The 72,089-nt window shown below is 31.3% G+C and overlaps 1 protein-coding gene and 1 long non-coding RNA gene across 2 annotated transcripts; both read left to right on the plus strand.

Moving 5' to 3' along the window:
* The first annotated feature begins 34,574 nt into the window (after positions 1–34,574).
* LOC137400339 (uncharacterized) lies at positions 34,575–35,482 on the plus strand. Its single transcript, XR_010979260.1, has 3 exons — positions 34,575–34,710; positions 34,891–34,982; positions 35,089–35,482. It is a non-coding gene; the product is annotated as an uncharacterized lncRNA (long non-coding RNA).
* A 14,176-nt stretch (positions 35,483–49,658) lies between these two features.
* Positions 49,659–54,009, plus strand: LOC137400350 (uncharacterized). The gene is made up of 4 exons (XM_068086679.1): positions 49,659–49,949; positions 50,059–50,150; positions 50,280–50,647; positions 53,978–54,009. The coding sequence occupies exons 2-4, from the start codon at positions 50,059–50,061 to the stop codon at positions 54,007–54,009; spliced, it is 492 nt and encodes a 163-aa protein (XP_067942780.1). The 5' UTR covers positions 49,659–49,949.
* The last annotated feature ends 18,080 nt before the right edge of the window (positions 54,010–72,089 follow it).

Genomic DNA, 72,089 nt, shown 5'->3' on the forward strand with positions numbered 1-72,089 from the left:
TTTTCTTTGATACCAGTCATCTACTAGCCAGCTTGTGACTCTAACCAATGCATAAACTGGTACTGTTACTACAAAGAGCTATATCGTAAAAGTGTCTAACTTCTTTTTTTCTTTTACCAATCATACTTCTGTAAGCAAGGGTATTATGGACTAACTTTAAAATTGTGACTTTATGAATTAGTTTTCATTTATAATATTACTTGCATTCTTTTTTCATTTATTTGAAAAAATAATTTCCAACCTGACATGAGACTCTGATACATATAATAGTTTGCATATATAACTACTACCAAGTTGATAACCTATGACATCACACTCAACTAAGAATGGCGTAAATTCTCTGTTTACCATGCTACTCATAACATCAAAACTTTTCTGAACGATTGCAAATAACAATATTAACCAATAGCTAATCAGTATCCTTTGACATCATATAGCTATCAATCATTCAAGAATTTGCAGCTGACCACCATTACTAGGTGATTAAGTAAACCAATCTAGACAGTCATCAAGTTTGGGTAGTTTTGAGCCCTTTTTTAGTCCTCATTTTCATCTAGAAATAGAGTATTGCTCAGTTCTTCTGATTATTTAAAGTTATATACAATTAATTGTTCCAGTTGTAGCTTAGTTTTGCTCATTGCACTGTTTGATAATGTTTTACCAAAAATAATCATGGCAATATAATATTACCTGAAAAAAGAAATCACCGTGGTGAGTATTTAATACATTAGAAAATGAGAGATATTTTCAATATTATGATTATTTATTAAATTTTTCTTTCACTTTTAACATATTCATTGGAAAATACATCAACCATAACTCTGTGTGATATTCAAAGGTGCCTAAATTAGCTGAAAACAAGTTTATTTATTTATACAATGATTATATAACATTTCTGAGGTTTTCAGAAAGTTTGAATAGTTTGCTAATGCTTAACGAATAGCTTTTGTTTCGAGTAAATTTTTATTGAGAAAGTATTAGGAGTAAGAATAAAGAAAAAACTTAGTAAATTACAGATTTTTTTCTCGCAGGTCTCTGCATACATTTCTAAGTAACATAGAGCCCCATGTTTTATATAGCTTGGTACGCAATCTTGGTGTACAACTGGAATAGTGTACACTTAAAAAGCTCAACACGTTCAGCTAACGTGTTAGATTCATTTTCCGTAAAGTCATTTGATCTGTGGCTCATTTGATTTTTTCTGTATCACCGGAGAAAATGTTAAGGCAGTATTTATTTACAAGATTAATTCATGAATTTTGTAAGATTAATAAGCATATCTGATTAGCTACCGTTGTTCTAGTTTACTACAACTAAACCAGAGTTAACAAAGAGCTTCCATGACAATAAAAAGTTTATTGTCAAGTGTTCAACAGAATATCAAGAGGGTTTTATAAACCCAAAATTGACTTCTATTCAAAAATATCTTAATCCAAGCTATGGTTTGGTTCATCAGAGTAAGTAACAAAAAACATTAACAACAAGCTGTTAGATGTTTACACTTACTTCTAATATTATTTTTTGCTCCACAATATGTTTTTCATTTTGAGATCAACAATGAGAGTTGAAACATATTTCAGTGCAACAGCTAGATCTGTCAAATAATGCATACCTACTTAGTTAACTTTTTAGAACAAAGATTATGAGCTGTAATAAAAACATTTCTGAGAAAAATGAGTAGTCACTGAGTCATATTTTGTACACAAATCATAACTGCGGGTGTGACACACAGAGTTTAGTACATCTTTGAGGCTCTGACTAAATGACCTTTAGTTTCAAGATCAATAAAAAATGTAAAAATACAGTCTAGTAACTCACCAGACAATGACTTCATACAGGTTTTTGTCACCAACTTCTAATTTACAAAAATGACTATGAGTTATAATAAAAAATGTCTTGGAAAGGATGAGCAGTCACCGAGTCATATTTGTACATACATGTAGATTACAAATGTGAGAAAATACAAAGTTTGGTACAACATTGTGATTATAATTTAACAAAAATACATTCATACCCCAAGGGTGTCTGGGTAAGATTAGAACAATTCATCATATCTCCATCACAAATAGGCTTCCTTAGCAAGGATTATCTATAACAGCTGTGTGAGTCAAACGTGGATGATTATCGTAACGTGTGCTCCTAACTTGTCACTTAAGGCATTAACATTTCATTTTAGTAAGTTTACCAGTTTTTTCAGTCATTCAATGTTTATACACGTATATGCAATTTGTTGGAAGGAATTTAATATATTTTTACTGGATCTATTTTAGCCATTACAGCGCACATAACAGCTTCATTATAGTTCCCTAGACATTCTGTAAAAGAATGCTTAGTGTTTGCTGCTTATACTGTGCTCTTCTTCTGCAGACAATATTGAGGGACAAGATGTGTAGCAATTATGAATTATTATGCTGAAAATATTCAAACTTCAAGCAATCAGCAGTCTATTTCAGGATCAAAACACTTCCTATCTTTATATCAATACCACATTTAATTATTTATTAGTAAATGACTTTATAATAATAACTACATTCATGCTGTATTTAAAAATTTACATTGTTTTAATTTTTTAGTTTATAGTTTTTAGTTTATATAGTTAATTATATTTATATTGCTTCATTTTCAGGTCGATGTTAGCTAATTGTACAAAATCTCATTAGTAAATTTTGCACAATTAGTCTTAAAACTATTCTCGAAAGATAATCCGCAAGTTCTAATTGGTTTTGCTATAATAATTGAAAGTTAAAGTACACATACCAAGGTTGCACAAACCTTTCTATTTATAGAAGTTTTATAAGGAATATGATTAATTTGAGTCCTATGTTCATATTCCGCTTACTATAGGTTTTGCTCAAGTAAATAGTTACTACAGTATGATAAAGTTACATGAGTCTGATATAATTATGTTAGTAAGAAGCTAGTACATGTAAGTTTATTAAGACTGTTTTTTTGGAACCAATTATTTATTAGCCAACATGTGACTTGCACCAATTCATAAACTGGTATTACTATTGCAGATAGCTATATCATAAATTCGTTAATTTTTTGTTTATTTATCAGTCATTCGTGTACTTCTGTAAGCTTAAGTGTTATGCACAAACTTTAAAGTTTTGACTTTATGATTTAGTTTTTATATATAATATTACACGCATTCTTTCTCCATCTATTTCAATGAAGAATTTGTAACTTTGAATGTGACTCTGATATGCGCAATAATTTACACTTATGATTATTACCAAGTCAAAGCCTATGATATCACACTCAACCTAATAGCTATGCCATCGCTTTGTTTACCATGTTACTCATGACATCAAAATTATTTTGAAGAATGCCAGCAATAATATAAACCAAAAGCTAATCAGTAACCTTATGCAGACATCAATTATTCAAGCACTTGTAACTGGCTATCAGTACCAGTTGATTAAAACCATTTTACACAATCATCATGTGTGGGTAGCTTTGAGCCCTCTTTTAGTCCCACTTTTATCTAAAAAAGTATTGCTAAGTTATTTTGATTATATAAAGTTACTAGCTGGGCTACCCAGCATTGCCCGAATATTAAAAATTAGCTTATAAAAACTAGCTTGTAAAAATTAGCATCCAAAAACTCACCAACGATATTTATAATTAAATATTTTAGGTTTAAACAAGTCATGGCTGTATAGGAAACTAAACAGAACGAGTCATCATGAGTGACATGAGAAACATAGTCATCTGTTGACATGAGTAGTCCCTGAGTCATATTTTATATACAGATAAAAATGCAAGAAAGATTTTAGTACAACATCGAGATTATACTTTAACAAAAGTGCATCTATACGCCAGGGTCTCTACGTAAGGTTAAAAAAACTCATCATATTTTCATAACAAATAGGCTTCCTTAGCAAGTTTTATCTATAAAAGCTACATGAGCAAAATCTCCTCATTGATTCTTTTAGTTTCCAGGCTTTCTCTTACTTTCTTGAGGCCATTTCAAAGTGGGATTCTTGTAAAATACTATTTAACAAATATTTAGTAAAGTTGTTAATAAAAACATTTTTTGTTAGCGACCAAAAGAACTTTGTTAATGACCAGAGAGAAATAATAACTTCTAGGAAATACTAAAAGTTATTGTAGATTTAAATGGCTTGGAATAAACTCATCTTCCAAAGTGATTATTGTAGTCTCAACAGCAGTTGAGCAAAAATAGTGTGTGCATCATCATTCCATCACTCAAAAATGTTCACAACATCCCAGCTTTTAATTTTAAATGTTTTTGTATGGCTGAAATAAAACCTTATGTTGTATGCTAATTTCTAAAATATGTAAATTTTAAAGTATATAAATGAGTTAATCTAGTGATGGAGTTACGTAATGAAATACTATGTCATGAAAACTCCATGAAAACTCAAAGCACTCAACCATGATCTATTAAGATCATACATCATTTACTAGGCTACTGACAGGTAGTAGGGCAGTTTGTGGGCATGATTTATAGTTATACCACTCATACAAGTATAACCAATCAGAGTGGAAGAGGCTGGTTTCTCTGGTGGTAGCACAGCGCAAGATTGCACTAACCGTCTAGCGCTAACAGTTCCTGCGCTATACTCCTGACATTAAACCTCTTTATGCAGTTCAGTTAGAACAGCTTTGGATGCAGCAATAACTTGTCACTGGTCAGGGTTTGATTTGAAGCTTTTAAAATTCTAGCAAAACTTGAAAAATTAGGAGATGAGACATAAATTTGGCTGAATGTATTTCAACATTATCATAGTTCCCACTAAATCTCATATTTCATACTCCAAAATTTAAACATCCTCTAGTGAAGATATGACTCTCAAATTTTCATTTTAGTAGAAAGTGACTACCAGTTAAATAAACAGTCTGTATCAAGCTACAATAACACTCTTTCCTTGATATAGGGTATCATTTCTAAATGCGCGATGCCGATTAATTTAGTTATGTGAATTCTGTAATAATGTCTGCTTGTCTCTAATCCATAACGCTGTACGATATAATCGAACTACCCATATTTCTGAAACTCTCCAGTTATAAAGAACATGTTGGAGTATTATAGACTTGATAACTCTGACCCGAAATGCATCATATCTGTTAATAGGCTGGTTAATATTAACATCTGTGTAAATAGGCTTCTAAACATGGTGGTGTAAACTCTACCTCTGATTGATCTTGGCTAGCTCAACAAATTACAGTTGTAATATTTTATGAGTAAACAAGTTTGATTTGACACATAAACTTTGTAGACTAATCATTTTCTACCTAGCTTGCTAGTGTTTTACCAAATTGTAATTATTACTAGTCATTTATTTATGAAGGAATACAAAGACACAGCATCAGTCTTCCCTTTATTTCGGCAGTTCTTAACAAGCTCCTGTTAGACTATAGTGTAGGTAAGCATGTACAACCTCCCTTTATATAACAATGAAATACATGTACATATAAAATCTGAGAATGTTCAAATAACGGTGAAAGTGACATTGAGCGTTCAAACTTTGAGCAAATTTCAATGGTTAGGTATCAAAGTGTTAGTGAAATGATTTTGTTTGAAGTTGATTGTAAGATGTTTTACAGCATATGGTCTTGCAGTTCTTCTTGATGGATGATGTTTTTAATACTGTTTTGTATACTCAGCATTTACTAAATGTAGTTCATCATATTAGGATTTTATTCATTACTTCATATTATTACTGTATGTTACTAATTTGTGTTATTAACACATGTATACTACTTTTAGTAATACTACACAGCGCGGTAGTATGAGTCCTGAACGAAACTGGATTGTTTTCCCAAACTATAACTTGCTATTGAAGAAAATTGTATCATTTAGTTTTATTGGCCAAGGCATATTGTGCTATGGCAAGTCTGTTGACGTCAAGTGACAGGAACCGCTACCACTAGAATTAGGCAAGTGTGAAATGATTAATCTGCTGGAATGCTCTGCCTATATAAAAGAGACAGAAGAACATTTGAGTTCAGAATCAAGTCTGATCAGCAACAGTTACGGAACACAGTAACAGTTTTAGTAAACTAAACATTACTAGTTTAATTATGGGTTATCTAGCTAGAGGTTGTGAAATGTCATCTCTACTCTTGGATGAGAGTAACTCCTTTGAATTATCAGCTAACTCTTTCTATCTGTACAGGTAAGAAATACTCTTAACAATAACTTATCTCATTACTGTAACTTAATTTAATATTCTCCTAATGTTTATCAGGTATGAGATTAATACTTGTAGGTTTATTGACTATTCAGCAAGTGTTAAACTATCATATTGAATATGTCTTGATGTCTTTAGTCACAACCTGCTTCTATTTATTTCAGCTCTAAAAGTCAGAAAGTCAAAAGCCTACAGACTCCTCTACCAGAAGATGTTTTCTCTCTATCAATTGCCCATACAGTATTTACCCTCACAGGTAATAAGTTTGCTTCTTTTTAACAATTGTGGTTCTTCAGTGAAGTCTGAATGCTTGTGTTTTGTGTCTGTAGTTTTTGTTTAAAATTTATCTTTGATTTTTGTAGACTTTAATTCTGGTGATTTGAGGAGCTCTCGAACATAACCTAAGACAATCATCACAGTCATCGATAACCAAATCCATGAGATGATAAATCTATAAGATGAAGTCTCTTCAGAATAACGAACCTTAATCAGCTGGATCTAAACTCCATCTATATAATTTATTTTATTTATAATGATTGTAATAGAATACTGCAGAGCTCTATGTGTGTAAAGTGTTAATATATTTCATTATTAATTATACGTGTTATTGATTTGTTTATAATTCTTTTTTCTTGGCTACCAATCTAGTTTCCTTCCCTGTCCAATCATATTGTTTCATTATTTTATGATCTGTAAAAGTTTTTGCCGTTCAATTTTGACAATTTATATGCAATATACATTTCTAGTCACTATAGCAAATATACTTCCTAAAAACTAAGTATGGATTTATTTCTGAATTACTGTCTGGCTATAGCAAATATCTTCATACTCACAAGATAATTCATGAATTACACAAAAAACCTTTTTATAAGATTAAAACACTACAAAAAGGATAGCACCACTAATTTTTTAAGAACTTTAATTTTGAAACGTCTTAGACAAAGCTAAAATTGACAACTAAAAAGGTAGCTCATGTTATATTCATTATTGACAGCTGATCAGCTATCAATAAGGATATTAATATCCTAGGAATTATCTTACTTTAGAAGTATATAAACAGTTTTATACTGATATTGTTATTATGACTAATCGGTAGATTAAGGAGAACGTCAGCTATCAGCAGTTCACAGATTATATAGGGAAGTTTTATAGACTATATTGACTAGTGTTCTCATGGGAATACATCTCAATATACAAACTATTCTAAGGATTGAGTGGTCCTCTTTACTACAAAAATACATTTATTTTGCAAATTTATGTGCATGTTTTTTGATTAATTTTATCTCCCAATTTTTTATGATATATCTAATTTCAACAAAATCGAGCATTCTCTCTTCATATATGTCACAGGTTAAAATTAGCTACCCTGAATGTTTAGTCCTAAATAAATTTTCTGCACTGAAAAAGAGCAAAATAGTGTTATGCAAACATTACAGTCTTCAGAAATACATCTAAAAGTACAGGTTAGTTGAATTAACATTTATTCAATAATGATCTGTTAAAATGTTGTAATATTTTTTTCATTCTGCAGTCATTAAAAAGTTATCTTTACTAGCAAGACCATACTCAATAGAATTGTTTGTTTGCACAATGGAAGCTCTCTTGGAACCATCTCACTGATGATCAGTTTCAATATTAAGGATTTGCATGAAGATTTGTGAAGAACAGCTTTAATTGTGACCCGTGATGAGCTTTCCAGGTCTGAACTTACAGAAGTTTATATTTTAGTTGCTTCAAGCAAAATAGCCCCTTAGATCAGATTATTAGATCACCACTATATCTAATTTTAGATGATGTGTTCCCGACCTGTCTCTTAATGCTTAATCATTTTATGTTGGTTTCTTTTTAGTAAGTTCAATCAAGTCTGTCCAGTCTTTGCATGTTTATCTATGTCATATAAGTATTTTCAGAAGCCATGAAATATCTTTCTTACTAGATTTATTTTAGCCATAAGAGCCTCCTTATAGTTCCCTAAACATTTTATGAAAGAATATTTGGGGCTTGCTGCTTGTACTGCGCTCTTCTGTATAAAATGTTAAGGGAAAAGTTTTAGAGCAGTTATAAATTTTATACTGAAAATAAAAAGCTGCCAACAGTTAGCCTAATCCTTGCTCAAAACACTCCTTATCTTTGTATTAATGCTACATTTAGCTAGTTATAAGCAATATGACTTTATAGTAATAACCACATTTGCTCTGTGTTTTGAATTTATACTGTTATTACATGAAGCAAATTTTTCAGGCTGCTTTTCACTAATAGTGCAAAATCTCATGAGTAGAAGCTGGTCTTAAAATTACTCTTGAAAAGTACTTTGGAAATTCCAATTATAATTCAAGGCTATTTTAACTAACAATTTGTTTTTGCTGTATTAGTTGTAAATTAAAATACAAATACAAACCTTTCTATTTAAAGAGCTTTTACAAGGACTATGACTAATTTGAGACCTATGTTCATATTTCTCTAACTACTGGTTTTGTTATAGTAAAAAGTTAATACCATGGTTTGACAAGAGTCTGATATAGTCACAATGGTAAGAAAAGAACGAGTTAATTAAGGTTGTTTTCTTTCATCTACTAGCCAGCTTGTGATTCGAACCAACGCATAAACTGGTACTGTTACTACAGAGAGCTATATCGTAAAAGTGTCCAATTTCCTTTTTTCTTTTACCAATCATACTTCTGTAAGCAAGGGTATTACGGACTAACTTTAAAAATGTGACTTTATGAATTGGTTTTCATTTATAATATTACCTGCATTCTTCTTTTATTTATTTGAAAAAATAATTTTCAACCTGACATGAGACTTTGATGCTTTGATTAATTTGCATATATAATTAGGCTACTAGAAATTCCACTGTCATACAGCCCACAACCAAAGAGATATTGGAAAAAAAGAAAGGCTACTGATGGTTGAGAAATGCAATATTAGCAGTCAAATGGCACTGCAGTGCAATAGGATAACTGCAATGGTGGCTGTAATGTACTGGGTGTGGGTGTTATTATATACAACAAATAGCAATAATGAAAGGAAAAGATGATATGTTTATATCTCTCCCCCTGCAATAGGAGAAATGCAAAATTGGCCAATATTAAAAGTAAAATGCACTGATATTATTAGAATAACCAATATTATTAATATAGTAATAATATAAAACCAATACACAATTTTGTTTACATTTAAAAGCGTCATAGTTTTTATAATCTCATAAGTATAATCTCATAATCTTAAAATCTCATAAGAATCGTTAGAAAAAAATAGCATCGTCATTTCCTTTACTTACACTGCGTTGTACATCACTTAGAATACCGAAGTACTCAAGAGTCTAAAATGTCAGTTACTTTGAAATCGGCAAAAATGAAACGATTTCAGTACTCCTACGTTAATAACAGAAACCTTCGACAATGCTATAGACTGGTGAAATGTGCACGCTATTTTTTCGCGAAATGCGCACGACTTTATCGTTCTATTCTCTGTCGCTCGGCGTTTCAATTTCCGGTCTTAACTTTTATTAAACCAAGCTTTTCAAGCGTTTTGTGACGATTTTCGGCCAAATTAATCTGTCTATTTATGTATAATCCGATCAGATGGGTAAGTTTTAAGAGAATTTCAATAATTTACCAAGACTTGGTAACATATTTAAATAGGTTTGTATGTGTTTTGTATTGTTATTATACTTTAACTAATCTACAAAATGACGGTTAAATTGGTTGATAAAACTTCAAGACAAGGGTTCGTCTCATTGTTGAAGAATAATTTTCGTAAGTTGTGTGTACATGCATTTATCATAAAAACTCTCATACTTCGCTTCCGCTCGTTTGTTCGTGGGATCACCAAGTTGATATCCTTGGTGATCCCACGATAAGTTGCATCACACTAAACTAATATTGATGTAAATTCTCTGTTTACCATGCTACTCATAACATCACAATTTTTCTAAGCTATTGCAAATAACAATATTAACCAATAGGTATAATCAGTATCCTCTGACATCATATAGCTATCAATCATTCAAGCATTTGCAGCTGACCACCATTACCGGGTGATTAAGTCAACCATTCTACACAATCATCAAGTTTGGGTAGTTTTGTGCTCTCTTTTAGCCCCCATTTTCATCTAAAACTAGAGTATTGCTCAGTTCTTCTGAATATTTAAAGTTATATACAATTAATTGTTCCAGTTCTAGCTTATTTTTGCTCACTGCACTGTTTGATAATATTTTCCTGGAAATAGTCATGCCAATATAATATTAGCTGAAAAAAAAAATCATGATGGTGAGTATCTAATACATTAGAAAATGAGAGATATTTTCAATATTATGATTATTTATTAAATTTTTCTTTCACTTTTAACATATTCATTAAAAAATACATCCACCATAATTCTGTGTGATATTCAAAGGTGCCCAAACTAGCTGAAAACAAGTTTATTTTTTTAAACAATGAATATATAACATTTCTGAGGTTTTGAGAAAGTTTATATAGTTTGCTAATGCTTAACAAGTAGCTTTTGTTACGAGTAAATTATTATTGAGAAAGTATTAGGAGTAACAATAAAGGAAAAACTTAGTAAATTACAGATTTTTTCTTCCAGGTCTCTGCATACATTTCTAAGTAACATAGAGCCCCATGTTTTATATAGCTTGGTACGCAATCTTGGTGTACAACTGGAAAACTGTACACTTACAAAGCTCAACACGTTCAGCTAACGTTTTAGATTCATTTTCCATAAAATCATTTGATCTGTGGCTCATTTGATTTTTTCTGTATTACCGGAAAAAATGTTAAGGCAGTATTTATTTACAAGATTAATCCATGAATCTTGTAAGATTAATAAGCATATCTGATTAGCTACCGTTGTTTTAGTTCACTATAACTAAACCAGAGTTAACAACAAGCTTCCATGACAATAGAAAGCTTTTTGTAAAGTTCTCAACAGAATATCAAGAGGGTATTATAAACCAAAAATTGACCTCTAGAAAAAATATCTTAATCCAAGCTATGGTTTTGGTTCAACAGAGTAAGTAACAAAAAACTTCAACAACAAGCTGTTAGATGTTTAGACTTATTTCTAATATTATTCTTTGCTCCACAATATGTTTTTTTTCATTTTGAGATCAACAATGAGAGTTGAAACATATTTCAGTGCAACAGCTAGATTTGTCGTATAATATATACCTACTTAGTTAACTTTTTAGAGCAAAGACTATGAGCTATAATAAAAACATTTCTGAGAAAAATGAGTAGTCACTGAGTCATAGTTTATGCACAGATCATAACTGTGGGTACGACACACAGAGTTTAGTACATCCTTGAGACTCTGACTAAATGACCTTTAGCTTCAAGATCAACAAAAAATGTAAAAATACAGTCTAGTAACTCACCAGACAATGACTTCATACAGGTTTTTGTCACCAACTTCTACTTTACAACAATGACTATGAGTTATAATAAAAAATGTCTTGAAAAGGATGAGCAGTCACCGAGTCATATTTGTACATACATGTAGATTACAAATGTGAGAAAATACAAAGTTTGGTACAACATTGAGATTATAATTTAACAAAAGTACATTCATACCCCAAGGGTGTCTGGGTAAGATTAGAACAATTCATCATATCTCCATAACAAATAGGCTTCCTTAGCAAGGATTATTTATAACAGCTGTGTGAGTCAAACGTGGTCGATGATTATCGTAACGTGTGCTCCTAACTTGTCACTTAAGGCATTAATATTTCATTTTAGTAAGTTTACCAGTTTCTCCAGTCATTCAATGTTTATACACGTATATGCAATTTGTTGGAAGGAATTTAATATATTTTTACTGGATCTATTTTAGCCATTACAGCGCACATAACAGCTTCATTATAGTTCCCTAAACATTCTGTAAAAGAATGCTTAGTGTTTGCTGCTTGTACTGTGTTCTTCTTCTACAGACAATATTGAGGGACAAGATGTGTAGCAATTATGAATTATTATGCTGAAAGTATTCATTCCAACTTCAAGCAATCAGCAGTCTATTTCAGGATCAAAACACTTCCTATCTTTATATCAATACCACATTTAATTATTTATTAGTAAATTACTTTATAATAATAACTACATTCATGCTGTATTTAAAAATTTACATTGTTTTAATTTTTTAGTTTATAGTTTTTAGTTTATATAGTTAATTATATTTATATTGCTTCATTTTCAGGTCGATGTTAGCTAATTGTACAAAATCGCATTAGTAAATTTTGCACAATTAGTCTTAAAACTATTCTCGAAAGATAATCCGCAAGTTCTAATTGGTTTTGTTATAATAATTGAAAGTTAAAGTACACATACCAAGGTTGCACAAACCTTTCTATTTATAGAAATTTTATAAGGAATATGATTAATTTGAGTCCTATGTTCATACTCCACTTACTATAAGTTTTGCTCAAGTAAAAAGTTAATACAGTATGATAAAGTTACATGAGTCTGATATAATTATGTTAGTAAGAAGCTAGTAAGTTAATTAAGACTGTTTTCTCTAGAACCAATTATTTATTAGCCAACTTGTGACTTGCACCGATTCATAAACTGGTACCACTATTGCAGATAGCTATATCATAAATTCGTCAATTTTTTATTTATTTATCAGTCATACATGTACTTCTGTAAGCTAGAGTGTTATGCACAAACTTTAAAGTTTTGACTTTATGATTTAGTTTTTATTTATAATATTACACGCATTCTTTCTCCATCTATTTCAATGAATAATTTGTAACTTGGAATGTGACTCTGATATGCGCAGTAATTTACATTTATGATTATTACCAAGTCAAAGCCTATGATATCACACTCAACCTAATAGCTATGCCGTCGCTTTGTTTACCATGTTACTCATGACATCACAATTATTTTGAAGAATGCAAGCAATAATATAAACCACGAGCTAATCAGTAACCTTATGCAGAAATCAATTATTCAAGCACTTGTAACTGGCTATCAGTACCTGTTGATTAAAATCATTTTATACAATCATCATGTGTAGGTAGTTTTGAGCCCTCTTTTAGCCCCAACTTTTATCTAAAAAGTATTGCTAAGTTATTTTGATTATATAAAGTTACTAGCTGGGCTACCCAGCATTGCCCGGATATTAAAAATTAGCTTATAAACAATGAGAGGTAATTAGAGTTGTCTGCCACTTGCTATTAGCCTGGTCCATTGCCAATGGATAATTTGAGTAAGCTTACTAATAAGACCTATCGCTTCTCATGACGTTACATCATCATTTCGGTCCTGACCGAAAGCGGTAGTCTATTTGCTTCCATGTAGCGACATATGTTGCCTAGTGAGTTCTATCAAACTCATGTCGCTTAGTTAGTAAAGTATTGGATTGGCAAGCGGAAGGTTCTAAAATCCAATCTTATGCTATACAGATTCTTTATTTTAAGATTTTGATAGCTATAGATGGACATACGCAACGACGGATGACCAACATTCAGAAATATATAAATAGATATACATTATAGTGCTTTAGTTCTAGTGTTTTCTCCTATCATACTGGTTGAAGTTTATCATAAATAGTCAGGACAAAATAAAAACAACTGAGAAGAGAAACCATCAGGATGGATATTTAGTATATTAAAATACGAAAAGTACTTTCAACATTTAGATCGTTTCTTAAATCTTACTCCTACTTTTAACAACATAGTCATTGAAAGTTACTACTAAAAGTAAAGTCGAACTATTTATTTTAATTTCAAAGTATAACCATAAACCAAGTATATTTAAAGCTGGACTCAACCTATATGCATAGTGTAAGAACACAAACCATAAATTCTCATTACTTACAGTTCACTGTGGTAGTATATAATATACGATAGATTATTTAATATGGTACTGTATTATAAATCAGGAAGACTTTTTCATAAACATCCAAAAACTCACCAACGATATTTATAATTAAGTATTTTAGGTTTAAATAAGACATAGCTGTATAGGAAGCTAAAACATAATGAGTCATCATGAGTGAAATGAGAAACATAGTCATCTGTTGACATGAGTAGTCCCTGAGTCATATTTTATATACAGATAAAAATGCAAGAAAGATTTTAGTACAACATCGAGATTATACTTTAACAAAAGTGCATCTATACGCCAGGGTCTCTACGTAAGGTTAAAAAACTCATCATATTTTCATAACAAATAGGCTTCCCTAAAAAGTTTTATCTATAAAAGTTACATGAGCAAAACCTCCTTATTGATTTTTTAGTTTCCAGGCTTTCTCTTGCGTTCTTGAGGCCATTTCAAAGTGGGAGTCTTGTAAAATACCATTTAGCAAATCTTTAGTAAAGTTGTTAATAAAAACATTTTTTGTTAGCAACCAAAAGAATTTTGTTAATGACCAGAGAGAAATAATAACTTCTAGGAAATACTAAAAGTTGTTGTAGATTTAAATGGCTTGGAATAAACTCATCTTCCAAAGTGATTATTGTAGTCTCAACAGCAGTTAAGCAAAAAAGTGTGTGCATCATCATTCCATCATTCAAAAATGTTCACAACATCCCAGCTTTCAATTTTAAATGTTTTTGTATGGCTGAAATAAAACCTTATGTTGTATGCTAATTTTTAAAATATGTAAATTGTAAAGTATATAAATGTGTTAATCTAGTGATGGAGTTGCGTAATGAAATACCATGTCATGAAAACTCCATGAAAACTCCAAGCACTCAACCATGCTCTATCAAGATCATACATCATTCACTAGGCTACTGACAGGTAGTAGGGCAGTTTGTGCGCATGATTTATAGTTATACCACCCAAACAAGTATAACCAATCAGAGTGGAAGAGGCTGGTTTCTCTGGTCATAGCACAGCGCAAGATTGCACTAACTGTCTAGCGCTAACAGTTAATGCGCTATACTCTGGACATTAAACCTCTTTATGCAGTTCAATTGGGACAACTTTGGATGCAGTAATAACTTGTCACTGATAAGGGTTTGATTTGAAGCTTTTAAAATTCTAGTAAAACCTGAAAAATTAAGAGATGACACATAAATTTGGCTGAATTTATTTGAACATTATTATAGTTCCTACTAAATCTCATACTTCATACTCAAAAATTAAAACTTCCTCTAGTGAAGATGTTACCCACAAGTTTTAATTTCAGTAATAAGTGACTACCAGTTAAATAAACAGTCTGTATCAAGCTACAATAACACTCTTTCCTTGATAGAAAGGTATTATTTCTAAATGTGTGACACCGATTAATTTAGTTATGTGAATTCTGTAATAATGTCTGCTTGTCTCTAATCCATAACGCTGTAACGATATAATTGTACTACCCGTATTTCTGAAGCTTTCCAGTTATAAAGAACATGTTGGAGTATTATAGACTTGATAACTCTGACCCGGAATGCATCATACAGTATCTGTTAATATTAACATCTGTGTAAATAGGCTTCTAAACATAGTGGTGTAAACTCTACCTCTGATTGACTTTGGCTACCTCAACAAATTACAGTTGTAATATTTTATGAGCAAACAAGTTCGATTTGACACATAAACTTTTTAGACTAATCATTTTCTACCTAACTTGCTAGTATTTTACCAAATTATAATTATTACTAGTAATTTATTTATAAAGGAATACAAAGACACAGCATCAGTCTTCCCATCATTTCGACAGTTCTTAACAAGCTCCTGTTAGACTATAGTGTAGGTGAGCATGTACAACCTCCCTTTACATAACAATGAAATACATGTCAAAGGTAAATCAAATAACTTTGTCAAAGGTCAAAGTGAAATACATGTACATATACGTAAAACCTGAGAATGTTCAAATAACGGTGAAAGTGACATTGAGCGTTCAAACTTTGAGCAAAATTCAATGGTTAGGTATCGAAGTGTTAGTGAAATGGTTTTGTTTGAAGTTGATTGTAAGATGTTTTACAGCATATGGTTTTGCAGTACTTCTTGATGGATGATGTTCTTAATAGTGTCTTGTATACTCAGCATTTACTAGATGTAATTCATCATATTAGGATTTTATTTATTACTTTATATTATTGCTGTATGTTATTAATTTGTGTTATTAACACATGTATTCTACTTTTAGTAATTCTACACAGCGTGGTAGTTTGAGTCCTGAATGAAACTGGATTGTTTTCTCAAACTATAACTTGCTATTGAAGAAAATTGTATCATTTAGTTTTATTGGCCAAGGCACATTATGCTATGGCAAGTCTGTTGACGTCAAGTGACAGGAACCGCTACCAATAGAATTAGGCAAGCGTGAAATGATTAATCTGCTAGAATGCTCTGCCTATATAAAAGAGACAGAAGAACATTTGAGTTCAGAATCAAGTCTGATCAGCAACAGCTACAGAACACAGTAACAGTTTTAGTAAACTAAGCACTAATAGTTTAATTATGGGTTATCTAGCTAGAGGTTGTGAAATGTCATCTCTAATCTTGGATGAGAGTAACTCATTTGAATTATCAGCTAACTCTTTCTATCTTAGCAGGTAAGGAAATACTCTTAACAAAAATTTATCTCATTACTGTAACTTAATTTAATATTCTCCTAATGTTTATCAGGTATGAGATCAATACTTGTGAGTTTATTGACTATTCAGTTAGTGTTAAACTATCATATTGAATATGTTTTGATGTCTTTAGTTATAACCTACTTCCATTAATTTCAGTTCAAAAAGTCAAAAAGTCAAAAGCCTTCAGACTCCTCTACCAGAAGATGCTTTCTTGCTATCAATCGACCATACAGTCTTTACCCCCACAGGTAATAAGTTTGCTTCTTTTTAACAATTGTGGTTCTTCAATGAAGTCTGAATGCTTGTGTTTTGTGTCTGTAGTTATTGTTTAAACTTTATCTTTGATTTTTGTAGACATTAATTCTGGTGATTTGAGGAGCTTTTGCACATAACCTAAGACAATCATCACAGTCATTGATAACCAAATCCATGAGATGAGAAACCTTAATCAGCTGGATCTAAACTCCATCTTTATAATATATTTTATTTATATTGATTGTAATAGAATACTGCAGAGCTCTATGTGTTTAGAGTGTTAATATATTTTACTATTGATTATACATGCAAGTGTCTAAGTTATTGACTTGTTTATAAATCTTTCTTCTTGGAGACCAATCTAGCTCCGTTCACTGTCCAATCATATTGTTTACCTATTTTATGATTTGTAAACATTTTTGCCGTTCAATTTTGACAATTTATATGCAATATACATTTATAGTCACTATAGCAAATATACTTCCTAAAAACTAAGTATGGATTTATTCCTGAATTACTGTCTGGCTATAGCAAATATCTTCATACTCACAAGATAATTCATGAACTACACAGAAAAACCTTTTTATAATATTACAACACTAAAAAAGGATAGCACCACTTATTTTCTAAGAACTTTAATTTTGAAATGTCTTAGACAAAGCTAAAATTGACAACTAAAAAGGTAGCTCATGTTATATTCATTATTGACAGCTGATCAGCTATCAATAAGGATATTGATATCCTAGGAATTATCTTATTTTAGAAGTATATAAACAGTTTTATACTGATATTGTTATTATGACTAATCGGTAGATTAAGGAGAACGTCAGCTATCAGCAGTTCACAGATTATATAGGGAAGTTTTATAGACTATATTGACTAGTGTTCTCATGGGAATACATCTCAATATACAAATTATTCTAAGGATGGAGTGCTCGTCTTTACTACAAAAATACATTTATTTTGCAAATTTATGTGCATGTTCTTTGATTAAATTAATCTCCCAATTTTTTATGATAAATTTAATTTCAACAAATCCTAGCATTCTTGCTTCATATATGTTAAAGGTTGAAGTTTGTTATTCTAAATTTTCTGCCCTGAACAAGGGCAAAAAAGTGTTATGAGACTGCTTATACTACTATAAACAGTCTTCTACTAATATTGTTATTATGACTAATCAGTAGACTCAGGAGAGCGTCAGCTATCAGCAATTTACAGATTATACAATACATCTCGATATCCAAACTATTCTAAGGATTGAGTGGCCCTCTTTAGTACAAAAAACATTAATTTTGTAAATTTACGTGCATGTTTTTTGATTAAATCTATCTCCATTTTTTATGATATATTTATTTTCAACAAAAATTAGCATTCTCTCTTCATATATGTTAAAGGTTGAAATTAGTTACCCTGAATGTTGAATGTTAACCATCTCACTGGTGATCAGTTTTAATATTAAGGATTTGCATGAAGATTTGTGAAGAACAGCTTTAATTGTGACTCGTGATGAGCTTTCCAGGTCTGAACTTACAGAAGTTTATATTTTAGTTGATTCGAGCAAAATAGTCCCTTGGATCAGATTATTAGATCACCACTATATCTAATTTTAGATGATGTGTTCCCAACCTGTCTCTTAGTGCTTAACCATTTTATGTTGGTTTCTTTTTGATAAGTTGAATCAAGTCTGTCCAGTCTTTGCATGTTTATCTATGTCATATAAGTACTTTTTAAAAGCCATGAAGTATCTTTCTTACTAGAACTATTTTAGTCATAAGAGCCTCCTTATAGTCATAAGAGCCTCCTTATAGTCATAAGAGTCTCCTTATAGTTCCCTAAACATTTTATGAAAGAATATTTGGTGCTTGCTGCTTGTACTGCGCTCTTCTGTATAAAATGTTAAAGGAAAAGTTTTAGAGCAGTTATAAATTTTATACTGAAAATAAAAACCTGCCAACAGTTAGTCTAATCCTTGCTCCAAACACTTCTTATCTTTGCATTAATGTTACATTTAGCTAGTTATAAGCAATATGACTTTATAGTAATAATCACATTTGCTCTGTGTTTTGAATTTATACTGTTATTACAAATAGCAAATTTTTCATGTTGCTTTTCACTAATAGTGCAAAATCTCATGAGTAGAAGCTGGTCTTAGAATTACTCTTGAAAAATACTTTGGAAATTCTAATTATAATTCAAGGCTATTTTAACTAACCATTTTTTTTGCTGTATTAGTTGTAAATTAAAATACAAATACTAAGGCTTCTCAAACTTATCTATTTAAAGAGCTTTTACAAGGACTATGATTAATTTGAGACCTAACTATGTTTATATTTCTCTAACAACTGGTTTTGTTATAATAAAAAATTAATACCATGGTTTGACAAGAGTCTGATATAGTCACAATGGTAAGAAAAGAACGAGTTAATTAAGGTTGTTTTCTTTGATACCAGTCATCTACTAGCCAGCTTGTGACTCTAACCAATGCATAAACTGGTACTGTTACTACAGAGAGCTATATCATAAAAGTGTCTAACTTCTTTTTTTCTTTTACCAGTCATACATCTGTAAGCAAGGGTATTACAGACGAACTTTAAAAATGTGACTTTATGAATTGGTTTTCATTTATAATATTACCTGCATTATTTTTTTTATTTATTTGAACAAATAATTTCCAACCTGACATGAGACTCTGATACATATATTAATTTGCATATATAATTATTACCAAGTTGATATCCTATGACATCACACTCAACTAAAAATGACGTAAATGCTTTGTTTACCATGCTACTCATGACATCAAAATTTTTCTGAACGATTGCAAATAACAATATTAACCAATAGGTATAATCAGTATCCTCTGACATCATATAGCTATCAATCATTCAAGATATTGCAGCTGACCACCATTACCAGGTGATTAAGTCAACCATTCTACACAATCATTTGTAGAATGATTACTAATCAGTAACTAATACAAATAAATCAGATCAATTATTTCTAATAACTTTTACTCTCCTATAAATATCTTCCACCTTCAAATACACAAATATCCTCTTCAACAAGAAAACTTCACGGTATATTTATAAACTTTCCTTTGGTCAACCTTTTAGGTTTTCTATTTTTATTTTTATAATTTAATTATATTTAGATATTAGATTGAACAAATCATGAAATTATTATACAGCAATAACACATGGATAGTTTGGGTAGTTGCGAGCCCTCTTTTAGCTCTCATTTTCATTTAGAAGAATAGTATTACTCAGTTCTTCTGATTATTTGAAGTTATATACATTTCACCGTTCCAGTTCTAGCTTAGTTTTGCCCATTGCACTGTTTGATAATTTTCCAAAAAATACTCATGACAATATAATAATAGCTGAAAAAAGAAATCATCATGGTGAATATTTAATACATTAAAAAATGAGAGATATTTTCAATATTATGATTATTTATTAAATTTTACTTTCACTTTTAACATATTCATTGGAAAATACATCCACCATAATTCTGTGTGATATTCAAAGGTGCCCAAATTAGCTGAAAACAAGTTTATTTATTTATACAATGAATATATAACATTTCTGAGGTTTTTAGAAAGTTTGAATAGTTTGCTAATGATTAACAAATAGCTTTTGTTACGAGTAAATTTTCATTGAGAAAGTATTAGGAGTAACAATAAAGAAAAAACTTAGTAAATTACAGATTTTTTCTTCCAGGTCTCTGCATACATTTCTAAGTAACATAGAGCCTCATGTTTTATATAGCTTGGTACGCAATCTTGGTGGTACATTTTTTATTGGAGCTGCTTTGTTCTTCTTCATACAATATTGAGTAACAAATTGTAGAGCAGATACAAATTGATTATATGAAAATATGGAAACTAAAAGAAGTAAGTTTATTCCTGGCTCAAAACACTTTTTATTTTTATACCAGTACCATATTTAATTAGTGAGAAATAACAATTCTTCATAGTAATAATCTTTATGAAACTTTCACGCTAGTTTTTAATCGATATTGCAAAATCACCTCACAATTTATTAGTATGAGCTAGTTTTAAAACTACATGTACTCTTGTTATATATTTTGGAATCCAAATTATACTTCAGAGGTGTTTTTAATTATTAATTTGTTTTTCTCTATTTGTTACAAGTTAAAGTAGGTACTAAAGTTTCACAGGCCTTTTTTATTTATAGAACATTTGAAAAATAATTTGGTTAATTTGACTCTCAACTAACAATCTTCATTATCCACTCACTATTACTATTACTATCACTATTACTCTTGTTAAAATATAAAAAAACTTACTATCATGGAGTAATATGACTCTGACATATGCACACCGGTGAAAGAAGATTGAGTTAGCTAAGACATTTTTGTCTCTTTTGTACCAGTCATCTGCTAGTCAACTTTTCGTGTTTTTCTCATTACCTTGATTAAAGTAAAAAGTTACTATTTTGTAATAACATGTAGCTTGCAGGGGCTTGAAACTGTTAGATGTGTTAATCAAAGCTGTTTTCTTTTGTAACCAATCATCTACTACATAGTTAACCTTTGACTGGCATCAACTCATAAACTGGTACTGCGACGGAAGATATCTATATCATAACACTGTCAATCACTATTTTCCTTTTACAAGTCAACTGCCTAAAAGCAGAAGTATTTAAAATTGTGACTTTACGAATTAATTTTCATTTATAATATGATCTTGGAATGCGATTCTAATGCATACATTAGTTTGCATATTTGATTACTTTTAAGTAGAAGGTCTATGATATCACACTCAACCTAATTGAATATACTTGCTCTGTTTATCATGTTTCTCATGACATCACAACTATATTAATAACTGCAAGTAATACTACTAACCAGGAGCTGATCATTAACATTGTGTGGCACCAATTATTGAATCACTTGCAATCGGCCTTTACTGCCAATTGATTAAGTTGATTTAATTGCCATTAACAAGTTTGGGTAGTTTTTTGCCCTTTTTTTGCCCCATGTGTATTTGAAAGAAAAGTATTGTTAAGTTTTTTTGATTATTTAAAGTTATGCGTGTATGCATTTTACTGTTCCAGTTCTAGTGTTTTCTCTTATCATACTGATTGATAATATTTTACTATAAAAATCAGAACAATATAAAAATAGCTGAGAAGAGAAACCACCATGATGGATATTTAGTATATTAAAATAAAAGATATATTTTCAACTTTTGATCATTTATTAGGTTTTACTTCTTCTTTTAACAATCATTAAAAATACACACAAACAACTTTTATAGAATATTCAAAGAGTTCAAATCAAAAGAAAATACATTCAGTGTTATCTTTACAATACCTAGATAGATATAAAACACTCTAAGATTTTTAGAACGCTTAAATAATTTGTAACTGCTTTATGTCTAACAAATTTCTTTAGCATGAGTATTTTATCATCAAACATTAGGAGTAACAACTAATAAAAGCTCAGTGCTTTACGCGTCTTTTCTTTTTATATATATGTATATGTTTTTAACTAACTTAGAGCGACATGTTTTATATAGTTTGGTATGCAATTTGCTAGGCATTTATAATAATGCACACTTAGTCAACTCAACATCTTCAGCAAACTTGCTAAAGTTAATTTGAGTAAAGTCGTTTAATCTGTGGCTCATGTGACCAAAGTCAGGCCATCTTTTAAAATGTTGAAAGGTTTTGAAAAATGCGAAAGTTGTATTTATTCCATTTCTGATTCATTCTTGTAGTTAGCCTAAAGCCTGTCTACAAGTAGATAACAATTGGTAAACAGAACCACATATTTTCTCCCATTCGTCCCTAAATTGTTCTCACAAGAAGAAATATACAGATTGATAATCAGATCAGATAAAGGATGATTAATCACTGAGTCATATTTTGTACATAGATCATAACTGTGGGTATGACACATAGAGTTTAGTACATTTATGAGATTGTGACTTAAGTTCCAAGATCAATAAAAAGTGTAACAACATAGTACCGTACTTCACCCGATGTACTCACTTTATACAGGTTTTGTCATCAACTTCTACACCACAACAATGATTGTTAGTTAGAATATAAACGTGTCTTTGAAAGGATGAGTAGTTATTGAGTCATACTTTGTAGACAGATAATAAATGCAACACAAAGTTTAATATATCCTTGAGATTATATTTTAACAAAAGTACATCTATACGCCAGGTGTGTCTGGGTAAGGTTAAAAAACTCATTATATCTCCATAAAAATTAGGCTTCCTTAGCAAGCTGCGTCTATAAAAGCTACATGAGCAAAATCTCCTCATTGATTTTTTTAGTTTCCAGACTTTCTTTTGCGTTCTTGAGACCATTTTAAAGCGGATGTCTTGATAAATACCATTCAGGGAGTTTTTAGTAAAGTCGTTAACAAAATAATTTTTGTTAACGACCAAAAGAACTTTGTTAATGACCAGAGAGAAATAATGACTTTTAAGAAGTACTAAAAGTTATTGTAGATTTAAATGGCTTGGAATAATCTCATCTTCCAAAGTGATTATTGTAGTCTTGATAGCCGTTGAGCAAAAATAGTGTGTGCATCCTCATTCTATCATTCAAAAATTTTCACATCACAGCTTTTAATTTTTAATGCTTTTTGTTGCTGAAATAAAAAATCTATGGGTGTATGCTACAGTAATTTCTAGAATATGTAAATTGTAAAATCTTGAAATGTGTTAATCTAGTGATGGAGTTATGTAATGAAATACCATGTCATGAAAGCTCCATGAAAACTCCAAGCACTCAACCATGCTCTATCATGATCATACATCATTTACAAGGCTAGTGACAGGTAGTACGCCAGTTTGTGTGTGTATGATTGATACCACCCACATAATAGTCATAGCCAATCAGAGTGGAAGAAGCTCATTTCTCCGACCATCGCATAGCACAGGATTGCAATAACTGGTTAGCGCTATAGCAGTTCCTGCGCCATACTCCTGGCACTGAACCTTTTTAAGCAGTTCAGTTGGGGCAACTTTAGATGCAGTAATAACTTTTCACTAGTCAGAGTTCAATTTGAAGTTTTAAAATTCTAGTAACACAAAAAAAATAAGGGATGAAACATAAATTTGGCTGAATTTATTTGAACATTATTATAGTTCCTACTAAATCTCATACTTTATACTCAAAAATCTAAACTTCTTCTTGTAAAGATGTTACCCACAAGTTTTAATTTCAGTACTAGGTGGCTAGCAGTTGAAGAAACAGTCTGTATCAAGCTACAATAACACTCTTTCCTTGATATAGGGTATTATTTCTAAATGTGTGATGCCGATTAATTTATGTGAGTTCTGTAATAATGTTTGCTTGTCTCTAATCCACAACGCTGTAACGATATACTTGTACTACTCGTATTTCTGAAGCTCTCTAGTTATAAAGAACATATTGAAGTATTATAGACCTGATAACTCTGACCCTGAATGCATCATATCTGTTAATATTAACACTTATGCAAATAAGCTTATAAACATAGAGGTGTAAATTTTACCTTTGATTGATTTTGGCTACTTCAAAAAATTACAGTTGTAATACTTTATGAGCAAACTAGTTCGCCTTGACACATGAATTTTTTAGACCAATCATTTTCTACCTAACTTGCTAGTGTTTTACCAAATCATTATTATTACTAATCGTTTATTTATAAAGGAATATACAAAGACACAACATCAGTCTTCCCTTTATTTCAGCAGTTCTTAACAAGCTCTTGTTAGACTATAGTGTAGGTAAGCATGTACAACCTCTCTTTACATGACAATGAAATACATGTACATATAAAACCTGATAATGTTCAAATAACGGTGAAAATGACATTGAGGGTTCAAACTTTTAGCAAATTTCAGTGTTTAGGGTAGAAGTGTAAGTGAAAGGGTTGGTTTGGAGTTCATTGTAAGATGTTTTACAGAACAAGGTGTTGCTATACTTCTTGAAGGATGATATTCCAAATAAGGTCTTGTATCTCAGCTTTTACTAAATGTAGTTTATCATATTAGGATTTTATATATTACTTTATATTATTACTGCATGTTACTAATTTGTACATGTATTATTAACACATGTATACTACATTTAATAATTTTACACAGTGCAGAAGTATGAGTCCTGAACGAAACTTGGTTGTTTGCTCAAACTGTAACTTGCCATTGGAGCAAATTTTATCATTTATTTTTATTGGCCAAAGCACATTGTGCTATGGCAAGTCAGTTTACGTCAAGTGACAGGAACCGCTACCACTAGAATTAGGCAAGCGTGAAATGATTAATCTGCCAGGATGCTCTGCCTATATAAAAGAGACATCAGATCATTTGAGTTCAGAATCAAGTCTGATCAGCAACAGCTACAGAACACAGTAACAGTTTTAGTAAACTAAGCATTACTAGTTTAATTATGGGTTATCTAGCTAGAGGTTGTGAAATGTCATCTTTACTCTTGGATGAGAGTGACTACTTTGAATTATCAATTATCTTTTTCTATCTTAACAGGTAAGGAAATACTCTCAACAATAATTTATCTCAAGACTTTAACTTAGTTTAATATTCTTTTAATGTTTATTATGGATGTGAGATCACTTATACTTGTAGGTTTATGAACTATTCAGCAAGTGTTAAACTATCATATTGAATGGTGTTTTGATATCTTTAGTCATAACTTGCTTTTATTAATTTCAGTTCTAAAATTCACAAAGTCAAGAGCCTACAGAGTATTCTACCAGAAGATGCTTTCTCTCTATCAATCGACCAAACATTATTTACCTCCGCAGGTAATAAGTTTGCTTCTTTTTAACAATTGTGGTTCTTCAGTGAAGTATAAATGTTTGTGTTTTGTGTCTGTAGTTTTTGTTTAAAATTTATCTTTGATTTTTGTAGACATTAATTCTGGTAATTTGAGGAGCTTTCGGACATAACATAAGACCATCATCACAGTCATTGATAACCAAATGCATGAGATGAGAAACCTTAATCAGCTGGATCTAAACTCCATCTATATAATTTATTTTATTTATATTGATTGTAATAGAATACTGCAGAGCTCTATGTATTTAGAGTGTTAATATATTTTACTATTGATTATACATGCAAGTGTCTAAGTTATTGAATTGTTTATAAATCTTTTTTCTTGGAGACCAATCTAGCTCCGTTCACTGTCCAATCATATTGTTTACCTATTTTATGATTTGTAAACATTTATACTGTACAATTTTGACATTTTACATGCAATATACATTGCTAGTCACTATAGCAAATATACTTCCTAAAAACTAAGTATAGATTTATTCCTAAATTACTGTCTGGCTATAGCAAATATCTTCATACTCACAAGATAATTCATGTATTATACAGGAACACCTTTTCATAAAACTGAAACACTAAGAAAAAGGTAGCACCAGTTATTTTCCCACAACTTTAATTTTGAAATGTCTTAGACAAAGCTAAAATTGAAAACTGAAAAAGTAGCTCATGCTATATTCATTATTGACAGCTGATCGGCTATCAATAAAGATATTGATATCCTAGAAGTTGTCTTACTATAAAAGTATATAAACAGTCTTATACTGATATTATTATGACTAATCAGTAGACCTCAGGAGAAGGTCGACTATCAGCAATTCACAGATTATATAGGATAGTTTTATATTTTATGTTGGCTAGCGTCTTCATGGTAATACCTTTATATTAATCATTTTAAAAATAAAATTGGCCTCTCTACAAGGAAGAAGGTTGACTGTCAGCAGTTTATAGATTATATAGGATAGTTTGATAGACTATATTGACTAGTGTTCTCATGGGAATACATCTCAATATAAAAATTATTCTAAGGATGGAGTGGTCCTCTTTACTACAACAATACATTTATTTTGCAAATTTATGTGCATATTCTTTTATTAATTCTCCCAATTGTTTTTATGATATATTTGATTTCAAAATTCTCTAGCATTCTCTCTCCATAAATGTTACAGATTGAAATTTGTTGTTCTAAACTTTCTGCACTGAGCAAGAGAAAAATAGTGTTATGCAAATAATACAAAGATTTTAGAAATACATCTAAAAGTACAGGTTAACTGAATTAACTTTTTTCAATAATGATCTGTTAAAATTTGTAATATTTTTTCTCTTCCGCTGTTATTAAAAAGGTATCTTTACTAGCAAAACCACACTCAATGGAATTGTTTGTTTGCACAATGGAAGCTCTCTTGGAACCATCTCGCTGATGATCAGTTTTAATATTAAGGATTTCCATGAGGATTTGTGAAGAACAGCTTTAATTGTGACTCGTGAAGAGCTTTGGTCTAGTTCCTTAGACTAAATTGTTAGATAACCACTATATCTAATTTTAGATGATGTGTTCCCAACATGTCTCTGAGTGCATAACTATCTCATGTTGGTCTCTTTTTAGTAAGTTGAATCAAGTCTGTCGAGTCTTTTCATGTTTATCTATGTCATATAAGTACTTTTTAGAAGCCATGAAATATCTTTCTTACTAGATTTATTTTAGTCATAAGAGCCTCCTTATAGCCATAAGAGCCTCCTTATAGTTTTTTTAGACATTCTATAAAAGAACATTTGGGGCTTGCTGCTTGTACTGCGCTTTTCTTCTGTGTAAAATGTTAAGGGACAAGTTTTAGAGCAGTTATAAATTTTATACTGAAAATAACAAACTGCCAACAGTAAGCCTAATCCTTGCTCAAAACACTTCTCATATTTGTATCAAGGTTACCTTTAGCTAGTTATAAGCAATATGACTTTATAGTAATAACCACATTTATTCTGTGTTTTGAACTTATACTGTAATTAGAAAGAGGAAAATTTACAGGTTGCTTTTTACTATTAGTGCAAAATCTCATGAGTAGAAGCTGGTCTTAAAATTACTTTTGAAAAATACTTTGGAAATTCTAATTATAATTCAAGGCTATTTTAACTAACAATTTGTTTTTGCTGTATTAGTTGTAAATTAAAATACAAATACTACGATTTCACAAACCTTTCTATTTAAAGAGCTTTTACAAGGACTATGGTTAATTTGAGACCTATGTTCATATTTCTCTCATTATCGGTGTTGTTATAGTAAAAAGTTAATACCATGGTTTGACAAAAGTCTGATATAGTCACAATGGTAAGAAAAGAACAAGTTAATTAAGGTTGTTTTTTTTATACCAGTCATCTACTAGCCAGCTTGTGACTCTAACCAATGCATAAACTGGTACTGTTACTACAGAGAGCTATATCGTAAAAGTGTCCAAATTCCTTTTTTCTTTAACCAATCATACTTCCGTAAGCAAGGGTATTACGGACTGACTTTAAAATTGTGACTTTATGAATTAGTTTTCATTTGTAATATTACCTGCATTATTTTTATATTTATTTGAAAAAATAAATAATAAATTTTAACCTGACATGAGACTCTGATACATATATTAATTAAAAATATATAAATAAAAAATATAATAAAATAAATTAAAAAATAAATTAAAAATATATAAATATATAATTAAAAATATAAAACAAAAAATAGTCATGACAATATAATAATAGCTGAAAAAAGAAATCATCATGGTGAATATTTAATACATTAAAAAATGAGAGATATTTTCAATATTATGATTATTTATTAAATTTTTCTTTCACTTTTAACATATTCATTGGAAAATACATCCACCATAATTCTGTGTAATATTCAAAGGTGCCCAAATTAGCTGAAAACAAGTTTATTTATTTATACAATGAATATATAACATTTCTGAGGTTTTTAGAAAGTTTGAATAGTTTGCTAATGATTAACAAATAGCTTTTGTTACGAGTAAATTTTTATTGAGTAAGTATTAAGAGTAAATTAGTAAATTACAGATTTTTTTTCCAGGTCTCTGCATACATTTCTAACATAGAGCCCCATGTTTTATATAGCTTGGTACACAATCTTGGTGTACAACTGGAATAGTGTACACTCAAAAACCTCAACACGTTCAGCTAACTTGTTAGATTCATTTTTCATAAAGTCATTTGCTCTGTGGCTCATTTGATTTTTTCTGTATCACCGGAAAAAATGTTAAGGCAGTGTTTATTTACAAGATTAATTCATGAATCTTGTAAGATTAATAAGCATATCAGATTAGATACCGTTGTTCTAGTTTACTATAACTAAACCAGAGTTAACAACAAGCTTCCATGACAATAGAAAGTTTTTTTGTAAAGTTCTCAACAGAATATCAAGAGGGTATTATAAACCAAAAACTGACCTTTATAAAAAATATCTTAATCCAAGCTATAGTTTTGGTTCATCAAAGTAAGTAACAAAAAGCATTAACAACAAGCTGTTAGATGTTTACATTTATTTCTAATATTATTATTTGCTCCACAATATGTTTTTTCATTTTGAGATAAACAATGAGAGTTGAAACATATTTCAGTGCAACAGCTAGACCTGTCATATAATACAGACCTACTTAGTTAACTTTTTAGAACAAAGACTATGAGCTATAATAAAAACATATTGAGAAAATAAGTAGTCACTGAGTCATATTTTGTACACAAATCATAACTGCGGGTACGACACACAGAGTTTAGTACATCCTTGAGGCTCTGACTAAATGACCTTTAGCTTCAAGATCAATAGAAAGTGTAAAAAAATAGTCGAGTGCCTCACCAGACACTGACCTTATACAGGGTTTTGTCACCAACTTCTACTTTACAACAATGACTATGAGTTATAATAAAAAATGTCTTGGAAAGGATAAGCAGTCACTGAGTCATATTTGTACATACATGTAGATTATAAATTTGAGAGAATACAAAGTTTGGTACAACATTGAGATTATAATTTAACAAAAGTACATTTATAAGCCCAAGGGTGTCTGGGTAAGATTAGAACAATTCATCATATCTCCATAACAAATAGGCTTCCTTAGCAAGGATTATCTATAACAGCTGTGTGAGTCAAACGTGGTCGATGATTGTAAGTTTATCCTAACGTGTACTCCTAACTTGTCACTTAAGGCATTAATATTTCATTTTAGTAAGTTTACCAGTTTCTCCAGTCATTCAATGTTTATATATGTATTTTGTTGGAAGGAATTTAATATATTTTTACTGGATCTATTTTAGCCATTACAGCGCACATAACAGCTTCATTACAGTTCCCTAAACATTCTGTAAAAGAATGCTTAGCGTTTGCTGCTTGTACTGTGTTCTTCTTCTGCAGACAATATTGAGGGACAAGATGTGTAGCAATTATGAATTATTATGCTGAAAGTATTCCAACTTCAAGCAATCAGCAGTCTATTTCTGGATCAAAACACTTCCTATTTTTATATCAATGCCACATTTAATTATTTATTAGTAAATTACTTTATAATAACTACATTTATGCCGTATTTAAAAATTTATATTGTTTTAATTTTTTAGTTTATAGTTTTTAGTTTACATAATTAATTATATTTATATTGCTTTATTTTCAGGTTGATGTTAACTAATTGTCCAAAATCGCATTAGTAAATTTTGCACAATTAGTCTTAAAACTATTCTCAAAAAATAATCTGCAAGTTCTAATTGGTTTTGCTATAATAATTGAAAGCTTAAGTACACATACCAAGGTTTCACAAACCTTCTCTGTTTATGAAAGTTTTGCAAGAAATATGATTAATTTGAGTCCTATGTTCATACTATACTTACTATAAGTTTGGCTCAAGTAAATAGTTACTACAGTATGATAAAGTTACATGAGTCTGATATAATTATGTTAGTAAAAAGTTAGTAAGTTAATTAAGGCTGTTTTCTTTGGAACCAATTATTTATTAGCCAACTTGTGACTTGCACCAATTCATAAACTGGTATTACTATTGCAGATAGCTATATCATAAATTCGTCAATTTTTTATTTATTTATTAGTCATACATGTACTTCTGTAAGCTAGAGTGTTATGCACAAACTTTAAAGTATTGACTTTATGATTTAGTTTTATATATAATATTACACGCATTCTTTCTCCATCTATTTCAATGAATAATTTGTAACTTTGAATGTGACTCTGATATGCGCAATAATTTACATTTATGATTATTACCAAGTCAAAGCCTATGATATCACACTCAACCTAATAGCTATGCCGTCGCTTTGTTTACCATGTTACTCATGACATCACATTTATTTTGAAGAATGCAAGCAATAATATAAACAAAGAGCTAATCAGTAACCTTATGCAGAAATCAATTATTCAAGCACTTGTAACTGGCTATCAGTACCAGTTGATTAAAATCATTTTATACCATCATCATGTGTAGGTATAGTTTTGAGCCCTCTCTTAGCCCCCACTTTTATCTAAAAAAGTATTGCTAAGTTATTTTGATTATATAAAGTTACTAGCTGGGCTACCCAGCATTGCCCGGATATTAAAAATTAGCTTATAAACAATGAGAGGTAATTAGAGTTGTCGGCCAGCTGCTATTAGCCTGGTCCATTGCCAATGGATAATTTGAGTAAGCTTACTAATAAGACCTATTGCTTCTCATGATGTTACGTCATCATTTTGCATCCTGACCGAAAGCGGTAGTCTATTTGCTTCCATGTAGCGACATACATGTATGTTGCCTAGTGAGTTCTATCAAACTCATGTTGCTTAGTTAGTGAAGTATTGGATTGGCAAGCGGGAGGTTCTAAAATCCAATCTTATGCTATACAGATTCTTTATTTTAAGATTTTAATAACTATAGATGGACATACGCAACGACGGATGACCAACATTCAGAAATATATAAATAGATATACATTATAGTGCTTTAGTTCTAGTGTTTTCTCCTATCATACTGGTTGAAGTTTATCATAAATAGTCAGGACAAAATAAAAACAACTGAGAAGAGAAACCATCAGAATAGATATTTAGTATATTAAAATACGAAAAGTGCTTTCAACATTTAGATCGTTTCTTAAATCTTACTCCTACTTTTAACAACATAGTCATTGAAAGTTACTACTAAAAGTAAAGTCGAACTATTTATTTTAATTTCAAAGTATAACCATAAACCAAGTATATTTAAAGCTGGACTCAACCTATATGCATAGTGTAAGAACACAAACCATAAATTCTCATTACTTACAGTATATAATAGTAGTATATAATATATGATAGATTATTTAATATGGTACTGTATTATAAATCAGGAGGTTTTTTTCATAAACATCCAAAAACTCAACAACAATATTTATAATTAAATAATTTAGGTTTAAATAAGACATGGCTGTATAGGAAGCTAAAACAGAATGAGCCATCATGAGTGACATGAAAAACATAGTCATCTGTTGACATGAGTAGTCTCTGAGTCATATTTTATATACAGATAAAAATGCAAGAAAGATTTTAGTACAACATCGAGATTATACTTTAACAAAAGTGCATCTATACGCCAGGGTCTCTATGTAAGGTTAAAAAACTCATCATATTTTCATAACAAATAGGCTTCCTTAGCAAGTTTGATCTATAAAAGCTGCATGAGCAAAATCTCCTTATTGATTTTTTTAGTTTTTAGGCTTTCTCTTACTTTCTTGAGGCCATTTCAAAGTGGGATTCTTGTAAAATACAATTTAGCAAATCTTTATTAAAGTTGCTAATAAAAACATTTTTTGTTAGCAACCAAAAGAACTTTTGTTAATGACCAGAGAGAAATAATAACTTCTAGGAAATACTAAAAGTTATTGTAGATTTAAATGGCTTGGAATAATCTCATCTTCCAAAGTGATTATTGTAGTCTTGATAGCCGTTGAGCAAAAATAGTGTGTGCATCCTCATTCTATTATTCAAAAATGTTCACATCACAGCTTTTAATTTTTAATGTTTTTGTATGGCTGAAATAAAACTTTATGTTGTATGCTAATTTCTAAAATACATGTATGTAAATTGTAAAGTATATAAATTTGTTAATCTAGTGATGGAGTTACGTAATGAAATACCATGTCATGAAAACTCCAAGCACTCAACCATGCTCTATCAAGATCATACATCATTCACTAGGCTACTGACAGGTAGTAGGGCAGTTTGTGCGCATGATTTATAGTTATACCACCCAAACCAGTATAACCAATCAGAGTGGAAGAGGCTTGTTTCTCTGGTCTTAGCACAACGCAAGATTGCACTAACTGTCTAGCGCTAACAGTTCCTGCGCTATACTCCGGACATTAAACCTCTTTATGCAGTTCAGTTGGGACAGCTTTGGATGCACCAATAACTTGTCACTGGTCAGGGTTTGATTTGAAGCTTCTAAAATTCTAGTAAAACCTGAAAAATTAGGAAATGACACATAAATTTGGCTGAATTTATTTGAACACTATCATAGTTCCCACTAAATCTCATACTTCATACTTAAAAGTTTAAACATCCTCTAGTGAAGATGTGACTCTTAAATTTTCATTTTAGTAGAAAGTGACTACCAGTTAAATAAACAGTCAGTATCAAGCTACAATAACACTCTTTCCTTGATATAGGGTATCATTTCTAAATGTGTGACACCGATTTATTTAGTTTGGTGAATTCTGTAATAATGTCTGCTTGTCTCTAATCCATAACGCTGTAACGATATAATCGTACTACCCGCATTTCTGAAGCTCTCCAGTTATAAAGAACATGTTGGAGTAATATAGACTTGATAACTCTGACCCGGAATGCATCATATCTATTAGTATTAACATCTGTGTAAATAAGCTTATAAACATAGTGGTGTAAACTCTACCTCTGATTGACTTTGGCTACCTCAACAAATTACAGTTGTAATATTTTATGAGCAAACAAGTTCGATTTGACAAATAAACTTTTTAGACTAATCATTTTCTACCTAACTTGCTAGTATTTTACCAATTTATAATTATTACTAGTAATTTATTTAAAAAGGAATACAAAGACACAGCATCAGTCTTCCCTTCATTTCGACAGTTCTTAACAAGCTCCTGTTAGACTATAGTGTAGGTGAGCATGTACAACCTCCCTTTACATGACAATGAAATACATGTCAAAGGTAAATCAAATAAGTTTGTCAAAGGTCAAAGTGAAATACATGTACATATACGTAAAGCCTGAGAATGTTCAAATAACGGTGAAAGTGACATTGAGCGTTCAAACTTTGAGCAAATTTCAATGGTTAGGTATCGAAGTGTTAGTGAAATGGTTTTGTTTGAAGTTGATTGTAAGATGTTTTACAGCATATGGTTTTGCAGTACTTCTTGATAGATGATGTTCTTAATAGTGTCTTGTATACTCAGCATTTACTAAATGTAGTTCATCATATTAGGATTTTATTTATTACTTTATATTATTGCTGTATGTTACTAATTTGTGTTATTAACACATGTATACTACTTTTAGTAATTCTACACAGCGTGGTAGTTTGAGTCCTGAACGAAACTGGATTGTTTTCCCAAACTATAACTTGCTATTGAAGAAAATTGTATCATTTAGTTTTATTGGCCAAGGCACATTATGCTATGGCAAGTCTGTTGACGTCAAGTGACAGGAACCGCTACCACTAGACTTAGGCAAGCGTGAAATGATTAATCTGCCGGAATGCTCTGCCTTTATAAAAGAGACAGAAGAACATTTGAGTTCAGAATCAAGTCTGATCAGCAACAGCTACAGAACACAGTAACAGTTTTAGTAAACTAAGCACTAATAGTTTAATTATGGGTTATCTAGCTAGAGGTTGTGAAATGTCATCTCTAATCTTAGATGAGAGTAACTCATTTGAATTATCAACTAACTCTTTCTATCTTAACAGGTAAGGAAATACTCTTAACAAAAATTTATCTCATTACTGTAACTTAATTTAATATTCTCCTAATGTTTATCAGGTATGAGATCAATACTTGTGAGTTTATTGACTATTCAGTTAGTGTTAAACTATCATATTGAATACGTCTTGATGTCTTTAGTTATAACCTACTTCCATTAATTTCAGTTCAAAAAGTCAAAAAGTCAAAAGCCTTCAGACTCCTCTACCAGAAGATGCTTTCTTGCTATCAATCGACCATACAGTCTTTACCCCCACAGGTAATAAGTTTGCTTCTTTTTAACAATTGTGGTTCTTCAGTGAAATCTGAATGCTTGTGTTTTGTGTCTGTAGTTATTGTTTAAACTTTATCTTTGATTTTTGTAGACATTAATTCTGGTGATTTGAGGAGCTTTCGCACATAACCTAAGACAATCATCACAGTCATCGATAACCAAATCCATGAGATGATAAACCTATAAGATGAAGTCTCTTCAGAATAACGAACCTTAATCAGCTGGATCTAAACTCCATCTTTATAATTTATTTTATTTATATTGATTGTAATAGAATACTGCAGAGCTCTATGTGTGTAAAGTGTTAATATATTTTACTATTGATTATACGTACAAGTGTCTAAGTTATTGACTTGTTTATAAATCTTTCTTCTTGGAGACCAATCTAGTTCCCTTCACTGTCCAATCATATTGTTTCATTATTTTATGATTTGTAAAAATTTTTGCCGTTCAATTTTGACAATTTATATGCAATATACATTTCTAGTCACTATAGCAAATATACTTCCTAAAAACTAAGTATGGATTTATTCCTGAATTACTGTCTGGCTATAGCGAATATCTTCATACTCACAAGATAATTCATGAACTACACAGAAAAACCTTTTTATAATATTACAAAACTAAAAAAAGGATAGCACCAGTTATTTTCTAAGAACTTTAATTTTGAAATGTCTTAGACAAAGCTAAAATTGACAACTAAAAAGGTAGCTCATGTTATATTCATTATTGACAGCTGATCAGCTATCAATAAGGATATTAATATCCTAGGAATTATCTTACTTTAGAAGTATATAAACAGTTTTATACTGATATTGTTATTATGACTAATCGGTAGATTAAGGAGAACGTCAGCTATCAGCAGTTCACAGATTATATAGGGAAGTTTTATAGACTATATTGACTAGTGTTCTCATGGGAATACATCTCAATATAAAAATTATTCTAAGGATTGAGTGGCCCTCTTTAGTACAAAAAACATTAATTTTGTAAATTTACGTACATGTTCTTTGATTAATTCTATCTCCATTTTTTATGATACATTTATTTTCAACAAAAATTAGCATTCTCTCTTCATATGTGTTAAAGGTTGAAATTAGTTACCCTGAATGTTGAATGTTAACCATCTCACTGGTGATCAGTTTTAATATTAAGGATTTGCATGAAGATTTGTGAAGAACAGCTTTAATTGTGACACGTGATGAGCTTTCCCGGTCTGAACTTACAGAGGTTTATATTTTAGTTGATTCAAGCAAAATAGTCCCTTGGATCAGATTATTAGATCACCACTATATCTAATTTTAGATGATGTGTTCCCAACCTGTCTCTTAGTGCTTAACCATTTTATGTTGGTTTCTTTTTGATAAGTTGAATCAAGTCTGTCCAGTCTTTGCACGCTTATCTATGTCATATAAGTACTTTTTAGAAGCCATGAAATATCTTTCTTACAAGATTTATTTTAGCCATAAGAGCCTCCTTATAGTCATAAGAGCCTCCTTATAGTCGTAAGAGCCTCCTTATAGTTCCCTAACATTTTATGAAAGAATATTTGGTGCTTGCTGCTTGTACTGCACTTTTCTGTATAAAATGTTAAAGGAAAAGTTTTAAAGCAGTTATAAATTTTATACTGAAAATAAAAACCTGCCAACAGTTAGTCTAATCCTTGCTCCAAACACTTCTTATCTTTGCATTAATGTTACATTTAGCTAGTTATAAGCAATATGACTTTATAGTAATAATCACATTTGCTCTGTGTTTTGAATTTATACTGTTATTACAAAGAGCAAATTTTTCAGGTTGCTTTTCACTAATAGTGCAAAATCTCATGAGTAGAAGCTGGTCTTAAAATTACTTTTGAAAAATACTTTGGAAATTCTAATTTTAATTCAAGGCTATTTTAACTAACCATTTTTTTGCTGTATTAGTTGTAAATTAAAGTACAAATACTAAGGCTTCGCAAACTTATCTATTTAAAGAGCTTTTACAAGGACTATGATTAATTTGAGACCTAACTATGTTCATATTTCTCTAACTACTGGTTTTGTTATAGTAAAAAGTTAATACCATGGTTTGACAAGAGTCTGATATAGTCACAATGGTAAGAAAAGAACGAGTTAATTAAGGTTGTTTTCTTTGATACCAGTCATCTACTAGCCAGCTTGTGACTCTAACCAATGCATAAACTGGTACTGTTACTACAGAAAGCTATATCATAAAAGTGTCCAACTTCTTTTTTTCTTTTACCAATCATGCTTCTGTAAGCAAGGGTATTACGGACGAACTTTAAAAATGTGACTTTATGAATTGGTTTTCATTTATAATATTACCTGCATTATTTTTTTTATTTATTTGAACAAATAATTTTCAACCTGACATGATACTCTGATACATATGTTAGTTCGCATATATGATTATTACCAAGTTGATATCCTATGACATCACGCTCAACTAAAAACGACGTAAATGCTCTGTTTACCATGCTACTCATGACATCAAAATTCTTCTTAACGACTGCAAATAACAATATTAACCAATTGGTATAATCAGTATCCTCTGACATCATATAGCTATCAATCATTCAAGATATTGCAGCTGACCACCATTACCAGGTGATTAAGTCAACCATTCTACACAATCATCAAGTTTGGGTAGTTGCGAGCCCTCTTTTAGTCCTCATTTTCATCTAGAAGAATAGTATTACTCAGTTCTTCTGATTATTTGAAGTTATATACATTTCACCGTTCCAGTTCTAGCTTAGTTTTGCCCATTGCACTGTTTGATAATTTTCCAAAAAATAGTCATGGCAATATAATATTAGCTGAAAAAAGAAATCATCATGGTGAGTATTTAATACATTAAAAATGAGAGATATTTTCAATATTATGATTATTTATTAAATTTTACTTTCACTTTTAACATATTCATTAGAAAATACATCCACCATAATTCTGTGTGATATTCAAAGGTGCCCAAATTAGCTGAAAACAAGTTTATTTATTTATACAATGAATATATAACATTTCTGAGGTTTTTAGAAAGTTTGAATAATTTGGTAATACTTAACAAATAGCTTTTGTTACGAGTAAATTTTTATTGAGAAAGTATTAGGAGTAACAATAAAGAAAGAACTTAGTAAATTACAGATTTTTTCTCCCAGGTCTCTGCATACATTTCTAACTAACATAGAGCCTCATGTTTTATATAACTTGGCACACAATCTTGGTGTACAACTGGAATAGTGTACACTTACAAAGCTCAACACGTTCAGCTAACTTGTTAGATTCATTTTCCGTTAAATCATTTGATCTGTGGCTTGTTTGACTTTTTTATATCTCTGAAAAAATGTTAAGGCAGTATTAATTTACAAGATTATTCCATGAATCTTGCAAGATTAATAAGCATATCTGATTAGCTACCGTTGTTTTAGTTCACTATAATTAAACCAGAGTTAACAGCAAACTTCCATGACAATAGAAAGTTTATTGTAATGTTTCCAACAGAATATCAAGAGGGTATTATAAACCCAAAATTACCTCTATAAAAAAATATCTTAATCCAAGCTGGGATTTTGGTTCATCAGAGTAAGTAACAAAAAACATTAACAACTAGCTGTTAGATGTTTACACTTATTTCTAATATTATTCTTTGCTCCACAATATGTTTTTTTCATTTTGAGATAAACAATGAGAGTTGAAACATAGTTCAGTGCAACAGCTAGATCTGTCATATAATACATACCTACTTAGTTAACGTTTTAGAACAAAGACTATGAGCTGTAATAAAAATGAAAACATATTGAGAAAATGAGTAGTCACTGAGTGATAGTTTATGCACAGATCATAACTGTGGGTACGACACACAGAGTTTAGTACATCCTTGAGGCTTTGACTAAATGACCTTTAGCTTCAAGATCAATAGAAAGTGTAAAAAAATAGTCTAGTACCTCACCAGACAATGACTTCATACAAGTTTTGTCACCAACTTCTGCTTTACAACAATGACTATGAGTTATAATAAAAAATGTCTTGGAAAGGATAAGCAGTCACTGAGTCATATTTGTACATACATGAAGATCACAAATGTGAGAGAATACAAAGTTTGGTACAACATTGAGATTATAATTTAACAAAAGTACATTCATAACCCAAGGGTGTCTGGGTAAGATTAGAGCAGCTCATCATATCTCCATAACAAATAGGCTTCCTTAGCAAGGATTATCTATAACAGTTGTGTGAGTCAAACGTGGTCAATGATTGTGAGTTTATCTCAACATGTACTCCTAACTTGTCACTTAAGGCATTAATATTTTATTTTAGTAAATTTACCAGTTTCTCTAGTCATTCAATGTTTATATATGTAATTTGTTGGAAGGAATTTAATATATTTTTACTGGATCTCTTTTAGCCATTACAATGCACATAACAGCTTAATTATAGTTCCCTAAACACTCTGTAAAAGAATGCTTAGTGTTTGCTGCTTGTACTGTGTTCTTCTTCTGCAGACAATATTGAGGGACAAGATGTGTAGCAATTTTGAATTATTATGCTGGAAGTATTCCAACTTCAAGCAATCAGCAGTCTATTTCTGGATCAAAACACTTCATATCTTTATATCAATACCACATTTAATTATTTATTAATAAATGACTTTATAATAATAACTACATTTATGCCGTATTTAAAAATTTATATTGTTTTAATTTTTTAGTTTATAGTTTTTAGTTTATTTAGTTAATTATATTTATATTGCTTCCTTTTCAGATTGATGTTAACTAATTGTACAAAATCTCATTAGTAAATTTTGCACAATTAGTCTTAAAGTTATTTTCGAAAGATAATCTGCAAGTTCTAATTGGTTTTGTTATAATAATTGAAAGTTAAAGTACACATACCAAGGTTTCACAAGCCTTTCTATTTATAGGAGTTTTACAAGGAATATGATTAATTTGAGTCCTATGTTCATACTCCATTTACTATAAGTTTTACTCAAGTAACTAGTTACTACAGTATGATAAAGTTATATGAGTCTGATATAATTATGTTAGTAAGAAGTTAGTAAGTCAATTAAGACTGTTTTCTTCTGAACCAATTATCTACTTGCCAACTTGTGACTTACACCAATTCATGAACTGGTACTACTATTGTAGATAGCTATATCATAAATTCGTCATTTTTCTATTTATTTATCAGTCATACATGTACTTCTGTAAGCTAGAGTGTTATGCACAAACTTTAAAGTTTTGACTTTAGGATTTAATTTTTATATAAAATATTACACGCATTCTTTCTCCATCTATTTCAATGAATAATTTGTAACTTGGAATGTGACTTTGATATGCGCAATAATTTACATTTATGATTATTACCAAGTCAAAGCTTATGATATCACACTCAACCTAATAGCTATGCCGTCGCTTTGTTTATCATGTTACTCATGACATCACAATTATTTTGAAGAATTCAAGCAATGATACAAACCAAGAGCTAATCAGTAACCTTATGCAGAAATCAATTATTCAAGCGCTTGTAACTGGCTATCAGTACCAGTTGATTAAAACGATTTTACACAATCATCATGTGTGGGTAGTTTTGAGCCCTCTTTCGGCCTTCATTTTTATCGAAAAACTATTGCTAAGTTATTTTGATTATATAAAGTTACTAGCTGGGCTACCCAGCTTTGCCCGAATACTAAAAATTAGCTTATAAACAATGAGAGGTAATTAGAGTTGTCTGCCACTTGCTTTTAGCCTGGCCCATTGCCAATGGATAATTTGAGTGAGCTTACTAATAAGACCTATTGCTTCTCATGACGTTACGCCATCATTTTACATCCTGACCGAAAGCGGTAGTCTATTGCCTCCATGTAGCGACATATGTTGTCTAGTGAGTTCTATCAAACTCATGTTGCTTAGTTAGTAAAGTATTGAATTGGCAAGCGGGAAGTTCTGAAATTCAATCTTATGCTATACAGATTCTTTATTTTAAGATTTTAATAGCTATAGATGGACATACGCAACGACGGATGACCAACATTCAGAAATATATAAATAGATATACATTAAAGTGCTTTAGTTCTAGTGTTTTCTCCTATCATACTGGTTGAAGTTTATCATAAATAGTCAGGACAAAATAAAAACAACTGAGAAGAGAAACCATCAAAATGGATATTTAGTATATTAAAATACGAAAAGTACTTTCAACATTTAGATCGTTTCTTAAATCTTACTCCTACTTTTAACAACATAGTCATTGAAAGTTACTACTAAAAGTATAGTTGAACTATTTATTTTAACTTCAAAGTATAACCATAAATCAAGAATATTTAAAGCTGGACTCAACCTATATACATAAGAACACAAACCATAAATTCTCAATACTTACATTTCACTGGGGTAGTATATAATATATGATAGATTATTTAATATGATACCGTATTATAAATCAGGAATTTTTTTTTCATAAACATCCAAAAACTTTAAAACAATACTTATAATTAAGTATTTTAGGTTTAAATAAGACATGGCTGTATAGGAAGCTAAAACATACACTATGTTTCCATGGTGCGCAGTACTGCGAAGCAGCCCCCTCCGAAGTCGAGGGGATTGTACGTTTCCATGCTGCGCAGTGGTTTTCAGCAAATACCGCAAATTAGCCAGAGAAGAGAAATTGTATAAATTGAATCGCCTGATGGAGAAATAGAATCGATCACGGATACCGAACGTCATAAACAGTCTTTTTTTATTATTCTGTCGTCATTATACTTTTATTTACAATACACATTCACAAGGTTTTACAAACCTTAACACACTTTTTACATAGTAATACATTTTTAATAAGTATTTTTAAGTAATATAATATTTAAACGTTAATTTAGGACTTGCCACCTATTTTTCGAAGTGTTGGCATCGATAACAAAGTCCAGGAAAGTAATCACCTTATCATCCTCGTGAATGCAGACTATAATTAAATTTATGTGAAAGAAGGTCGGAAGAATAGTGAAAAAACAAGATTAGCAGAACAACCTTTGTACTAGTTTATTGCCATCGAAAAATCTGTCTCCACGGCATGAGAGCTATGCGCAGCCACTGCGCAGTCGCTGTTTCCTTGCTGCGAATTTGCACTGGCTTCGCACTGATCAGTGCGCAGTGATTTCAGTGCGAAGACGCCGTTTCCATGATTCGGAGATAGCGCAACTCCGAAGCACTGCGCATCATGGAAACATAGTGATAATGAGCCATCATGAGTGACATGAGAAACATAGTCATCTGTTGACATGAGTAGTCCCTGAGTCATATTTTATATACAGATAAAAAATGCAAGAAAGATTTTAGTACAACATCGAGATTATACTTTAACAAAAGTGCATCTATACGCTAGAGTCTCTACGTAAGGTTAAAAAAACTTATCATATTTTCATAACAAATAGGCTTCCTTAAAAAGTTTTATCTATAAAAGCTACATGAGCAAAATCTCCTTATTGATTTTTTAGTTTCCAGGCTTTCTCTTGCGTTCTTGAGGCTATTTCAAAGTGGGAGTCTTGTAAAATACAATGTAGCAAATCTTTAGTAAAGTTGTTAATAAAAACATTTTTGTTAGCGACCAAACGAACTTTGTTAATGACCAGAGAGAAATAATAACTTCTAGGAAATACTAAAAGTTATTGTAGATTTAAATGGCTTAGAAAACTCCATGAAAACTCCATAGTAGTATATAGAGAGCAGATCTACACACAAAAGTGACGGATCCAGCGGGGGGATAGAAAAAGGGGGTTGTGAATTAAATTGGCTAGGGGTGTAGATTGAATCGTGTGGAGTTGAATGAGATGTTGGGGTTTGGGGGGAAATTGTGGTGTAGAGTAGGGGGTTGAATTCGAGGGGTTACGGATCCGCTCCTGGCGTAATCGGCGGATTATCTGTGGATGAGTCATCGGATTAGCGGGGGATGAGTCATCCGATTGAACGCGGATTATCGCGGGATTAGTCGGGGGAATCGTCGCGGATTAGTCGGGCGAATCGTCGCCGATTATCGGTGGAATAGTGGGGGTGAATATCTGGGACATCGAGGGCTGGATGGTTTTCCGGAGTGGATCTCGCGGATTATCGAGGAGAGCGAGAGATTACCTAGCGGATGAGTGAGGGGGTTAATATCTGGGACACCGAGGGGTTGATTTTCCGGAGATTGTTATATATTTGAAACATGGAATATATATGAGAAAGTGTTTATGTGCAAAGTGGAGAATGTTATATATTTGAGAACGTTGAATATATATGAGAAAGTGTTTATGTACAAAGTTTTTTTTTTTTTTGAAGATTTGATGTTTTTGTAATGTTGAAGCTCTTGAATGGTTAAGAATTTTAAGGATTTTTATTTTCGGTTTTTTATATATGTTGAATGAAAGATCAGTTTTATTACAAAATTATTCACTTTAAAAGATATATTTATATGTATTATTCATTATTTCCATCATCATTTCGTTTCAATAAAAATAAAATAGTTTATGTTTAACTTGAAATATATGAAATGTACAAGTAGATAAGTCACAATAAAGATAATATAGTATAAATGAAACATTGAATATATATAAGAAAATGTTCATGTACATTCTTTAAAACGAAGTGTACAAGTAGATAAGTCAGAATAAAGATAATATAGTATAAATGAAACATTGAATATATATAAGAAAATGTTCATGTACATTCTTTAAAACGAAGTTTGTATCGAGTTGTTCATCAATCATTCATCGTCATCGGAAATAAGTGAGATAGAAGGATCCTTTTTGCATTGTACCGAACTCTCGTAAAATCTGCTTGCTTCTTCATGTCCCATGACTACTACATCGTAGTATTCGCGAGTATTGTGAGATGTTACTAGCCCCTTGTATATAATGATACCCGGACAATTTTCTTTCAACGAAAGGGCACATCTCGAAGGCATCGTTAAAGTTCCTTGAACTTCCTCTCCATCAACTTTGGTTGAAAATGCTACAGTTGGTACCACATCCACATTGCCTTCACCATCTTTGTATTCACTTGCTCCAACATTGTGATAGTGGAAAATAGATGGTGCTTTGAACTCCTTGAGATGACGAATCTCGAAATGTTGTATAAGTTTTTCAAGTTTCTTCGATCTCAGATTGGCTAGAGTACGTTTCATGTCTGAGGGAGTTGAGGTTCCTTCTGTTACTCTTCTTAAGTCATGGTAACTTCCCTGTCCATTAGCCTTAGGTTTTAATCCAAGATATACCATAATACTTGGATAAGACAGCGATCCATCCAGAAATCGTTTTGGAGCAAATACAGCAGTAGATTTACTAATCCCATTTTCCACATAGTTGAAGTGAATGATACAGCACGCTCCATGGATCGAATGAGCTTCTTCCGTTTTTGTCACCTCCATAATCAATCCTATTGAAAGATCTGACATTCTCTGCAGTGATTTTGCTTCCATTAAAGTAGCCTTACTTAATGTTCTTAACTTGTCTGCCACATCTTTTACCCTTTGCTCCAAATTCGTTTCGATTTGGTTGGATTTCTTCTTCTTCGTTGAAGGAGTCGTGTTAGAAAGATTTATAGGTGAAATTCTCTTTTTCGTCATCTTCACTGAACTATTCGATCCAGGTTTTATCACTCCAGATTGAGTATTATCCTCCATAGTTGTGTAGTGTGTTAATTCTCTGAGTTTGAATGAAGAACTGATATCGTTTTAGTAAAATTCTGCTGGTTATATACAATTCTCCTCATCAAATGATTAATGAGTTTTGATAAATTTAGTTGCATCATCCATAATATCAGAAGACTTTTCGCGAAATTGAAAATCGCGAGATTCAATTTCGCGAAAGTTGACTATATAATATATATAATGTGTAATTTCGCGAAATCCGATTTCGCGAAATTCAATTTTGCGATAATATCGCGATAATATATCGCAATAATATCGCGATATATCGCGATAATTATTTCGCGAAATAATTATCGCGATATATCGCGATATTATTGCGATATATTATCGCGATATATATCGCGATATCGCGATATTATCGCGAAATTCAATTTCGCGAAAGTTGACTATATAATATATAATGTGTAATTTCGCGAAATCCAATTTCGCGAAATTCACTTTCGCGAAATCCAATTTCGCGAAAGTTGAGTGAGACAAGTTGGATTAGAAGTGATTTATAGCTTTTGTGCAGGTTCCACCTCCTTGAACTTGACTAGTATAAATACAGCCAAGTTTGATGGACTCACCATTATCGAGAGTTTTTTTCGAACTATTTCTATACCTAACTGGATTATATATCTCACAAAAGTTTGGATTAATTCTACAATTTGGATATCTACGTATAATTTTCTCTCAGAACTTTGGATTATATTTCTCCGAACTAACTGGAGTATATATCTCACAAAAGTTTGGATTAATTCTACAATTTGGATATCTACGTATAATCTTCTCTCAGAACTTTGGATTATATTTCTCCGAACTAACTGGATTATATATCGCACAAAAGTTTGGATTAATTCTACAATTTGGATATCTATGTATAATCTTCTCTCAGAATTTTGGATTATCTCTGTTTCACTGGATTATATTTCTCCGAACTAACTGGATTATATATCTCACAAAAGTTTGGATTAATTCTACAATTTGGATATCTATGTATAATCTTCTCTCAGAACTTTGGATTATCTCTGTTTCACTGGATTATATATCTCCGAAATTTGAATACATCAAGGAAATGTATCCGGCATCTTCCCATTCAGAAGGAGACTGGAGCAAATCTGATGAGGTGAGTTGATTTACAATAATTGGTGGAAAAAATTTGTAATGAATGAATAAATGTAGAGAGAATAGTAAAATGAGATTTTTAATTCTTGGCAGCTGGAAATCTTCCTCAAAGATGTTCAAGCTTTCACGAGAGCATAATTTAATTTCATCGGAAAATTCTGCTCCTTCCACTTCAATTGATAATAGAGAAAGAAGCAAAAGTAGGGAAAGAAGTGTATCATCCGTTTCAGCTAATAAATATATCTGCTTAGAATGTTCGACTTCATTTAACAAAAAATCAATCCTCAAAAGACATGTTAAACACATTCATCTCCAATCGAATGAAAGTTCAGAATCGTTTACAACATCAACTAATGATTCTTCGGAACAATATCACGAATATGATGATGATGATGATGCCTCGATTATTATACAAGTTTCCAATCCCCCTTTCATTTTCGAAAAAGTAAAGATTGTTTCTCATCATTCTTCATTTCGTTCTGCTTCAACTCAAATTGGAAGAGGAGATCTTAGTCGATCTAAGATAACAGTAACTCCTATTACTCGAAATCTTGCTGATGATGAATCCGATGAATCAGATGTATCAGAAGAAGAAAATACAAATGAAATCGAAGAAAATAGATATTTATCTGATCAACCTACAAATCAAATCGAAAGAAACGAAAATGAAGTGGACGCTGATGATGACAATTTAGTTGGTATTAATGATAGAGTCGAGCCCATCGTTCCTATCGAAAATGAAAGAGAACAAGATAATCAGGATATCATTCCTGTTAATGATGATGAGGAATGGGATGAGTTAATAAGAAGATATTGGAATGCTATGAAAACAAAAAGACGACGAGGAAGAGTTGTTGAAACGTTAAACGTAAATTTATGGAATGGAAATATTCCTCAAGCAGAACTTCCAACTCCAAACCATTCGGAAAGAATATGGAACGAGATGTTGACAACTTGGAATGGGTTACAAACAAGAGCTAAGTTAAATTGTAGTGTGGGATGCATTCTTGAACATAAAACTTCAGGAGAATTAAGATATTTTCATGCTTCATCGAATAATGCTACAATTTTCAAAAAAGCAAAACTGATTACAACAAGACAGGAACTACAGAATTTCTTTGAAGAATTGACAAGACAAGATCTTGCTGCTATAGCGATTCGAGAACGCCCGAATACAGCTTGGAAATTGAATGTAATTACCAATATTTCATTCTATTTCTATAAATTGATTGGAATGGGGCAAATAGGAATGGCTTCAGATCTTCCGACTCACATTCTTAACAATCGACATGTAATCACTATGCATAACATTCCTCGTAGCTGCACTCCTTACACAGACAATCTCTGTTTCTTCAGATGTTTAGCATTGAAGGTAATGTGTAAGTGTTCAAACCGATGTAGTTGCACCAGACAAAGACCAAAACAGCAACTTGTGAAGGTGCTATTTCAAAAGTACTCGAATCACATTTCTTCTTCCTCATCCAACAAAGTTCTGATGAATAATTTTCCTGGAATTGAGTTAGGAGACTTAATTTCTCTTGAGAAATGTTTTGACCTCCGTATAACCGTATTTTCTCTGAATGCTGATGAAACCTCAACAGTCATCTGGACATCGTCCCAAAAAGAGGGAAAGGAACTCTTCCTCGATTTGCAGAACTCTCATTTCAGTTTCATCAAGGATGTTAATGCTTATACTAAAGGGTTTAGTTGTCCTTCCTGTGAAGTGAGCTTTACAAAAAGAGGAAATTTCAATAGACATAAATGTAGTCAAGAAGTAGTAACAAACTTCATCTTCGAAGGAGGAAAGTTTAAGGCAACACCTACAATTTTCGAACAACTGAAACGAGAGATAGGAATATCCGTGGCTGAGGAAGATACTTATTATCCCTTTTTAATCACCTATGATATCGAGTGTTATCTTCCAAAATCCGATCTTCCACCAAATTCCAATTCGGTTACATTCACATCGAGACACGAATTGATGAGTATATCAGTTTGTTCAAATGTACCCGGATTTAAGGATCCAAAGTGTTTTGTAAGTGAGGGAGATACTGATTCTTGTATATCTTCTTTTGTTCAGTATATTTCCCAAATTGCTGATGAAGCCCGGGATATCCTTGAAAAAAAACTTTACTACATTAGACAGTTGATGAAGGCAAAAGCTGAAAAGCAAGGAAAAGTTGAAGAAAGATTTAAATCCTGCAAATTTTCCAATCCTCGAGTATACCATTCAAGAGAGGAATTTTGTCATTTATTTAATCGTTTCGACAAATTCATCTCATGTATTCCGATTCTAGGATTTAATTCACAAAACTACGACCTGAATGTGATGAAAGGACCTCTACTTCGATGTCTTCAAGACACAGAAGACGAAGATTTTGATTTTGTAGTGAAAAGAACAAACAAGATGAGCTGTATTCAATCAAGAAGATTCAAATTCTTGGATATTTCCAACTTCATTGCTCCAGGATTTTCCTATGCAAAGTATCTCAAAGCTTTCAAATGCTCTCAACAAAAAGGATTCTATCCTTATGAATATATGGATGATCTTGAGAAGTTGAAACAACCGTTTCTACCAGCTAAAGAATGCTTTTACAGTTCTTTGAGAGATGAACATATTTCGGATGCTGATTATGAAATCTGTTTAAACATTTGGAAACAAGAGAAGATGAAAACGTTAAAAGATTTTCTAGTATGGTACAACAATCTCGATGTAGTACCATTTGTTGAAGCTGTAGAAAAACAAAAAGAAGTTTACAGAACCATGGGAATCGATATGTTGAAAGATGCCATTTCACTTCCTGGATTGGCAGTAAAATGGATGTTGAAACTTTCAGATTCGCCTCCTCATCCTATGAGTTCTCATCATCAGACAATCTCATCACATCATTTCAAAGCTTGTCAACCTGTCTGTCTGATCAAGGAAAGTGATAAAGATATTTACTTTACTATCAAGGACAATATCGTAGGTGGACCTAGCATTGTTTTTCACAGACTTCATGAGTCGAAGAAAACACTGATTCGAGAAAGAAAGTTTGGAAAGGAATCCAAACTTTGTGAACTTATTCTAGGAGTTGATGCAAATGCATTATATTTGTGGAGTATGATGCAAGAAATGCCTACTGGAAACCCTAGAATAAGACGATTCGAAAATGGATTTGCATACACTCATTCTCGAAAAAATAGCATGGCTGCTCATGGATGGTTACAATTTTTGACTTGGAAGGACAATATTCAAATCTTACATGAAAACAATGATAAAGAATTTAGAATTGGACAACATAATCTTCCTGTTGATGGATATTGTGAAGAATCGAATACAGTGTTTCAATTTCATGGATGTTTCTGGCATGGACATAACTGTAACAAGACCAAAGGAATAAGTATACATCCATATAAGAATCGACCCATGAGTGAAGTTCTGGAGGAAACGATAAAGAAGGAAGAATATGTTAAAGAACTTGGATATCGTTTAGTAAGAATCTGGGAGTGTGAATGGAACAAGATGATTGAGGATAACACCGAGATTAAGAACTTTATTAGTATCTTCAACGAAGAGTTTTATCCTTCCAATTCCTTTGCCACCGAGGATGAGATTATTCAGCAGATTATAAAAGGGGAGATATATGGATTCATTGAATGCGATATATCTGTTCCTGAAAACTTATACGAAAAGTTTTCAGAAATGAGCCCCGTTTTCAAGAATACATCTTTGAATAGAAATCATCTTAGTGAAAGTATGAAAGAATTTGCTGAAAAGGAAGGAATGCTACCTCAAGAACAACGAACTTTGGTGGGGAGTATGTTTGGAGAAAAAATTTTACTACTCACCACTTTAGCAAAATGGTATCTTAATCATGGATTGATTATAACCAAAATATATCAAGTCATAGAATACACCCCTAGAAGAGTTTTCCAGTCATTTGGAGAATCTGTCTCAAATGCTAGAAGAGCTGGTGACAAAGATCCTGACCAAGAGTTGATAGCCACAACCAATAAACTCATTGGAAATTCATCGTACGGGAAAACAATCACTGAGAAATTAAAACATCGAAATGTCAAGTATATTCAAGGAGATTATGAAGCATCCTTGAGAATACGATCACACAGATTTGAATCTTTGGAGGAAATCGTTGATAGCTTCTATGAGTTGACTCAACACAAGCCTTCGGTTAGTAGTATATATTTATTATCTTATTGATATAATTGAATCATAATGAAAAATTTACTTGAGCTAATATATGTAAAGGAATCTAATAGGACTGTATATATTTATTCAGATGAAAATGGATATACCTGTACATATCGGATTCTCCATATTACAACTGGCTAAACTTCGGATGTTGGAGTTCTACTATGACTTCATGGATAGGTAAGTAATCTCATTTGTATCTTTTAGAAAAAATATGTATAATGGTAAACATTTGAATGATAATTTTTGAAATGGGAGTATTATAATACTAAGATAACAAGAATTAAGGATTGAAATTTTTTATTTTAGATACTTCGACAGAAAGGACTTCCAGTATGTGGCGATGGATACAGATAGTGCCTACATGGCTCTTTCAGCACCTATGGATAATATCGTTAGAAAAGAGATCGCTGATATATACTACAAAGAATATGGAAAATGGTTTCCTAGGATGTATTGCGATCGACACGCGGATGATTTCCAACTCTGTAAATCTGTTCCTACAAAGTTGTGGGAATTACAAAATTGTTGCAAAGAAGTATATCAATATGATATAAGGACTCCTGGTTTATTCAAAGTAGAATTTTCAGGACATGGAATAGTAGCCTTAAATTCTAAGACTTACTTTTGCTGGAATGATGAAACTCATTCTACAAAGCATAGCAGTAAAGGATTAAGTAAAACTACGAATAGTTTTACAAAAGACACTTTTTTAAAAGTATTACATTCAAGATCTCCTAAGGGAGGGGTAAACAAAGGTTTTGTAAAAAAAGACAATAGAGTGTTCTCATACACTCAACTTAGAACTGGATTAACATATTTTTATTCAAAAAGAAGAGTATGTAACGATGGAGTGAGCACAGAATATATTTTAGCATAATTTTTAGAAGTGAATTTGTTGTTAAGTATATATGATAGTAGAGTTTTGCTCCTCGATGTATTATTACTATAAAATTTTATTTTCTTCATTGGCTCTTCTTTTCGTATATACAATATCAATAATATATAACTAAGCTCATATAAATTCAATATACTATCCAATGTAAAATCATTTCGAATGTAGACTTTCTCATAGTAACATGACTCAAAACATTCTGATTAAAGATTTTGTTCCATTCGAGGTTGCAGAAATAATCCCAGATAACATCTTGGTTCATCTTGACAAAAATGAACAAATTCGTACTCATCTTACCGAGGAATGTTTATACTACATTCTAGGAACAGCTGCTTTTAGAAAAGTTGTGTCATTGAAAAGATTAAAGTCCAACTGTGTCTGCAGTGCGTTGGAATGCAGGGAATGTTTGGAATCAACATTATGTGTAAAAGAAATATCGATAACACCCTCAGATTTGAAGATGACCTTTGAATGGGTTGATCTTGAAGCTACCATTCGAGAAGGTAAAATTGGAAAAGAGGTTGATTTAGAATGGATTAACAGATTTATCGCGACCGATTTTAAAACGATGGAAGAAACGATTTTTGAAACCGTGTTTTGGAATAGAATTCGGCACTACATGACTCATCCTACTCAACGTGATGAAACGAAACAACTGCTCTTCAGAAGACTCATTCATATAGCACAATTTCCATTAATCGGAGAAAGCGTGGAAGAGGAAATCGAGCATGAAATTGATGATGTAATTATAGATGAAAAATCTGTTGGATGAAAATAAAAAAAAAGATTCGGAATGATATTAAGTCTACTCCTCTAGATTTCTCCACCATTCTTCAATTTAGCTCTGTTGGTGAAGGAACCAAAAAAAAAAAAAACGAAGAAAACAGAAACAATGTCGGTTATATTTCTAGAGGAGTTTATTCCAGCTCATCTTAAGGATGGACAATTATCAAGAGTGGTTGTAAAGAAAAACACAAAAAAATTCATCAGAAGAGTTACTGAAGAAACTTTTTACTATGTTATCGGATTCTATATCTATAAACGTTTCGTAACATATTTAGAAAGTCGGTGTGGATGCTTCGAGGGAGCTCGAGGATGTCAATATTGTATTAGAATAATGCAAATACGATATGGAAATGAAGGATTGACTCGACAAGAACTTCATGAGACTTTTGCCGAACTCGATATTGGAACGTGTTTGGAATCTGCTCAAATCGGACCAAGGAGTGACAAAGTCCAACTATCATTATTATCCTCACTTGATTGGAACACACCTTCAAACATAATATTAACCGAAACAAGACTTTATCCATATTTGAGAGGAGAAGCCAATGATCAACATGCTACAAATCGTTACTTCAGTGAACTCCTACATATCAATGGGAAGAATTGATAATCATCACAGTTAGACTTTGCATAATTCTTTATATTTAATCACTTTATATCCAAGAAGGATTGACTCATCAAATAGAATTGAATAACTTTTTTTTTGTATAGTATTTCAAGATAATTTTGAAGAATGAACTATATATATTATATTGACATACTTTTTTATGCATTTTCTTTGCCTACTTCAGTCAAGAGAGTAGTATTTTAAAAAGACACTATGACTATAATGAATTTGCACATTATAATATTTCTCATTTTACGCTTTACGGGAATAATAAATGGAAATCAAAGAATTCAATATGTTACCGATGCGAATAACTGCTTAAGCAGAACACTCAATGAATTTGAAGTTTCATTACTACTTCCATTCGAAGAAACTACTTTATATCACAAGAATAATGAAACATGCGGAAGAATATTTCCATTGGACTACATTCATTGTGGTTATCCATTACCAGGCAATCACAGATTTGCGTGTAAAGAACTACTAAATGAAGATGAAGCAGATGGAAAAAACCTATACCTTAATCCTATAGTGTCAGCTTCATCGGAGCAAGTTCTAACATATTCTGAATGTGAATATTCAGTTCAAAATTCCACAATCGATATTCTAATTGATTTCAAATTATTCTACAGAGGAGAATTATGTGGATATAACTCTACTCTTTCAATGTTGCAATGTCCTCCAGGATCGAATTTTCAAGATATTGACTTTATCTGTAATCTTCAACCTATTTCAAATTCTACTACACCTAAAGATACCTTCATATATGATAATATTGGAAATAATGAAGGATTAGATTTGTTACTTCCTGTTCAGTTTCTCAATTCTTTGGGAAAATCAACTCTTATTTTAGTTCTTCGATGTGACACAGAAATTGATGAAAGATGTATTCCAAAACTTTCCTTTTTAAAACGAATGACAGAATGATTTTGAATTTTTTGTAACATTTAGTTTATATTTTATAATAAAAACTTATCTCTCATTCAACCAAATATATAACAATCTCCGGAAAATCAACCCCTCGGTGTCCCAGATATTAACCCCCTCACTCATCCGCTAGGTAATCTCTCGCTCTCCTCGATAATCCGCGAGATCCACTCCGGAAAACCATCCAGCCCTCGATGTCCCAGATATTCACCCCCACTATTCCACCGATAATCGGCGACGATTCGCCCGACTAATCCGCGACGATTCCCCCGACTAATCCCGCGATAATCCGCGTTCAATCGGATGACTCATCCCCCGCTAATCCGATGACTCATCCACAGATAATCCGCCGATTACGCCAGGAGCGGATCCGTAACCCCTCGAATTCAACCCCCTACTCTACACCACAATTTCCCCCCAAACCCCAACATCTCATTCAACTCCACACGATTCAATCTACACCCCTAGCCAATTTAATTCACAACCCCCTTTTTCTATCCCCCCGCTGGATCCGTCACTTTTGTGTGTAGATCTGCTCTCTATATACTACTCTCCATGAAAACTCCAAGCACTCAACCATGCTCTATCAAGATCATACATCATTCACTAGGCTACTGACAGGTAGTAGGGCAGTTTGTGCGCATGATTTATAGTTATACCACCCAAACAAGTATAACCAATCAGAGTGGAAGAGGCTTGTTTCTCTGGTCGTAGCACAGCGCAAGATTGCAATAACTGTCTAGCGCTAACAGTTCCTGCGCTATACTCTGGACATTAAACCTCTTTATGCAGTTCAATTGGGACAGCTTTGGATGCAGCAATAGATTGTCACTGATAAGGGTTTGATTTGAAGCTTTTAAAATTCTAGTAAAACCTGAAAAATTAGGGGATGACACATAAATTTGGCTGAATTTATTTGAACATTATTATAGTTCCTACTAAATCTCATACTTCATACTCAAAAATTAAAACTTCCTCTAGTGAAGATGTTACCCACAAGTTTTAATTTCAGTAGTAAGTGACTACCAGTTAAATAAACAGTCTGTATCAAGCTACAATAACACTCTTTCCTTGATATAGGGTATTATTTCTGAATGTGTGACACCGATTAATTTAGTTTGGTGAATTCTGTGATAATGTCTGCTTGTCTCTAATCTATAACGCTGTAACGATATAATTGTGCTACCCATATTTCTGAAGCTCTCCAGTTATAAAGAACATGTTGGAGTATTATAGACTTGATAACTCTGACCCGGAATGCATCATACAGTATCTGTTAATATTAACATCTGTGTAAATAGGCTTCTAAACATGGTGGTGTAAACTCTACCTCTGATTGATTTTGGCTAACTCAACAAATTACAGTTGTAATATTTTATGAGTAAACAAGTTTGATTTGACACATAAACTTTGTAGACTAATCATTTTCTACCTAACTTGCTAGTATTTTACCAAATTATAATTATTACTAGTAATTTATTTAAAAAGGAATACAAAGACACAGCATCAGTCTTCCCTTCATTTCGGCAGTTCTTAACAAGCTCCTGTTAGACTATAGTGTAGATGAGCATGTACAACCTCCCTTTACATAACAATGAAATACATGTCAAAGGTAAATCAAATAACTTTGTCAAAGGTCAAAGTGAAATACATGTACATATACGTAAAACCTGAGAATGTTCAAATAACGGTGAAAGTGACATTGAGCGTTCAAACTTTGAGCAAATTTCAATGGTTAGGTATCGAAGTGTTAGTGAAATGGTTTTGTTTGAAGTTGATTGTAAGATGTTTTACAGCATATGGTCTTGCAGTACTTCTTGATGGATGATGTTCTTAATGGTGTCTTGTATACTCAGCATTTACTAAATGTAGTTCATCATATTGAGATTTTATTTATTACTTTATATTATTGCTGTATGTTACTAATTTGTGTTATTAACACATGTATACTACTTTTAGTAATTCTACACAGCGTGGTAGTTTGAGTCCTGAACGAAACTGGATTGTTTTCCCAAACTATAACTTGCTATTGAAGAAAATTGTCTCATTTAGTTTTATTGGCCAAGGCACATTGTGCTATGGCAAGTCTGTTGACGTCAAGTGACAGGAACCGCTACCACTAGACTTAGGCAAGCGTGAAATGATTAATCTGCAAGAATGCTCTGCCCATATAAAAGAGACAGAAGAACATTTGAGTTCAGAATCAAGTCTGATCAGCAACAGCTACAGAACACAGTAACAGTTTTAGTAAACTAAACATTACTAGTCTAATTATGGGTTATTTAGCTAGAGGTTGTGAAATGTCATTTCTACTCTTAGATGAGAGTAATTCATTTGAATTATCAACTAACTCTTTCTATCTTAACAGGTAAGGAAATACTCTTAACAAAAATTTATCTCATTACTGTAACTTAATTTAATATTCTCCTAATGTTTATCAGGTATGAGATCAATACTTGTGAGTTTATTGACTATTCAGTTAGTGTTAAACTATCATATTGAATATGTCTTGATATCTTTAGTTATAACCTACTTCTATTAATTTCAGTTCTAAAAGTCAAAAAGTCAAAAGCCTTCAGACTCCTCTACCAGAAGATGCTTTCTTTCTATCAATCGACCAAACAGTATTTACCCCCACAGGTAATAAGTTTGCTTCTTTTTAACAATTGTGGTTCTTCAGTGAAGTCTGAATGCTTGTGTTTTGTGTCTGTAGTTATTGTTTAAAATTTATCTTTGATTTTTGTAGACATTAATTCTGGTGATTTGAGGAGCTTTCGCACATAACCTAAGACAATCATCACAGTCATCGATAACCAAATCCATGAGATGATAAATCTATAAGATGAAGTCTCTTCAGAATAACGAACCTTAATCAGCTGGATCTAAACTCCATCTTTATAATTTATTTTATTTATATTGATTGTAATAGAATACTGCAGAGCTCTATGTGTGTAAAGTGTTAATATATTTTACTATTGATTATACGTACAAGTGTCTAAGTTATTGACTTGTTTATAAATCTTTCTTCTTGGAGACCAATCTAGTTCCTTTCACTGTCCAATCATATTGTTTCATTATTTTATGATTTGTAAAAATTTTTGCCGTTCAATTTTGACAATTTATATGCAATATACATTTCTAGTCACCATAGCAAATATACTTCCTAAAAACTAAGTATGGATTTATTCCTGAATTACTGTCTGGCTATAGCAAATATCTTCATACTCACAAGATAATTCATGAACTACACAGAAAAACCTTTTTATAATATTACAACACTAAAAAAAGGATAGCACCACTTATTTTCTAAGAACTTTAATTTTGAAATGTCTTAGGCAAAGCTAAAATTGACAGCTAAAAAGGTAGCTCATGTTATATTCATTATTGACAGCTGATCAGCTATCAATAAGGGTATTGATATCCTAAGAATTATCTTACTTTAGAAGTATATAAACAGTTTTATACTGATATTGTTATTATGACTAATCAGTAGATTAAGGATAATGTCAGCTATCAGCAGTTCACAGATTATATAGGATAGTTTGATAGACTATATTGACTAGTGTTCTCATGGGAATACATCTCAATATAAAAATTATTCTAAGGATGGAGTGGTCCTCTTTACTACAAAAATACATTTATTTTGCAAATTTATGTGCATGTTCTTTGATTAAATTAATCTCCCAATTTTTTATGATAAATTTAATTTCAACAAATCCTAGCATTCTTGCTTCATATATGTTAAAGGTTGAAGTTTGTTATTCTAAATTTTCTGCCCTGAACAAGGGCAAAATAGTGTTATGAGACTGTTTATACTATTATAAACAGTCTTCTACTAATATTGTTATTATGACTAATCAGTAGATTCAGGAGAGCGTCAGCTATCAGCAATTTACAGATTATAAAATACATCTCGATATCCAAACTATTCTAAGGATTGAGTGGCCCTCTTTACTACAAAAACATTAATTTTGTAAATTTACGTACATGTTCTTTGATTAATTCTATCTCCATTTTTTATGATACATTTATTTTCAACAAAAATTAGCATTCTCTCTTCATATATATTACAGATTGAAATTAGTTACCCTGAATGTTGAATGTTAACCATCTCACTGGTGATCAGTTTTAATATTAAGGATTTGCATGAAGATTTGTGAAGAACAGCTTTAATTGTGACTCCGTGATGAGCTTTCCAGGTCTGAAGTTACAGAAGTTTATATTTTAGTTGATTCGAGCAAAATAGTCCCTTAGATCAGATTATTAGATCACCACTATATCTAATTTTAGATGATGTGTTCCCAACCTGTCTCTTAGTGCTTAACCATTTTATGTTGGTTTTTTTTTAGTAAGTTCAATCAAGTCTTTCCAGTCTTTTCACGTTTATCTATGTCATATAAGTACTTTTTAGAAGCCATGAAATATCTTACTTAATAGATTTATTTTAGTCATAAGAGCCTCCTTATAGTTCCCTAAACATTTTATGAAAGAATATTCGGTGCTTGCTGCTTGTACTGCGCTCTTCTGTATAAAATGTTAAAGGAAAAGTTTTAGAGCAGGTATAAATTTTATACTGAAAATAAAAACCTGCCAACAGTTAGTATAATCCTTGCTCCAAACACTTCTTATCGTTGCATTAATGTTACATTTAGCTAGTTATAAGCAATATGACTTTATAGTAATAATCACATTTGCTCTGTGTTTTGAATTTATACTGTTATTACAGAGAGCAAATTTTTCATGTTGCTTTTCACTAATAGTGCAAAATTTCATGAGTAGAAGCTGGTCTTAGAATTACTCTTGAAAAATACTTTGGAAATTCTAATTATAATTAAAGGCTAATTTAACTAACCATTTTTTTGTTGTATTAGTTGTAAATTAAAATACAAATACTACGATTTCACAAACCTTTCTATTTAAAGAGCTTTTACAAGGACTATGATTAATTTGAGACCTAACTATGTTCATATTTCTCTAACTACCGGTTTTGTTATAGTAAAAAGTTAATACCATGGTTTGACAAGAGTCTGATATAGTCACAATGGTAAGAAAAGAACGAGTTAATTAAGGTTGTTTTCTTTGATACCAGTAATCTATTAGCCAGCTTGTGACTCTAACCAATGCATAAACTGATACTGTTACTACAGAGAGCTATATCGTAAAAGTGTCTAACTTCTTTTTTTCTTTTACCAATCATACTTCTGTAAGCAAGGGTATTACGAACGAACTTTAAAAATGTGACTTTATGAATTGGTTATCATTTATAATATTACCTGCATTATTTTTTTTATTTATTTGAACAAATAATTTTCAACCTGACATGATACTCTGATACATATATTAATTCGCATATATGATTATTACCAAGTTGATATCCTATGACATCACACTCAACTAAAAATGACGTAAATGCTCTGTTTACCATGCTACTCATGACATCAAAATTCTTCTTAACGATTGCAAATAACAATATTAACCAATAGGTATAATCAGTATCCTCTGACATCATATAGCTATCAATCATTCAAGATATTGCAGCTGACCACCATTACCAGGTGATTAAGTCAACCATTCTACACAATCATCAAGTTTGGGTAGTTGCGAGCCCTCTTTTAGCTCTCATTTTCATTTAGAAGAATAGTATTCCTCAGTTCTTCTGATTATTTGAAGTTATATACACTTCTCCGTTCCAGTTCTAGCTTAGTTTTGCTCATCGCACTGTTTGATAACTTTCCAAAAAATACTCATGACAATATAATATTAGCTGAAAAAATAAATCATCATGGTGAATATTTAATACATTGGAAAATGAGAGGTATTTTCAATATTACGATTATTTATTAAATTTTACTTTCACTTTTAACTTATTCATTGGAAAATACATCTACCATAATTCTGTGTGATATTCAAAGGTGCCCAAATTAGCTGAAAACAAGTTTATTTATTTATACAATGAATATATAACATTTCTGAGGTTTTTAGAAAGTTTGAATAGTTTGCTAATGATTAACAAATAGCTTTTGTTACGAGTAAATTTTTATTGAGAAAGTATTAAGACTAACAATAAAGAAAGAACAGTAAATTACAGATTTTTTCTTCCAGGTCTCCGCATACATTTCTAAGTAACATAGAGCCTCATGTTTTATATAGCTTGGTACGCAATCTTGGTGGTACGTTTTTCATTGGAGCTGTTTTGTTCTTCTTCATACAATATTGAGTAACAAATTGTAGAGCAGATACAAATTGATTATATGAAAATATGAAAACTAAAAGAAGTAAGTTTATTCCTGGCTCAAAACACTTTTTATTTTTATACCAGTACCATATTTAATTAGTGAGAAATAACAATTCTTCATAGTAATAATCTTTTTGAAACTTTTACGCTGGTCTTTAATCGATATTGCAAAATCCCCTCACAATTTATTAGTATGAGCTGGTTTTAAAACTACATGTACTCTTGTTATATATTTTGGAATCCAAATTATACTTCAGAGGTGTTTTTAATTATTAATTTGTTTTTCTCTATTTGTTACAAGTTAAAGTAGGTACTAAAGTTTCACAGGCCATTTTATTTATAGAACACTTGAAAAATAATTTGGTTAATTTGACTCTCAACTAACAATCTTCATTATCCACTCACTATTACTATTACTATCACTATTACTCTTGTTAAAATATAAAAAAACTTACTATCGTGGAGTAATATGACTCTGACATATGCACACCGGTGAAAGAAGATTGAGTTAGCTAAAACATTCTGGTCTCTTTTGTACCAGTCATCTGCTAGTCAACTTTTCGTGTTTTTCTTAATATTACCTTGATTAAAGTAAAAAGTTACTATCTCGTAGTTACATGTAGCTTGCAGGGACTTGAAACTGTAGGATGTGTTAATCAAAGCTGTTTTCTTTTGTAACTAATCATCTACTAGTTAACTTTTGAATGGCATCAACTCATAAACTGGTACTGCTAGTGAAGATATCTATATCATAACACTGTCAATCACTATTTTCCTTTTACAAGTCAACCTCCTAAAAGCAGAAGTATCTAAAATTGTGACTTTACGAATTAATTTTCATTTATAATATGACCTTGGAATGCGATTCCAATGCATACATTAGTTTGCATATTTGATTACTTCTAAGTAGAAGGTTTATGATATAACACTCAACCTAATTGAATATACTTGCTCTGTTTATCATGTTTCTCATGACATCACAACTATATTAATAACTGCAAGTAATACTACTAACAAGGAGCTGATCATTAACATTGTGTGGCACCAATAATTGAAACACTTGCAATCGGCCTTTACTGCCAATTGATTAAGTTGATTTGATTGCCATTAACAAGTTTGGGTAGCTTTTCGCCCTTTTTTTGCACCATGTGTATTTGAAAGAAAAGTATTGTTAAGTTTTTTTGATTATTTAAAGTTATGCGTGTATGCATTTTACTGTTCCAGTTCTAGTGTTTTCTCTTATCTTACTGATTGATAATGTTTTACTATAAATATCAGGACAATATAAAAATAGCTGAGAAGAGAAACCACTATGATGGATATTTAGTATATTAGAATAAAAGATATATTTTCAACTTGTGATCATTTATTAGGTTTTACTTCTTCTTTTAACAATCATTAAAAATACACACAAACAACTTTTATAGAATATTCAAAGTGTTCAAATCAAAAGAAAATACATTCAATGTTATCTCTACAATACCTAGATAGATAGAAAACACTCTAAGATTTTTAGAATGTTTAAATAATTTGTAACTGCTTAATGTCTAACAAATTTTTTTAGCGTGAGTATTTTATTATCAAATATTAGGAGTAACAATTAATAAAAGCTCAGTGCTTTACGCGTCTTTTCTTTTTATATATATGTATATGTTTTAACTAACTTAGACCTACATGTTTTATATAGTTTGGTACGCAATTTTCTATACATTTACACTAATGCACACTTAGTCAACTCAACATCTTCAGCAAACTTGCTAAATTTAATTTAAGTAAAGTCGTTTAATCTGTGGCTCATGTGACCAAGGTCAGGCCACCTTTTAAATTGTTGTAAGGCTTGAAAATGTGAAAGTTGTATTTATTCCATTTCTGATTCATTCTTGTAGTTAGCCTAAAGCCTGTCTACAAGTAGATATTAGTTGGTAAACAGAACCACATATTTTCTCCTATTCTTCCATAAATTGTTCTCACAAGAAGGAATATACAGATTGATAATCAGATCAGATAAAGGATGATTAATCACTGAGTCATATTTTGTACACAGATCATAACTGTGGGTACGACACAAAGAGTTTAGTACATTTATGAGATTGTGACTTAAGTTCCAAGATCAATAAAAAGAGTAACAACATAGTGCAGTACTCACTTGTACTCACTTCATACAGATTTTGTCATCAACTTCTACACCACAACAATGACTGTTAGTTAGAATATAAACGTGTCTTTGAAAGGATGAGCAGTTATTGAGTCATACTTTGTAGACAGATAATAAATGCAACACAAAGTTTAGTATATCCTTGAGATTATATTTTAACAAAAGTACATCTATACGCCAGGTGTGTCTGGGTAAGGTTAAAAAAACTCACCATATCTCCATAAAAATTAGGCTTCCTTAGCAAGTTTCATCTATAAAAGCTACATGAGCAAAATCTCCTCATTGATTTTTTTAGTTTCCAGACTTTCTTTTGCATTCTTGAAGTCATTTTAAAGCGGATGTCTTGATAAATACCATTCAGTGAACTTTTAGTGAAGTCGTTAACAAAATACTTTTTGTTAACGACCAAAAGAACTTTGTTAATGACCAGAGAGAAATAATGACTTTTAAGAAGTACTAAAAGTTATTGTAGATTTAAATGGCTTGGAATAAACTCATCTTCCAAAGTGATTATTGTAGTCTTGATAGCAGTTGAGCAAAAATAGTGTGTGCATCCTCATTCTATTATTCAAAAATGTTCACATCACAGCTTTTAATTTTTAATGCTTTTTGTTGCTTAACTGAAAAATCTATGGGTGCATGCTACAGTAATTTTTAGAATATTTAAATTGTAAAATCTTGAAATGTGTTAATCTAGTGATGGAGTTATGTAATGAAATAGCATGTCATGAAAACTCCATGAAAACTCCAAGCACTCAACCATGCTCTATCATGATCATACATCATTTACTAGGCTAGTGACAGGTAGTACGGCAGTTTGTGTGCGTATGATTGATACCACCCACGTAATAGTCATAGCCAATCAAAGGCAAGAGGCTAGCTTCCCTGGCCATGGCATAGCGCAGGATTGCAATAACTGTTTAGCGCTAGCAGTTCCTGCGCCATACTCCTGGCAATAAAAATTTTTTGCAGCTCAGTTGGGGCAACTTTAGATGCAGTAATAACTTGTCAATGGTCAGAGTTCAATTTGAAGTTTGAAAATTCTAGCAACACCAAAAAAATTAAGAGATTAGACACAAATTTGGCTGAATTTATTTGAACATTATTATAGCTTACACTAAATCTCCTACTTCATATTCGATAATTAAAACTTCCTCTAGTGAGGATGTGAGCCACAAATTTTAATTTCACTAGTAGGTGACTACCAGTTAAATAAACAGTCTGTATCAAGCTACAAGAACACTCTTTCCTTGATATAGGGGATCATTTCTAAATGTGTGATGCCAATTAATTTATTAGCAGAGTTCTGTAATGATGTTTGCTTGTCTCTAATCCATGAAGCTGTAACGATATAATTGTACTGCACGTATTTCTGAAGCTCTTTAGTTATAAAGAACATGTTGGAGTAATATAGACCTAATAGCTCTAACACTGAATGCATCATATCTGTTAATATTAATACTTATGCAAATAAGCTTATAAACATGGTGGTCTAAATTTTACCTCTGATTGATTTTGGCTACCTCAACAAATTACAGTTGTAATACTTTATGAGCAAACTAGTTCGATCTAACACATAAACTTTGTAGACTAATTATTTTCTACCTAACTTGCTAGTAGTTTACCAAATTATAATTATTACTAGTCATTTATTTATAAAGGAATACAAAGACACAGCATCAGTCTTCCCTTTATTTCAGCAGTTCTTAACAAGCTCCTGTTAAACTATAGTGTAGGTAAGCATGTACAACCTCTCTTTACATAACGATGAAATACATGTACATATAAAACTTGAGAATGTTCAAATAACGGTGAAAGTGACATTGAGCGTTCAAACTTTGAGCAAATTTCAATGGTTAGGTATCGAAGTGTTAGTGAAATGGTTTTGTTTGAAGTTGATTGTAAAATGTTTTACAGCATATGGTCTTGCTGTACTTCTTGATGGATGATGTTCTTAATAGTGTCTTGTATACTCAGCATTTACTAAATGTAGTTCATCATATTAGAATTTTTTATTACTTTATATTCTTGCTGTATGTTACTAATTTGTGTTATTAACACATGTATACTACTTTTAGTAATTCTACACAGCGCAGTAGTATGAGTCCTGAACGAAACTGTATGGTTTTCCAAAACTATAACTTGCTATTGAAGAAAGTTGTATCATTTATTTTTATTGGCCAAGGCACATTGTGCTATGGCAAGTCAGTTGACGTCAAGTGACAGGAACCGCTACCACTAGACTTAGGCAAGCCTGAAATGATTAATCTGCTGGAATGCTCTGCCTATATAAAAGAGACATCAGATCATTTGTGTTCAGAATCAAGTCTGATCAGCAACAGCTACAGAACACAGTAACAGTTTTAGTAAACTAAACATTACTAGTTTAATTATGGGTTATCTAGCTAGAGGTTGTGAAATGACATCTCTTGTCTTGGATGAGAGTGACTACTTTGAATTATCAATTAACTCTTTCTATCTTAACAGGTAAAGAAATACTCTCAACAATAATTTACCTTATTACTTTAGCTTAGTTTAATATTCTCTTAATGTTCATTATGGATGTGAGATCACTTATGCTTGTAGGTTTATTGACTATTCAGCAAGTGTTAAACTGCCATATTGAATAGTGTCTTGATATCTTTAGTCATAACTTGCTTCTATTAATTTCAGCTCTAAAAGTCACAAAGTCAAAAGCCTACAGAGTATTCTACCAGAAGATGCTTTCTCTCTATCAATCGACCAAACACTATTAACCCCCGCAGGTAATAAGTTTGCTTCTTTTTTAAAATTGTAGTTCTTCAGTGAAGTATAAATGTTTGTGTTTTGTGTCTGTAGTTTTTGTTTAAAATTTATCTTTGATTTTTGTAGACATTAATTCTGGTGATTTGAGGAGCTTTCGAACATAACATAAGACAATCATTACAGTCATTGATAACCAAATCCATGAGATGAGAAACCTTAATCAGCTGGGTCTAAACTCCATCTATATAATTTATTTTATTTGTAATGATTGTAATAGAATACTGCAGAGCTCTATGTGTTTAGAGTGTTAATATATTTTACTATTGATTATACATGCAAGTGTCTAAGTTATTGAATTGTTTATAAATCTTTCTTCTTGGACACCAATCTAGCTCCGTTCACTGTCCAATCATATTGTTTACCTATTTTATGATTTGTAAACATTTTTACTGTTCAATTTTGACATTTTACATGCAATATACATTTCTAGTTGCTATAGCAAATATACTTCCTAAAAACTAAGTATGGATTTATTTCTGAATTTATGTCTGGCTATAGCAAATATCTTCATACTCACAAGATAATTCATGTATTATACAGGAACACCTTTTCATAAAACTGAAACACTAAAAAAGGATAGCACCAGTTATTTTCCAAAAACTTTAGTTTTGAAACGTCTTAGACAAAGCTAAAACTGACAACTGAAAAAGTAGCTCAGGCTATATTCATTATTGGCAGCTGATCAGCTATCAATAATGATATTGATATCTTAGAAGTTTTCTTACTAAAAAAGTATATAAACAGTCTTATACTGATATTATTATTATGACTAGTCAGTAGACCTCAAGAGAAGGTCGACTATCAGCAATTCACAGATTATATAGGATAGTTTTATATTTTATGTTGGCTAGCGTCTTCATGGTAATACCTTTATATTAATCCTTTTAAAAATAAAATTGGCCTCTCTACAAGAAAGAAGGTTGACTATCAGCAGTTCACAGATTATATAGGATAGTTTTATAGACTATATTGACTAGTGTTATCATGGGAATACATCTCAATATCCAAATTATTCTAAGGATGGAGTGGTCCTCTTTACTACAACAATACATTTATTTTGCAAGTTTATGTGCATATTCTTTTGATTAATTCTCCCAATTGTTTTTATGATATATTTGAATTCAAAAAGACCTAGCATTCTTTTTCCATATATGTTACAGGTTGAAATTTGTTATCCTAAATTTTCAGCACTGAGCAAGAGCAAAATAGTGTTATGCAAATAATACAAAGGTTTTAGAAATACATCTAGAAGTACAGGTCAACTGAATTAACCTTTTTTCAATAATGATCTATTAAAATTTGTAATCTTTTCTCTCTTCCGCTGTCATTAAGAAGGTATCTTTACTAGCAAAACCACACTCAATGGAATTGTTTGTTTGCACAATGGAAGCTCTCTTGGAACCATCTCGCTGATGATTAGTTTTAATATTAAGGATTTCCATGAGGATTTGTGATGAACAGCTTTAATTGTGAGTCGTGAAGAGCTTTGGTCTAGTTCCTTAGACCAAATTGCTAGATAACCACTCTATCTAATTTTAGAGTATGTGTTCCCAACATGTCTCTTAGTGCATAACTATCTCATGTTGGTTTCTTTTTGATAAGTTGAATCAAGTCTGTCCAGTCTTTGCATGTTTATCTATGTCATATAAGTACTTTTTAGAAGCCATGAAATATCTTTCTTACTAGATTTATTTTAGCCATAAGAGACTCCTTATAGTCATAAGAGCCTCCTTATAGTCATAAGAGCCTCCTTATAGTTCCCTAAACATTTTATGAAAGAATATTCGGTGCTTGCTGCTTGTACTGCGCTCTTCTGTATAAAATGTTAAGGGACCAGTTTTAGAGCAGTTATAAATTTTATACTGAAAATAAAAAACTGCCAACAGTTAGCCTAACTCTTGCTCAAAACACTTCTTATATTTGTATCAAGGTTAACTTTAGCTTGTTATAAGCAATATAACTTTATAGTAATAACCACACTTTTTCTGTGTTTTGAATTTATACTGTAATTAGAAAGAGGAAAATTTTTAGGCTGCTTTTCATTAATAGTGCAAAATCTCATGAGTAGAAGCTGATCTTAAAATTGCTCTTGAAAATTACTTTGGAAGTTCCAATTATAATTCAAGGCTATTTTAACTAACAATTTGTTTTTGCTGTATTAGTTGTAAATTAAAATACAAATACTACGATTTTGCAAACCTTTCTATTTAAAGAGCTTTTACAAAGACTATGATTAATTTGAGACCTAACTATGTTCATATTTCTCTAACTACTGGTTTTGTTATAGTAAAAAGTTAATACCATGGTTTGACAAGAGTCTGGTATAGTCACATTGGTAAGAAGAGAGTGAGTTAATTCAGGTTGTTTTCTTTGATACCAGTCATCTACTAGCCAGCTTGTGACTCTAACCAATGCATAAACTGGTACTGTTACTACAAAGAGCTATATCGTAAAAGTGTCCAATTTCCTTTTTTCTTTTACCAATCATACTTCTGTAAGCAAGGGTATTATGGACTAACTTTAAAATTGTGACTTTATGAATTAGTTTTCATTTATAATATTACCTGCACTATTTTTTTATTTATTTGAAAAAATAATTTTTAACCTGACATGATACTCTGATACATATAATAGTTTGCATATATAACTACTACCAAGTTGATAACCTATGACATCACACTCAACTAAGAATGGCGTAAATTCTCTGTTTACCATGCTACTCATAACATCAAAACTTTTCTGAACGATTGCAAATAACAATATTAACCAATAGCTAATCAGTATCCTTTGACATCATATAGCTATCAATCATTCAAGAGTTTGCAGCTGACCACCATTACCAGGTGATTAAGTCAACCATTCTACACAATCATCAAGTTTGGGTAGTTTTGTGCTCTCTTTTAGCCCTCATTTTCATCTAAAAAAAGAGTATTGCTTAGTTCTTCTGATTATTCAAAGTTATATACATTTCACTGTTTCAGTTCTAGCTTAGCTTTGCTCATTGCACTGTTTGATAATATTTTCCTGAAAATAGTCATGAAAATATAATATTAGCTGAAAAAAGAAATCATCATGGTGAGTATTTAATACATTAAAAATGAGAGATATTTTCAATATTATGACTATTTATTAAATTTTTCTTTCACTTTTGACATATTAATTAGAAAATACATCCACCATAATTCTGTGTGATATTCAAAAGTGCCCAAATTAGCTGAAAACAAGTTTATTTATTTATACAATGAATATATAACATTTCTGAGGTTTTCAGAAAGTTTAAATAGTTTGCTAATGCTTAACAAGTAGCTTTTGTTACGAGTAATTATTTATTTAGAACGTATTAGGAGTAAGAATAAAAAAAAACTTAGTAAATTACAGATTTTTCCTTCCAGGTCTCTGCATACATTTCTAACTAACATAGAGCCTCATGTTTTATATAACTTGGCACACAATCTTGGTGTACAACTGGAATAGTGTACACTTACAAAGCTCAACACGTTCAGCTAACTTGTTAGATTCATTTTCCGTTAAATCATTTGATCTGTGGCTTGTTTGACTTTTTATATCCTTGAAAAAATGTTAAGGCAGTATTAATTTACAAGATTAATCCATGAATCTTGCAAGATTAATAAGCATATCTGATTAGCTACCGTTGTTTTAGTTCACTATAATTAAACCAGAGTTAACAGCAAACTTCCATGACAATAGAAAGTTTATTGTAATGTTTTCAACAGAATATCAAGAGGGTATTATAAACCAAAAATTACCTCTATAAAAAAATATCTTAATCCAAGCTGGGATTTTGGTTCATCAGAGTAAGTAACAAAAAACATTAACAACAAGCTGTTAGGTGTTTACACTTATTTCTAATATTATTCTTTGCTCCACAATATGTTTTTTTATTTTGAGATCAACAATGAGAGTTGAAGCATATTTCAGTGCAACAGCTAGATCTGTGGTATAATACATACCTACTTAGTTAACGTTTTAGAACAAAGACTATGAGCTGTAATCAAAACATATTGAGAAAATGACTAGTCACTGAGTCATATTTTGTACACAAATCATAACTGCAAGTACGACACACAGAGTTTAGTACATCCTTGAGGCTCTGACTAAATGACCTTTAGCTTCAAGATCAATAGAAAGTGTAAAAAAATAGTCTAGTACCTCACCAGACAATGACTTCATACAAGTTTTGTCACCAACTTCTGCTTTACAACAATGACTATGAGTTATAATAAAAAATGTCTTGGAAAGGATAAGCAGTTACTGAGTCATATTTGTACATACATGAAGATCACAAATGTGAGAGAATACAAAGTTTGGTACAACATTGAGATTATAATTTAACAAAGGTACATTCATACCCCAAGGGTGTCTGGGTAAGATTAGAGCAGCTCATAATATCTCCATAACAAATAGGCTTCCATAGCAAGTATTATCTATAACAGCTGTGTGAGTCAAACGTGGTCGATGATTGTAAGTTTATCGTAGTGTGTGCTCCTAACTTGTCACTTAAGGCATTAATATTTTATTTTAGTAAGTTTACCAGTTTCTCTAGTCATTTAATGTTTATATATGTATTTTGTTGAAAGGAATTTAATATATTTTTACTGGATCTCTTTTAGCCATTACAATGCACATAACAGCTTAATTATAGTTCCCTAAACATTCTGTAAAAGAATGCTTAGTGTTTGCTGCTTGTACTGTGTTCTTCTTCTGCAGACAATATTGAGGGACAAGATGTGTAGCAATTTTGAATTATTATGCTGAAAGTATTCCAACTTCAAGCAATCAGCAGCCTATTTCTGGATCAAAACACTTCATATCTTTATAACAATACCACATTTAATTATTTATTAGTGAATGACTTTATAATAATAACTACATTTATGTCGTATTTAAAAATTTATATTGTTTTAATTTTTTAGTTTATAGTTTTTAGTTTATTTAGTTAATTATATTTATATTGCTTCCTTTTCAGATTGATGTTAACTAATTGTACAAAATCTCATTAGTAAATTTTGCACAATTAGTCTTAAAGTTATTTTCGAAAGATAATCTGCAAGTTCTAATTGGTTTTGTTATAATAATTGAAAGTTAAAGTACACATACCAAGGTTTCACAAGCCGTTTTATTTATAGGAGTTTTACAAGGAATATGATTAATTTGAGTCCTATGTTCATACTCCATTTACTATAAGTTTTGCTCAAGTAACTAGTTACTACAGTATGATAAAGTTATATGAGTCTGATATAATTATGTTAGTAAGAAGCTAGTAAGTTAATTAAGACTGTTTTCTTTGGAACCAATTATTTATTAGCCAACTTGTGACTTGCACCAATTCATGAACTGGTATTACTATTGCAGGTAGTTACATCATAAATGTGTCAATTTTTTATTTATTTATCAGTCATACATGTACTTCTGTAAGCTAGAGTGTTATGCACAAACTTTAAAGTTTTGACTTAATGATTTAGTTTTTATATATAATATTACACGCATTCTTTTTCCATCTATTTCAATGAATAATTTGTAACTTGGAATGTGACTTTGATATGCGCAATAATTTACATTTATGATTATTACCAAGTCAAAGCCTTTGATAGCACATTCAACCTAATAGTTATGTCGTCACTTTCTTTACCATGTTACTCATGACATCACAATTATTTTGAAGAATGCAAGCAATAATATAAACCACGAGCTAATCAGTAACCTTATGCAGACATCAATTATTCAAGCACTTGTAACTGGCTATCAGTACCAGTTGATTAAAATCATTTTATACAATCATCATGTGTAGGTAGTTTTGAGCCCTCTTTTAGCCCCCACTTTTATCTAAAAAAGTATTGCTAAGTTATTTTGATTATATAAAGTTACTAGCTGGGCTACCCAGCATTGCCCGGATATTAAAAATTAGCTTATAAACAATGAGAGGTAATTAGAGTTGTCTGCCAGTTGCTTTTAGCCTGGCCCATTGCCAATGGATAATTTGAGTGAGCTTACTAATAAAACCTATCGCTTCTCATGATGTTACGCCATCATTTTGCGTCCTGACCGAAAGCGGTAGTCTATTGCCTCCATGTAGCGACATATGTTGCCTAGTGAGTTCTATCAAACTCATGTTGCTTAGTTAGTAAAGTATTGAATTGGCAAGCGAAAGGTTCTAAAATCCAATCTTATGCTATACAGATTCTTTATTTTAAGATTTTAATAGCTATAGATGGACATACGCAACGACGGATGACCAACATTCAGAAATATATAAATAGATATACATTATAGTGCTTTAGTTCTAGTGTTTTCTCCTATCATACTGGTTGAAGTTTATCATAAATAGTGGGGACAAAATAAAAACAACTGAGAAGAGAAACCATCAGAATGGATAATTAGTATATTAAAATACAAAAAGTGCTTTCAACATTTAGATCGTTTCTTAAATCTTACTCCTACTTTTAACAACATAGTCATTGGAAGTTACTACTAAAAGTATTGTTGAACTATTTATTTTAACTTCAAAGTATAACCATAAACCAAGCATATTTAATGCTGGACTCAACCTATATACATAAGAACACAAACCATAAATTCTCAATACTTACAGTTCACTGTGGTAGTATATAATATACAATAGATTATTTAATATGGTACTGTATTATAAATCAGGAGTTTTTTTCATGAACATCCAAAAACTCTACAACGATATTTATAATTAAATATTTTAGGTTTAAATAAGACATGGCTGTATAGGAAGCTAAAACAGAATGAGCCATCATGAGTGACATAAGAAACATAGTCATCTGTTGACATGAGTAGTCTCTGAGTCATATTTTATATACAGATAAAAACGCAAGAAAGATTTTAGTACAACATCGAGATTATACTTTAATAAAAGTGCATCTATACGCCAGGGTCTCTACGTAAGGTTAAAAAAACTCATCATATTTTCATAACAAATAGGCTTCCTTAGCAAGTTTTATCTATAAAAGTTACATGAGCAAAACCTCCTTATTGATTTTTTAGTTTCCAGGCTTTCTCTTACTTTCTTGAGGCCATTTCAAAGTGGGATTCTTGTAAAATATCATTTAGCAAATATTTAGTAAAGTTGTTAATAAAAACATTTTTTGTTAGCGACCAAAAGAACTTTGTTAATGACCGGAGAGAAACAATAACTTCTAGGAAATACTAAAAGTTATTGTAGATTTAAATGGCTTGGAATAAACTCATCTTCCAAAGTGATTATTGTAATCTCAACAGCAGTTGAGCAACAAAGTGTGTGCATCATCATTCCATCACTCAAAAATGTGCACAACATCCCAGCTTTCAATTTTAAATGTTTTTGTATGGCTGAAATAAAACCTTATGTTGTATGCTAATTTCTAAAATATGTAAATTTTAAAGTATATAAATGTGTTAATCTAGTGATGGAGTTACGTAATGAAATACTATGTCATGAAAACTCCATGAAAACTCAAAGCACTCAACCATGATCTATTAAGATCATACATCATTTACTAGGCTACTGACAGGTAGTAGGGCAGTTTGTGCGCATGATTTATAGTTATACCACCCATACAAGTATAACCAATCAGAGTGGAAGAGGCTGGTTTCTCTGGTCGTAACACAGCGCAAGATTGCACTAACTGTCTAGCGCTAACAGTTCCTGCGCTATACTCTGGACATTAAACCTCTTTATGCAGTTC

The sequence above is a fragment of the Watersipora subatra genome, chromosome 7 (genome assembly GCF_963576615.1).
Source record: "Watersipora subatra chromosome 7, tzWatSuba1.1, whole genome shotgun sequence".
NCBI classification, from domain to species: Eukaryota; Metazoa; Bryozoa; class Gymnolaemata; order Cheilostomatida; family Watersiporidae; genus Watersipora; species Watersipora subatra.

What these genes read in the sequence shown, in the direction of transcription:
- LOC137400350 (XM_068086679.1), top strand. Translation starts at nt 50,059, where the DNA reads ATGAAAATGGATATACCTGTACATATCGGATTCTCCATATTACAACTG. An exon ending in TACTATGACTTCATGGATAG is followed by an intron (nt 50,151 to 50,279) that starts GTAAGTAATCTC and finishes TTTTTATTTTAG; the next exon opens with ATACTTCGACAGAAAGGACT. An exon ending in GCATAGCAGTAAAGGATTAA is followed by an intron (nt 50,648 to 53,977) that starts GTAAAACTACGA and finishes CTCTTTATGCAG; the next exon opens with TTCAATTGGGACAGCTTTGG.